The 72089-nt window shown below is 42.4% G+C and overlaps 1 protein-coding gene across 1 annotated transcript; it reads right to left on the bottom strand.

Annotated features, from left to right (window-relative positions):
- Window positions 1–36339: 36339 nt before the first annotated feature.
- Window positions 36340–69225, bottom strand: AKAP11 (A kinase (PRKA) anchor protein 11). Its single transcript, XM_008945136.1, has 11 exons — window positions 69166–69225; window positions 63446–63562; window positions 59034–59081; window positions 57397–57531; window positions 56136–56400; window positions 51042–55689; window positions 48663–48818; window positions 44110–44193; window positions 43296–43342; window positions 40972–41132; window positions 36340–36486 (listed from the first exon to the last, which is right to left on the bottom strand). The coding sequence occupies exons 1-11, from the start codon at window positions 69223–69225 to the stop codon at window positions 36340–36342; spliced, it is 5868 nt and encodes a 1955-aa protein (XP_008943384.1).
- Between the last annotated feature and the right edge of the window lie 2864 nt (window positions 69226–72089).

The raw sequence follows: 72089 nt of genomic DNA, 5'->3' as shown, positions 1-72089 counted from the left end.
GAGTCTTTCTGCTGAATTTCTTAATTTTGGACCAGATCCACCACTCCTCAGTACATTAAACAGTGAAATTTAAAAGTTGCTTCCTTTCATTACTAGTTTCAAAAGTACAGGGAAGTTTTCTTAGGGTTATCTTTATAATGGGAGGGCAGAAATCCCATTAACCCGGTGGAACGTAAAAGCCTGCTGCTCTGGAACTAGTCGCCTGTTCAGCCACAAGCTGTGTCTGGCACGTGAGCAGAGGCTGCACCCCTTAAACAGAGCCAGGAGTGATGCACACTGCAGGTGTGTGCTGGACACACCAACGGGTAGCACCACGCCCCAGCTGGGACTGGCTGGGTTACACCCCGTACCCGTCGCTCTGGGCATCGGACATCACCAGTGCTGTGCATGTCAAAACTGCAGCAGTGCTTCTGGACCCTGCGGCTGACAAGCTGGGAAGCACTTGGAAATCTTCAATGTGTCTTGTCATCCAAACTTGAGCCCCTAAATAAGAGACTGAAACGCAGGAGCTCAGAGTTACAGACTATCATCAACTACACACCATCCCCCAGCGCCTGACTTTCCACTTCTGTAGCACTGGGACCACTTAGTATAAGAGAAACAAAATTTCTGTTAAAAGTTCTGTGTGATTTTTTGAATGTTTTTAGAGAAAATCTTTTATGATTAAAAGATATTGCTTTTATCATACCTTAAGATCAGAATGGATTAGAAAATCTTTTTTGTTTACAGACATATATCCTCACCCAAACTTCACTCACACGACGTGACGTAGGCAGCTATACCAATTCACCCAGGGGTTTAGAACAGTTATTAATTATTATTACATGTTTATTTAATAGGGGATGGAGGAGATAGGACATAAGATATGTCTTTTGTAAATTTACTGTTTGGTTAACAAATATATGGAGGAACGATCCTATTTTAGTAAGGTCATGGCTAAATATTTAAACAGTGAGATATTAATTCAACAACAATTTCTAAGTTACTATCCATCTGATTTCTGTAAAATGTCTCATAAGAATTACAGTGTTGAATCCTGAAATATTTATTGAAGCAACACTGTTTTGTCTCGGTAACAACTCAGTAATGACTTCAGCATATAATTTATATTATTTAAGTCATATGCAGCATCCATATTTTAAGCAGTGGGTCAGCTCCTTCAGGCTGTATCAACACTGCGTTGTATAACCTTGTGGCAGGAATAGAAGCAGCTTTTGTTTGAAGCTACTATTTAAATTTTTACCAGAGAAAGAGAAAATAGTAATTTATCCATGGAAATAAGATGTTTCTGCCTATTACAAAATAACCATTATTTATAGTTAACGGCGTCCAGAACCTTTTCTAAACTTGATGTGAACTTCTATAGTTCTTCCAAAGAACATTTTCAGTCAGTCTTGCACGACATCCGTAGCTGTAATCTGGGGACAGTAACTGGGTAGCAGGATTTAGTATCAGTAGGGTGTGCTCTGCCTCTTACTATTTATCAATTATGCTTATGATGTCCAAAGAACCAGGGAATACAACGGAGACACTGATTACATTCTTGAGAAATGAGCCTTTTAAATTGTAATGCTGAACTGCTGATTTACAGGCAGCCAGATAAAGAATCAAACGAAGATTAAAGAAAAGCTTTATTAGGTTGGGATGTACGACGGGATGTAAGAAACTCCACTCTGTCAAAGACATGAAATAGTTACTGTCCATGCTGCTTTTTCACATACTGAAGGGAATAGACTGCACCTTTGATCTTTGTTCAGAAACAAAGCAGAAACCTTGTTTAGTGCAGTATGAGAGTTTGAACACAAATGAACTGATTCGTGGGTCTGTGGAGAGCTGTGCAGGCACCACTCATGACATTCCTCTCTGCTAACAGGAACAGACACGTTATTGTGACTGTGTGCATGTGTGTCATTTTCCTGGGTCTGGATTTGAAAAATAAATAAATCCAGATGCTCTTGAGAGCTAAGTCATAGATACAAGGAAAGACAGTGTTCCTGAAAAAAGGCAAACCAGGGGGTTACATCAGGCTTTCATTTTTAACAGGACCATGATTTCATCACTCTGCGGCTGGCTAGACAGATCGCTAACGTTTTTGGTAATTAACACTGTTTTTGTCACTTTGTGAAATTGTTTGCAAATCTATATTTACATAATTGCTTCTCCAAACTGCAACAGAATCTGGCACAGGCATGAGTCATGGAACAAGCTGTTTATAGACCCTCTCGTTGTCTAACGTCTCTGATTGTAGAGACATACAAGGTTTTACATTCATCATCTTAATTAGCTGGCCCATGTTTTGTTGTCCTGTCGGGGGTTTTTTGCAAGCTTGAAAACTTCTGTTTCCTGGTAACCAATCTTTGACTTTAGAACTGACACACACATTGCAGAAGAGATTGATTCTGAGCTGCAAAATACCGTCCATCTGGGTATGGGCCTGTTTTCTACCCTTGCTCGTGACACTAAACCCACCCCTCTGTGGTGTCCATGGACCAGCCCTGGCCCTGCTGCAGTTGCCTGTGTGGCTTGTGTCGAGGATCAAGGTATTACTTGGGGGCTTACCTGCGCTCTCGCTTGAACAATGACCACGTTTTTATTCAAAGAGCTACACTCAGCAGTGAGGCACCACGTATTTATGGCACTGAGCTTCAGCCCTCTCATGGCCTGCAGGCAAGTGCTCTGAAGCCCTGGACCCCATGGTGAGACCTCTGACACAGAAAATACAGCCTTTGAAAAAGCAGAGTGATCTTGTCTGGGAAATTGCCGGTAGAGTCTCCTATTATGGATGCTAGCTTTTCATGTTTCCATTTTAAAATCTATTGTGAAAGTTGAAATCACACTCTTCCAGCCCTAATGCTTTCTTAAAGCTGCTATAGAAAGGAAATTTGAGTCTGTGCCTACTGTTTTCTATGTGAACAGAATATTAAACTGTGAGAGAATAGGGACACCAGAAAAAAAAAAAAGGCATTGTTAGAAGGAACAACTAAAGATGCTTTCAGTCTTTCTGTGGGTAACAGTCACACAGCACCAAACGTAACCCGCTGTTGTGAGCTGTCACTGATGGCTCACTCCTGTTTTCAGTCACCCCTCAGCTTCTCACAAAGCCCTAGTACTCTTTCCACCACCACTAACAGAAGATACTTTAAGCCTTGTAGCAGGTTATTGAATGTTGGGTTCTGCTTCTTTTTACAGCAGCTTGCAATAGATGTATCTTTACCTAAGAAGGTTTTTAAAGCATGGAAAGAAAAGCTCCAACTTTTCAAAACAAAGCAAGCTGTTGACAGGTATTCCTGTACTGTAAGAGTTTATCATCCCTTCCCCACGACCCTTGCACACCCTTTTCTGACACTCTTGACAGGCCTGAAGCGACCACAGATCCTCCACTCCTTCACTCTGCTCCTCCCAGCGTGTGCGAGGTCCTGCAGGGTGCAGCTGGGGCGTGTGGCAGAGCAGAAGGTTCGAGTCCTTCCACATCACAATTAAACATCTTCCCCACGCCAGCTGCAGGGGCTCCTGCTGAAAAGCTGTTGAGGGGGAAAACTCCACATCTGTTTATTTGTTCAGTGTGTTCACTTATGTCAGATGTTTGGGGAATTTTCTCAAAACACTTAAGCAATGGCCAGCCTGCTTCCCGAAATTAGTCCCTTGACTGGTACTGATGCAGACATCTATCAGAAAATTGTTTTAAAACAACAGAGTAAATAACTATGGTCAGCATATATTACAGAGCAACTTCTCTTTGAAGCCATATAATTTCTCCACTGTCTTTTTCTCTCTGAATTTATCTGGGAGGGAGAAGCATGGGGGGGGGGGGCATTTAGGCCAAGCAGAGGGGCTTCTATTTTGAGGGACATGACTCACCAACTCATGGAGCCTCTTACAAATATGCATCAGGTAAGAAGAAGTTTTAGCTTCCTCTTTGTAGTTGGTCACACTAAATTCCTGACTGTGCTAACAGACACACTGTACGTGGGAAATGGGAGGTTAAAAAAAAACAAAAGCAAGCAACACAAGACTAAAAAGATGAAACATGATTAGAAGGCATCGATAAATGTGAATTATCACTGAAGACTCAAGTCTGTTGCCCACACACAGATATTTAGAGACACTTGAGGTTCCCTGCAGAGTCCTGCCTGGATGCCATCTCCTGGCCCACAGCTCCCCTGTAAGCTGTGTGTCCCACCCTTCAGCCCCCCTTGGTTGTCCCAGACACCACAGGGCATCTATGTTTAGGTAACTAAATCTCTAAGCCACAAGCATTTGATATTCAGGTCCAGACTGTAGACACCTAAATATACTTTCTAAATGTGAGCGTCTTCATGTGATCCAGGTGTCTGAGCTCCCATTATAGCTGATGGAGACCAGTCAGTATGGGTGGAGGAGTCTGGAGAGCTCTTCTGCTCTCCCTGGAGCAGACCTCCACTGGTACCCAAGCAGCCTTCTGTGTGGATGGTGCAGACCAGCTCACTCTTACCCTGCCAGCCACCTGGCTCAGGGCTGGGAGGTCCTACCCTGAAAATCCAATCAGTTGTTGCAAGTAGTTGTTGGTGAAAATGAAGGTTTCAGGCTGAAACCTTTATTCCACAGTGTCAGACTTTTGTGAAGTTCAGTGACATGGATTTTGTCGAGATGGGCCATTCAGGAGATCTCCACACCCATTATCTGACAGCTGCATATCTGGATGGCTTTGCAATACACCACAGAAGTCACGGTGGCATGGTGTGCCCATGGGTCTCTCCTCTTCTGAAAGACCCTCAAGTCAGACGTGACAAGGACCACAGAGAGGAAGAGCTCTCTGCAGCAGCTTGGGGGTCTTTGCTTGGCTGCCATTCACAGGTGATTACTGACCTCTCAGTGGATATTAAAAGTATTCTCTTAACCCATGCAGAGAGAAAACCTGCTCAAACACATTTTCCACTCAGTGAATCCATTTTCCAGGGTTCCTCAAAGACATTGCTGCTTTTCTGGCACTCCAGCAGTGTAGTGGAGTGCTTCATTTCTGCACTGTAAAGCTGTATAAGGTCAATTAACGCCATCACTAAACCCACCAGGGGAGATTTAACAGGTTGTGGAAGTGAAGTTACTGCATGTCTGCGTGTAGCTTCCCCCCCATAGGACAAGATCAGCTTCCTCTTCACTAACCTCCTGCTGCCCTGTGCCTAGGAGGCTAATATTTTTATATCTGAGGTACATTAAAAAAACAGAAGTTGAAGGAGTAGCCAATAACCCAAAGTGGAAAACGTGTACCACTAACTGAAAGTAAATTCAAAACCACCTTCCGTGCTCCCATTTGCAGGGCAGGTTCTTCAGTGAGCAGCAAGTGGTGTTGACATAAGGGAACAGCACAAAAACAGAGGAATTAAAATAAAACATTCCCTACTCTGCCCCTGCTGCCGCGTGGTCTGAAGTCTGGCAGTACTGGGTGCCAAAAGGTGGTCAGTGCCTACCATTAAATGTGCAGAGAAGAAACATGGTAAGCGGCTTGGGAGAAGGTTTTTTTCCTTGTTTTTCTTACCAGTTTATATGGTTTATATGGCAGTGTAACTGCTTGAGACTGATATCAATATTACCATTCAGCATCTCCTTATAGACAATAAAATAAATCAAACAATTGCAGAAAAGCTTCTGAAAATTCTCTGAAATTCCATTACTGCACCAATACAAACCAAAACCATGTCAATATCCAGGAAACAGCAACAACAAAAAGTGGAGCTTTGCATTTTCTCCATGTATACATCTTTTTGAGATTTCTTAGGTGCCCATTCTTGTGGGGTTTGCCTTTCTTCCCTAGGACAGACCTTGGCCTGGCAAATCCCTTCCTCTCTTATGGTAATTTTAACACATGTTTCACTGAACTTGACACTATTCCCAATGCCTATTTACTTGATCTGTTTTTATTTTCTCTTTGTTTTTGACTAAGATAACTTCAAATGGAAAGTTTGCAAACTTTTTTTTGTAATGGGAAAAGGAAATTTTGGGTTCTACTGCACTTGAAAACACCTTGAACTTCACATTTGAAAATAGAATGCACACAGGAGAACATAGCTAAAAATGAAAGCTTTAAGAAGCCAATAGAAAATAATATGCAGAGTGGACTAGGGCTACTGTGGCATTCTGGTGGGCTCTAAACCTGGATATAAACTGCTGTTGTGGATAACACTTCTCCTATGAAACCTCTTCTCTAGTGTACTCAAAAAAATACAAATACAAATAATGGGACAAACACCCTCAAAATCAAATTCAGGATATGATTCAACCAAATTTTGGGGAACACATTTTTTTGATATGTATTAGACTTTCTTGAAAACTGTGCCAAAATACAGGGAGTCCCACAGCTACTAGGTGGATTGCTTTGGCTTTTATTTCCTGCAGTAAATGACCTTGAGTAGTGGATGATTTTAGGGATTGTTTTCAGCCGTGCCTGCACTAAGCCAGCCTCTGTGCCACCAGCAGGGCATGGCCGGGGAGCTGAGGCAGGCACGGGAGGAGACCCAGCCTGCAGGACACCAGGGCAGTGCTGGAGTGCCCAGGACTGGGTGGCACACTCCCAGTGAAGGGTCAGCTGCTGCAGAAGGGCTGCACGAAACCTTTCTATACTACAGTTTCAAGTAGCACATGTAAAAACATCAGACTTTAGGAGTACCTGAACTGTGAGAGTGCTTTGACTTTCAGTTCATCAGGTTGGAATCAGACAGGACACCAGCTTCTACCACTGTTCACTGAATGAGCTCAAAGTGAAGTTCTAAATCAGGTTTTAGCAATAAATCTCATTTTTTATCTCCCTAGTCTGAATTGTCCAAAGTACAGTTCTGATCTGGCTCAGAAGCCGTGGGAGTGGCTCATAACCTTTAAGCCGACTCACATTCTGTGTTGGGTCAGTACTGAAGCACTCAGCAATCTCTAGATTAAAACCCCCACTGAAAAAAAATGTGTATGATAGTAGAGGACATCGAGTATTGGGGTAAGGAGTCGTGATTTTGATACTACATTTCTTTCAGTGTAAGGTTTCCAGAACTGCCCTTTTCAGTGCTTTACCAGCCAGGCAGATGCTGATGCATTGGTATTAAACTGAAAAGAGGAATGTCCACTCCATGAATTTCATTCCTTCTGTTCCATCTCTCTGCACGTGATTCCTGAATGTCCACTGAGGACTTGTGACATGTCTTTCCAAAATCCCAAAGGGCAGCTAAATGTGGCTGTGCCATGGGACAGTGCCTTCTTTCCTTTCAATAGAGGGGCATCTAATTTTTCCTTGGAAATACTGATAACTATCTCAATTAAATAATTTTTCTAGTCATGCTTAATGCTATTAGAGGAACCAGAGCGTGGCCAGTCAAGGCTTTCTAAGGAAACAGGATCTGAGTAATCACAACAAAGTTTTACACATTGTTTAAAAATATGTCTTTTTATATTTTAAAAAAAAAATCATTCAAAGCACCTCCACTGATAGTTTGCTGCCTGGTTTGAGGCATTTTAACCTTAAGGTGTGGCAAGCTCTGGAAACTTACTGTGACTCACTGAGTAATAACCAGCTACAACATAAAACATCAGCCTACACACAATTTTCCAACCTCATTCTGTAAATCTTTCACTTGAAAAGAAAAATAAAACTATTATCTCATTTAGTGTGTTTTTACTCTTTATGACGAAAAGCAATATACTTAAGGAATGTTACTTTTCCCAAAACCATATTAAGATATGAAAGAAAATTGCAAACATGTCCTTCAAAAGATTATTTGAACATCTACAATCCATTTCTTCATCTAAAATTTATTTTAAAGTGAATTATAACTTCTATGATATAATTTGCAAGTGTCTACAGCCCAGAAAGAGAAACTCACAATGTCTATGCATTATTATTGACAAAACCCCAGGAACGGGAGACACAGATTTCTAAAATCAAAACAAATAATAATATTTTTTTTCTTTATCCTTGCAGATGGGATAAGGGTTATATTGTGACACACATGCACAACATGTGAATAATCTTTGTTCATAAAAATATTCCAATTACTCCAGACACAGGACCAAATTAAGAATGCCAGGAGTCCTCAAAGGCCTCTTCTTACTAAATTTCATTTTCCCAACAGGAAACCAGAATGTCTGAGGAGGAGACACAGGATAGTCAGCATCTCACCCCAAAATGAAATCAGGATGTGCCTGGATGCATACCTGGGTCTGGAAACTGCAAAGTGCTCCTAGAGTCTGTGGTCAAGAGTTGGTGTCTCCACATAGACACCTGCATCCCCAGGTGTGGTGGGTCCTGGGGCCACTCACAGCTGCACGTGTTGCTGAGCTACCAGGGTGCAGTCAGGTACCCATGGCCTTCAGGACCCCCCTGCTCCCCTGCTCCTGCTCCAAACGCCCGTGCCAAGAAAGACAAGGTCCTTCAGAGGAAAGGGAAGATGGTCTGGGGGGACATCACCTCAGCAGGTGGACTGTGGTGGGTTGGCCCTGGCTGGATGCCAGTTGTCTACCCAAGCTGTTCCATCATTCCCCCTTCTCAGCTGGGAGGGGGAGAGAATATCAAACAAGGGGCTCGTGAGCTGAGGTAGGAACAGGGGGAGATCACTCACCATCTGCTGTCGTGGACGAAACAGACCTGACTTTGGGAAACCAGTTTATTTTATTAGCAGTCAGAGTAGGGTAATGAGAAGATAAAACCAGACATTAAAACACCTTCCCCTTACCACTCCCTTCTTCCTGGGCTTAACTTTGCTCCCAAATCCTCTATGTCCTCCTGCACCAGCAGCACAGGGGGACAGGGGATGTTCATCACATGTCGCCTTCATGGACAGACTGCCCAAACATGGGTTGCACACGTGTCCACAGGTCCTGCTAGGAGCTTGCTCCAGCGTGGGCTTCCCATGGGGTCACAGCCTTCTTCAGGCACCCGTCTGCTCCAGCGTGGGATCTGCTCCACGCCTTGCAGGGGGACAGGCTGCCCCAGCGTGGTCTTCACCATGGGCTGCGGGAGAGGCTCTGCTCCAGCACCTGGAGCACCTCCTGCCCTTCCTTCACTGACCTTGGTGTCTGCAGAGCTGTTTGTTTCACACTTTCACCTCTCTCTGGCAGCCCTTTTGCCACAGGTGGGGTACCTTTTCCCCTTCTTAATTATGTTATCACAGAGGCACTCCCACAACTGCTGATGGGCTCAGCCCTGGCCAGCAGCAGGTCTGTCCTGGAGACAGCTGGCAATATCTCCAGTCCACACAGGGGAAGCTTCTAGCAGCTTCTCAGACAAGCCACCCCTGTAGCCCCCTCGCTACCAAACCCTGCCACGCAAACCCAGCAGGGACACATGCACTGCAAAAGGAACAGAGAAGTGATGAATGGATGTCTTCAAAACCAGAAGTCTTTTGGCAGCACTGAAGCAACTCATCCTGCTGAGAGCTAAACTCTTAGGAATGACTGTGAAGCTTCAATTTTGCTTTTCTTTATGACCTTGGCTACCACAAAATGTACTTATTTTGAAAGTCTTTGGGATGTAACCCGCTGTAGTATTTTCTGTTCCCTTTCCAGATGCCAGAATGAATGCAGCTATTTCCAGTTTTCACCATTTCATCTCTCCTTTCCAGTCATCCTACTCCAGGGTTTAGATGAACAAGTTTGGGGTGATGATGTCCTTTCAGGTAGGAGCCTCCACTCTCTCAGCTTGGCTTTCCTGACTGACAAGCCTGTGATTCCTGTTGTGGATAGCTGCTTCTGCCAGATTACACCAAATGGAAGGGATTAATCAGTGGCAGAAAAAAAAAAAAAAGAAAAAAAAGAAAGAAAATAAAAAAAAAAAATGCAGAGCTGTCCACAAAGTTTAAGTTCTTTTAAAAAGTAAGAGATTTTTGAGTCCAACATCAACTGCCTAATTTTGGTAGGAAGCATGAGGTTACTCCAAGGAGGAAAGGCAGCGAACCATGTATTTGTGGCATTCAGGCTGGTGATATAACCATGTAGCTCCAAAACAGGAATAATTCACGCTGCCAAAAGCTACAAAGTGATGTGTGACCCAGGCAGTGGGCAGAGGTGTGCAGGCACAACGGGCAGACTGTTTCTAGCAATTGCTCCGTTCTGTGCCCAGCGTAAGGGGAGGTACCGCTGGAGCCCAGCACTTTCTAGAAAGAAGGACAAGGACAAAGTTTGCCACTCTGCAGAAGGGTCAGTATTCACTACACCGAATTGTCACACTGATCCTTTCAGAGGCACTGTTGTTCAGAAATCCCCAGGGTCTTTCCAGCTGTGTGTTGAAATGCCAGGTGGAAGTGCAGGGCTTTTCTAACACAGCTGCATTCTCAGGTGTGAACCAGGTGACTGCGTGTGCGGAACCCTTAAACCAGCCGAGAGGCCACAAAAGCAGTCAGCCTAAGCCTGTAATTACTTTAACAACGCAGTCACAGCCTGTGCAAGCTGTATTTTGTCCTTTGGTATTCACCAGATGAATCTTAAACGATAAAAGAAATGAGAGAAAAAAAAAGAAAAGGCAGAAAACACAACAGTTTTCCAAACCAGTGGAATGGTTCACGTAGGAGTTTGGGGGATTGGGCCCCAAGTGCAGGAAACAATGTTCCCTTTGGGGAAAAAAATTAAAAAATAATATTTTTTTTTTTAAGTGATTCTAAGTTTGTAGCCGGAGGGGGTTTCACTCTGCAGCCCCTCCCAGCCTCTGCCCATGGCCATCCTGAACGCTCCAGCTCCAGCGTCCCTGCAATCACCCCGGCCCGCGACGCGGCGCGTGCCCCCCGCTCCAGCTGGGAGAGGTCTCCACACAGCACTGCCCTGGAAGGGGATTCCACACGCAGCAGAACTCACCCTGGGTGCAGCAGGAAGAGGACTGGCCACTGCAACAGGCAAGCAATTAATCTGGATAATTTGCATGCTTTGAATTGCCTGGATACATTCAATAGGAAGCTCACACAAGCACCGTAAGAAGCAAAGCTGAGCCCTTCTGCACACACAGCTAAAATTACTAGATGCAAAAAATGCCACATAAACCACACATTCAGCTGGAGTAGTATTAAAGTAAATGCATTACTCCATTAAAAAGGAATTTGAAAAATAACCACCCAAGACTATAAGTAAATGCTTACGAGAATCAAATCTGTAACAAGAATGAATATTGCTTTGACAAAACGTGATAAGCTCCAAGGATTTCATGGCAATGATCGTATGGAAGGAGAATGTGTACAACAGTCCCCCCTTCCCGAGCCAAAGAAAACACAGACAACAAGAAATCAAGACATGTAAAGAAGCCCATGCAAATATTTGCTGCTAGGCTTGAAAGAAAGCCACTGGCCAGGACTATCAAACACAGAAAAATCTGCCCCCAAAATCCCATGAGTCTTAGTTCTCTGATGCAGCAAGCAAGATTTCCAGTCCAAAAGTGCAAATATTTTTAAAGTGTAGCTAAAATATAAATCATAATATGTTTATTTTGATAACTACCATGTTGCTGTAGCTTTCAAAATGAATAAATGCATGGCTAAAAAATAATGCCCATCGTGCTTAAACGGGGCAGCACGGTGTTCTGTAACACCGGGAATTAGGCGTGCAATATTAACAGAGCTGTGTGGCTTAGATGGATGAATCCCATTCATGCAGTTCTGACTATCCTTTGTCCAAATTTTAGCTTAATGAAAAATTAAGAAGACCTAAACAGGGATGTGATTAATTTTATAGGTACCTATTTACATTTCAAGCAATGGACAGTGGGAGCTAAGTTTTACCAGGGATGGCAAATGCATCCCTGCAATATCTATCACTGAGCACAGGGGTTATTTTTTGCCATTTCTTCTAAATTTCTGAGGCTGAAGCTGTAAAACATCAAGATTTATCAAAACAACTGAACAGTTATAGCAGCAAATAAAAAGTGACAAAGGAGTGTTTGCAAAAATGCTAAGAATAGTTACATCCCATTCCCAAGTATACACACAAGTATGTAGGAGCCCAGAAAATGTTCAGTTTAGGCTTATGCACGGTCAGACCTGTGCTCATGTCTGAAAATCTGCTTTATTCAAATATGCAGTTGAAGTGGAGTCAAATCTCTTCATTCGTTTAAGCTGCAGTTAAAAAAGTAGTGACCCTCTGGGAAAAGTGACAAAGAACTGGCAGAAAGACCATATTTTTCACCACTTTCAAAACATCATCTCTTTTTTTTTGGTTTGTTTTCTTTTGTTTCTTAATTGCATCTTTCTTTCAAAAGCTACAGAGAAATTTGTGGTGCTTTTAAGTGACCTAAAAGGATGTGTAGCGTGTGAAGCATTAGCATTGTAGTGTGTGAAACATTTAAATTGATCAATTGATTAAATTATTCATTTATTCAAATGTTTGTGTTTTGACCAGTAAGGAACAAGAGAAGAACCCCAAGCCATCTCTGCCCAGGCTTCCTTCTGATGCGCGTCCGTGTTTCGACCGCTTGTTTTGAAACGCTGTCCATAAGTTGGGTCCAAGTGGCACTGTGGCTCCAGGGTTCCTAGAAGTAAGAGATAACAAACCACTCCTAGATCACCCAGTTCATCTCACTGCTAATGTCAGACAAAATAACAACGAAATGACAGCTCTTACTGCCAGGAAGTTTCTCTTACCAGCTACCAATGGCATTTTCCTTCACTGCTCCACTCCCCTGTGTATGCCTCCAGCACAAGCCTGAGTTGTCCTCCCCCCGTGACCCCCCCCCAGCGACACGTGGCTGTGCCACAGGGCGCCCTGCACGGGCTGCCTGCTGCTGGGAGAACACTCCTCTCAGCCTCAGGTGTCCTGGGGTCGTAAGGCAAGACCCCAAAATAACAGTAGCCCTAAAAAATCAAATTTTTAAAACCTTACGCATTTGAGTTCCTCTTATTCAACCTTTCAGGCTTTTGGGATTCACAGTTTAAAATGTGTTTTTCTGCAGCTGTAAAGGCTTGGGCGTTTTACTTGGCTTGGGTTGTTGGGGGTTTTTATAATATCAATGAAAGCGTTGACTTTGTGCATTTACGCCATTGAAGGGTTAGAGCTCTAAAGGTAAAAAGACATAAATTTTTAAGATTTTCAAAATATTTGCAAGTCCTGGCAATATCTTGCTCCTTTCCTGCATTTTCCCCAGTATTTCAGGTTTTATCAAGAAATAGTGCCCTGTCCTTCAGGCAGATAAAAGGTCTGAGTTTACAATTGCTGCCACAGCCTTGTCTCCTCACCCCGCCTTTCCAAGATTCACATTTACTGCAGAACTGATTTCCAGGGAGTTCCCTGCATCTGGGGAGGGAGAGGGGAGATGGCTGCTGACCTGCTGAGGGACACATGGTCTAGTTCCTCCTTCGTCCAGTTCTGACTTCACTAAAACAGAGGAGCCATCTGAGCTTGTACCCACCTTATCCCAAGCCGTCTACCAGCTGCTCGTCTCTAGACCGTAACCCACCATCTCCTATTTTTATTGAAGATTTTTACTTTCCTGAGAGCACAGAATGGAAACAACAATAGAAACCTCAGAAGCTGCCACACAGTGAATTTTTCTGGCAGCTCTGTTCACATGGGAGTTTTCAAAGAGCTTTTAATAGTCTCAAATCCAAAAATATTCCCATCCATTTCTGAGTTTCATCTGCAACGGTCAACGGTTTCCATGAATTGCAGTGCAGGGGTAAGTCTGTCTGGAGAAAGACCACTGCCTTTTGTCCCAGACCTTCAGAGGACTAACTGAAAGAACTGCCCCTGAGGAGGGCTGCTGTCTCTGCTTGTTTCCAGCGAGAAGAATTCTTATCCTGCTCTCTCGGCTAGGATGACACTTCCCCGTTTTCTGTGAGCGTTCCCAACGAGCAGGAAGACGTCAGCAGAAAGCCAGGGCTGGGTGCTAGCTTGATCCAGAAGTGTCGACTGGGTGGCAGGGCAGAGGAGTTGAGAAAGGACGGGGAAATAGCTGGGCAAGGGAGAGCAGGATTTAGGAACAGGGCGATGTGTGAAGCAGCTTGCAGAGGGGAAAGCGGCTGGAGCTCCGACAAGAAGCGAGTGGAAGGATCTGGTAGGGGCAGGACCAAGCAGCCGCAGCAGCAGAGTGACGGTGGAGTGAATGAGCAATACAGGAAGAAGTGACAGATTTACAGTCTTAATTACTAGCTGTGAATAAGATCATCTTTCCTAGAGAGCTGGTGAGATGGCTGGACCTGCGTGGATGTGTTGCCCAAGCAATCCTTAGGCAGGCAGAACAACAGCAGGAGGCATCCTGCTTCTAACGTCCTGGATTTTAAGGCTAATTTCCAAACAGCTGAAGGAGCTACCAGCGTCATGACAAGGCTGAGGATGCCCTGAAATGGCAATTTCAGTTTGTTTAAAATACCTGCGTGCCAGCTCCTGTTCAGATGAGCCCTCAAGTATTCCAGATGGAAACATTTCTAAACCAGGAAAGACAGAGGTGCTTGAGGGAAAAAGCATTTCCCTTAATGAGGAGAAAAACGTGTTTCAGACTTTTAGGGTGGTGGACTGGCACTTCGGGTGGGACACTACAGGATCCTGGGGCCCAGTTGTAAAAGGCAAATGGAGCGTATCTGATACAATGATGTGGCAAGAGTCATATTTTGCTGAAATAAAAAGCCCTTCCTTCATAACCAAAAATTCCATTTTATAAAGTATCAATACGTAGGGGAAAAAAATCGACTGTGCTGCACCTGGGAAATTCCTCACATTAGGGGAGTGGCCACTGAGGCTCATGTAATGACTTATACTATTCTCCACCTTCTGTTAGAAGAGCTTAACATCAAGCTAGGAAGTTACTTGCATCAGAAAACCTCATTCACATACCAAGATGTCAGAGCACATCAGAAAACCCTGCATTGCACAAAGCCACAAGTGGCCTCCTGTGCATTATATTTTTACTACAATGAATTAATACATAGTGGTTTTCTCTATTTGTTTCCTGTTCAGGATTGTCTTTAAAAATATACTCACTTGTTTGCTTAAGTTATTGAAGGGAACGATCTTGACTCCACCCTCAGCAGAATCTGAAGGGCAGTTGGAGGTTGAAGTCAAGCAGCAATGTACTCCTCAAGCAGCTCTGTTTCTTTCATTTGGCCGCACTTAAAGCAAGGAGGTCCTCAAGGTGAGCAAAGAGTTGGAATGTGCCCCACAGATTCCACTCTATTAACTATGAGCCCTTTGCAGCATTTGGAACCGTTTGAGGATCCACTTTAACCTGGGCTGGTGGGGAGATGACTGGAAAGACTCTCAGCAAAGGTGGCAAGCTGTGGTTACCTGCTGGTGTGATCAAAGCTTTTAGAAACAATGAAATGTGACTTATTGGTAGGTGGTGTGGGACTTCTCCTCCCTTAGTATATAAGCATTTGGGTTTATAGGGTAGTTTCATTAATGCTCTTTTATTTCTCATATTAGGAATTGCCCAAGCAACGCAAGGACATTCAAGGGAAGATGCCACCCATAGCAGTGTCCTGTGCTGGAATGCAGTTACAGCAAGATGGGATGGCAAACTTTCCTGAGAAGAGGCTTCCTGCTCCTAAACATCTGTAAGGGTGACTTTGTGGGAGCACACTCTCGTCTGCTCCATATTACATCTCTAACTGCTTGTGAACGAGCGTGTAGGACATTGAGTCAGAAAGACACTTTCAACGAGGGGCTCACACCACTGGCTTTATAGCATCATTTGTCAAAGCTGGAGCACAATTTAAGCGTGACATTTCCACAGTGACTTGGGAATTCTCATTCCCTGGGTTGTCTTTTTTTTTTTTTTCAGATTAGCAAGAAAAAGAGATGGGAGGGGGAAAAAAGTAAAACCATCCCCCTGTTATACTACAGGGAGCAGTGCATGAGAAAAAATTACTCCTAGCACCTTTAGGTAGCCTGAGGTCATCTCAGAGCAAACAAGATCAAATTTATCAGCAAAGCCTATAGGCTGTCTGGTCATGGGGTCACATTTCTGAGAAATGTGGAAGAATTGTGACAGGTCCTAGCTGAGTGACATAGATCCTGCCTCAGTGTCACAAGTGTAGGTCTGGACTTGTGAGAGCAGCATCGAGTCCCACAGCTCTTCACTCACCCTCTGATCAGCAAGGATGCTTCTGGAAACCCCAGTCAAAGACACCATCCCAATCCTAAATTAATTTCAATAAATTGTTGCCTGTTTGAGCCCTAGAAGTGCAACGGTCACTTCAAGCTAGTCCCTCATGTATGCAGAACACTGAAGTGATCTGACAAAGTTTTAAAAGGGTGGTGAAGCTTTCTGCCAGCCATGGCAAATCATTCAGACATGCTTATGGCCTTCAATTATATGTCTGCTCTGGTACCACCAGACCACTGAGCTGCTGGCAAGCAGATAAGCAGCTGGCAAAGTGTTTTGCACATGCAGCCAGCATTCATAATAACACTTGTCTTGCTATTATTTCTATTATGTCTAATCAGCTACTGTTTGGTGCATCCACTTAGTGCATCTTACTTTCAGCAAAGTTTATAGGCTAAGGGCTGCTTTTGCTTCTCCTGTGTATGATACACAGTAAAATAAGGTCCTGTTTTGATAGCAGCTACTGAATGTTACAAATAATAGCAAAAATATAACTGCTGCTACTATTTGACATGACCTATTTCCAGATAGGAAATGGTCTATCATAGCATAATTGAGAAGATAACCCATTATTAACTCCTGTCTCCAAAAGTTCCAAGAAGACTGATTATATGGTTCACCCTGAAACACTGCAATTTCACCAACGTATTTGTTGGAGGCAATTATAATCTATACAGTACTTCATAGATCTTGGAAAACAATAGCTTTAAATGGAGTAAATGGCTTGCATGCCCTGATCTCAAATGAAATGTGACACTATTATATCTTCAAAGGTCACCAACAAACCTCTTTCTCCTGGGTAAACAAAGAAAATCATGACGAGAAGAGAAAAAGAAAATATTTGGAAAGCTTGTGAGCCCAGCTGCTCTCTGCCAGCAGCTCTGCAGACACGGGCCCTGACTTCTTGCCAGGATCAGCACACTGGCTGGAAGGCTCACGTTCCGCAGGCAGCAGCTTAACAATAAAAAGGGAAAAAATGTTTCCCTTCTTGCTGCCTTCAGCAGATGACCCCAGCCTGCAAGGGAGCCAACCCAAGAATTTGCAACAGCAATTTGTCAAGTTTTCTCTCCTGAAGAGCTCTGCCAGAGGCTCAGCCCGTGACCCCAGCGGCTGGCCCTGCGCAGGGTGAGCCGGGGCCACGCTCTCCCTTGGCCTTCGGTCTCCAAAGGGCAACGTGAGGATTTTACCCCCCCTCAGCTAGGGGAGCTGCCCACCTGCAGGCACAGGGGCTGCCTGGCCAGGGCAGAAGGTGCTGCAGCCCGTGTTTGTAGCCCGTTTCCCAAGTGTGTGAAGCAGAAGCCAAAAAAAGTCATTTGTCCTGTGTCTTCCTGCCTGTCCCCAGAGAGGCAAGGGGTGTGTGCACCACAGGCAGAACCTGCTCAGAGGAAACGGGGAGGATGTGATGTACCACAAAGAGGCCAGGGAGTTTTGGTGGTTAGGATATACACCTCTGTCATCAGTTCTTAGCAGAAAATGACAGTCAAAAGACCAAAGTACCTATGAAGTAATTTAGAGAAACTAAAAGGTCCTCAAAATAACAGAGGTTTTGTCTCTGTAATACTATTGCGCTGAGGGAAACCATTATCTTATTTCTGGTTTGTTTTTCAGGGTCAGAGCAGACATGATGCTATGCATGGTAAAATACAGGTGGTGATGTGACAGGTTAGGTCACCACCGTGGGTTGGTCACACTCTACTGTACAGTTTACTTTAACTGGGGGTATGCACCCAGTATCCGAAATCACCTGGTACCTGAGCGAAAGCCAGGCCAGCAGCACTGCTTCAACTCCACACCACAGTCCAAAGGAGGCTTTGCAAAACTGTTCAAAGAAATAAGGACTCAAATTTAAGAGAACAGCATCTAAAAACGTTAAGGCACTTGGCAGACAGAAGAAGAGCTGTCCAATTTTATTGAAGACCTCTGCATGGGAAGGGTGGCACCTGCGGGGCTGCTGGAGCAAGATCCTCCCATGGTTTAACAGCCGTGAGCCAGATGGTGCCACTCACCAGAAACGTGGTGCTTTGTAAGCACATCGTGTCTGCACAGCAAGGGCAAGCCCAAGAAGCAAGTCAGTATTTATAACACCACACGAAGTATCCTCAGCTTTCAGTTGCTTTCAGAAATGGAAATACTGACACTGGCTGTGACCTGCATCTCCCCCAGCTTTAGATCATTTCCAAGTAGGAGGCAAACTTAAGCTAGCCTCCTACTACAGTCATCCACCCTGTTCTTCTGACCTACTTTACATGTTCCTGAGATTAATCATACAATCATAGAATAATGGAATGGTTTGGGTTGGAAGAGACCTTTAAAGGCCATCTAGTCTGACCCACTTGCCGTGGGCGGGGACATCTTTAACTAGATCAGGTTGCTCAGGGCCCTGTCCAACCTGACCTTGATTATTTCCAGGGATGGAACATCTACCACCTCTCTGGGCAACCTGTTCGTGTGTCTCACCACCTTCACTGTAACAGATTGCTTCCGTATGTCTAGTTTTAATCTATCCTCTCTTAGCTTAAAACCATTACCCCTTGTCCTGTCATAACAGGCCCTGCTAAAATGATTGTCTCCATCTTTCCTGTAGGCCTCCTGTAATGCCAAGAGGGTGCCATAAAGTCTCTCTGGAGCCTTTTCTTTTCCAGGCTGAACAATCTCAAGGCTCTCAGCCTTTCTTCATAGGAGATGTGCCTCATCCCTCTAACCATCCTCATGGCCTTCCTCTGAATTCACTCCAAGAGGTCCATGTCTCTCCTACACTGTGGGCCCCAGAACTGGATGCCGTGCTCCAGGTGGGGTCTCACCAGAGCAGAGCAGAGGGGGAGAATCCCCTCCCTCCACCTGCTGGCCACACTTCTTTTGATGCACCCAAGGACTTGGTTAGCTTTCTGGGCTGCAAGCTCACATTGCTGTCTCATGTCCAGCTTTTCCTTCACCAGTACCCCAAGTCCTTTTCCACAGAGCTGCTGCCAATCCCTTTATGCCCTATCCTGTATTGATACCGAGGCTTGCCCCGACCGAGGCGCAGGACCTTGCAGTTGGCCTTGGTGAACCTCATGAGGTTCACTTCTCAAGCTTGCCGAGGTCCCTCTGGATGGCATATCTCAGCAGAAGTGTTTCTACACTGACCAGAAAGGGGGTCGGTGATGATGAAGGTGACTGAAGTCTGCCAACACAAAATCTGTGCAAAGAGATGAAGACTCAATTTTTCAAAAGTTTGATGGCATCATTCTTGGCTATCCAACTGAGGACATGTAAAACCAGTGAAAATTTAGATGTGCCAATCTGCCGACTTTCCCGACGGCTTCAATGGCAGCTTCAGAGGAATTATTTGGGCATGTGGTCCTAAAGGAAGAGATCCAGTCTTTGAAACTGAATGATTCCTGTCATAAATATATAGTAATATAATCAGGCCAGGATCACACCACACATCAAAGGACATGACATTGTACATGCAATAGTACAGACAAATCGGGAGTAGAGCTGGGCGTGTATCAGGATGCCAAAATTGGGATGAAAGATGTCCATCAGTCCACAACAGCCACTGCAAATGCATTAAGCCCTTGGCAGTCCTTCAATGCTTTTAGTGACTTCGAAAGTCACTAAATGACCCTTTTTACTGTTAAATTTGGGGGATTTTAATCAGAAGGCTTTTGTAGTTGTTATTTGGCATTTTGCCTTGCTTTAAACATCTCTACTAAGAAAAGTCTGACTATGAGCACATGCTGCAAACAAGCAAAAAGAAAGAATATTACACTGAAATTTCATGTCCAGAGTCTTCACGACAAGTGAAGGTAGTTTAAAAAACTGACTTGGAGAAAATGTGGATAACTCCATGGCCTCTCGGGGCAGCCTGTTCCACTGCTCGGTCACCCTCACAGTAAAGAGGTTTTCTCCTTATGTTCAGAGGAAGCTTCCTGTGTTCCAGCTTGTGCCTGTTGCCCCTTGTCCCATCACCAGACACCACTGAAGAGAGACCAGCCCCAGCCCCTTGACACCCACCCTTTAGATATTTATGTCTGAAGATCCCCTTTCAGTCTCCTCTTCTCCACACTAAACAGCCCTGGGTGTCTCAGCCTTTCCTCTTCACAAAGATGTTCCAGTTCCCTCAGCATCTTCAGAGCCTCTGCTGGAGGCTCTCCAGTAATTCCTTGTCTGTCTTGAACTGAGGAGCCCCAAACTGGACACAGTACTGCAGATGTGGCCTCACTGGAGCAGAGTAAAAGGGGAGGAGAACCTGCCTCGACCTGCTGGTCACACTTGTCTTAATGCACTCCCGGATGCCGCTGGTGAGTCCTGTGGCCTCTAGCCAAGGAGCACACTGCTGGCTCATGGTTAACGTGCTGCCCTTTGGAAGCTGTTTGCCCAGCACGATTCTTTTGCTGACCCACGGTCTCTTCCTGCATGGCAGCACGAATTGCCACGAGCACAACCCATGCCCTGAATGAGCGGGCACAGCCGGGACGGAGCGTCCCCGGGTTTCCTGCCAGGAGGGGGACACGCCCCCACGGCCTCGGGTGGAGGGCACGGGGCATTTACCAGATGCCCACCCTGCCCTGCCTCCTGCTGTCAGTCTGGGCGGTACCGGGGCCGGGCTGGTTGCAGCACAGCCGGGCTGCGCCGGGGCGTGAGGTGGCTGCTGCTCGCTCCTGCCCACACTCGGTGTGCATCCACCTGCTGGGTGCAGCATCGTGTTCCCCTGCAGCACCCGGGCCCTCCTGCAGCCGCTTTGGCACGGGGGAGTCCTGGCACAGGCGGGACGTGTTCCAGCACGAGAAGAGCAGCCCTGGGTTTGATGGTTACCTCTTCTCCCATCCCTCTGGGTTCCTGGTAGCTGTCTCCAGATGCATTGAAAAGTGCTGACAAGACACAGAACTATAAATCCCCACTGTGCCATTCAAAGCCTCAAGGGAAATGATAACCTCAGCCTGTCCTGCAGACTTTCACTTTCTCCTGCAAATGGACATGGATAGCCCAAATGTGCTATCTGTCTTGAGAACAGTGTCATTGGCAGCTCCCTCTGATACACCAGGGCTAGGAGTGCATGCCTGGCCTTAAAAATACCTCCTAGAGACTCTTCTGGAAGAAGTTCAGCAGGTCTGCCTGGCTGGTGGCTCGCTTTCTCGCTCCACTAACAGGAACTCTGCATGTGCTGTGTTGCTGGAATATTCATTAGCCAAGAGGTGCTATTTCTCTTTGGAAACTCCTCCTCCCCAGCAACCAAGAGGCGTCCACCCCCACGGGTGCACAGTCCAGCCCAGCCCTACAGAAGCACCAGGCCAGCAGCAAGTGCTGGTGCCCAGTTCAGGCTAGTCTGCATGCCCACTCTGCCAAGGCAGGCCAGGTTCCTCTCAGCTGTTTGCTGGGTGAATTTTCAAGCTGCTGATGTGAGCAGCCCCGGGACCACAAGAACCAAAGCCAGTGTAAGAGAGGGTGCAGAGGGGGGTCTGGCAGGGAGGACGGCGGAGTGCCAGGAGCCAGCACTGACCATGAATCCCCAGCTTCACATCTTCTCCAGGTTCAGCCAGCACACCCCACCCTCATGCACCAGCTGATTGAGTCCTCGAGCCTCTCAGTCATCTCCTCACGTGCATGCGACCAGACTCAACAATGCTGCTGTGTTTGCAAGGCTTGTGAACATTTTTGCTCCCTACAGAAGACCAAGACAGGACACAAAGAAGGCCTATCCATTAATTTGTTCTTCTCAAGGTTCCCACACTACACTGCAATCATCTCTGGTGTCCTCACAGCCTGCTGGGGTGCCTGAGGTCCTGCTAAAGTAGCTCATTGCCTTTCCTTTGAGTCATGCGATTGTCTTTTCTTCCTTCTGCATCTCTGGCCTTTGATGTCAGCTGCCTCCACGACAATCAATCTTTTATTGGTCTGAGAACATCTTTCTTTCTTTTTCTCCCTTTCCTGTGCTTCAGCCAACTTTTTGCTCCAGCTGCTGCCTGGGAACTGCTCTCACATGCTCTGGACACGGTAAGTGAATGACCTTTTTTGCATCTCATCCATGTGCTTTTCAATTCTCTCCTGTGGGACTGAGCACTGGGGAAGAGCCCAGTTTAAAAAAAAAAAAATCATTCCTATGCATTATTAATTTTGCCTGTGTCAGAGTTTCCTTCTCTCATCTCTGCAGATGGGTAAGCGTGCGCTTGCTTTTCAGTCTGGCACTGTAAGCAATTTTGTGTCTTAAGAGATAAATGAAGGCAGGCCAGGTGCATGAGCAGGGATCTGAGGTCCGGATGCGCCCTGGTCCTCACTGCACAGATCCAAGCCCCTCTTAGCAGGCTGGTCGTGGAGCCAGCCTCTGCTGATGTTGGCACAGTGCTGGGGAGCAAACCAGCCCCTCAGTGCCATGGGTGACTCAGACCTTAGAATCCTTCCCCTGTGGAAATGGAAAAGTACATCCAGGAGCCAATCAATCCCTGGGAAAGTTGCCTTGTCTTTTGGAGATGCCTCTGCCCCTCCATTTGGTGTAGGGGGAGCTCAGGCAATTTGGTGACTAACCCCTCCTGTAAATCTTGGCGTGAAAGAAAGGAACCAACAGTTCCTGTGGGGTTTCAAAATTCTTTTCTTTCACCAATATTTGAAGAGTGATCACATATTTATGAAGATGTTAAAAATACAGTAACATTTCAAGCACTTTAGAACATACCGTTTTATCTGATATTTCAACCAGAAATACATTGTTTTCATTATTTTAATAATGAAATATTAATATTCTAATTATTCTAATAATATAATAATTATACTGTTTCTAATCAGAAAAAGAAACATTTTGTATGACTTTGACAACCAAACACATATTGTGAGTAGACAAAATGAACAGTTTTTCAACATTCTATGAGCAGAAATGTCTTCATGGAAACAGCTTCAGCAGTGCTTATGAACACAGCTGACCAGAAAAATGGTAATTTCTGTGTAGTGAGAAAACTGAATATGTCCAAATCTCTTCACACTTCCAAATTGAGGAAGAAACATGAGAACTGTGCTATTGGGAAGTTACAGCGCAGGCAGCCACCTGGGCGGTCAGGTCAGGTCATACCTCCATGCTTGTGACAGCCACAGATCTCTGTGATGCATCTCCTGGAGAAGACAAATCGTAGTATCGCATGATCCTTGAATGCCAGCTGGAAAGAAGAAAGCTGGAAAAAGCTGAGAAAAAAATGGGGCTCTAGAATTAAACAAACAAAAAAATCCCTTTAGCATTTCAGAGGACATGGAGTGACATTAATACTAATTTGTTGTTTGTTTGTTTTCTTTTTTTCATTTGGGCTCTATCAAGCAAGCTACCAAGCATTTTGTGTCCTCCCAGCTTGAGGTAACAAGTCTTGTGTGCTGATGGAAACATTTCAGAAGAAAAAAATTAAACCATTTTCCCGTGGTAAATTTTGATTTTTATGAGAACCACATTTTCCATTTTTAAGATAGAATTTCCAAGCAACTCTTGGCTATGGCCAACAAACACATCCACAATCATCAGGAATTGTTGGTTAGCAAACAGAAAGACATCTCAGGTTCAAAACAAACAATGTGGGTTTGCAACCTTTTGCAGTTTCATCATAGGTATCACGATAACCAACATTTTTTCCTCCTAGCACCCAACAGCACGAACTCATTCACTGTCTCAAAAATCTTACAGAGAAAACAAAAATGCAAGCACTGAATACTCAACCACCAGCAAGAAAATAAAAACAACACAAAACACATTCTTCATACGTCTCTCAGTTTTGACTGGTTGGGGTCCTGATCAGTGTCGAAAGTTTGGGGTTGCCAAGACTACTTTTGTCACTAATAATCACTCCTCCTTAGGAACATGTGGTTGGCCTCTGATGGTGGGGGCTGAGGTTCCTTGGTGGGGCAGCCTCTCCCAGCTCCAAGACATGTTCTTCCACGTTATCAGAATACTTTTTTTTTTCTTTTAAGCATCAGATGTAAAATAAATAGATCTTTGCCCTTGACAGACATTATGATTTTTTTTTCAGATAACTTTGTTAACCACAGAACTTTTGCAATATTTCAAGACCGCTGATAACTGAGCAGGGTAGAACAGAACACAAGTACACCCAGTCTGTTGTTTGGTGGGGTTTAATTACTTTCTCGGCTATGGCTAGAGATGTCTGGAATTGTCCTCTTGGTGGACATAAAGTTAAGCAGTTGGGCTTTACTACCAAAATACTTAGCTGAATCATAAGGGTTGGGGAAATGTAGCACAGGACGAGCTGACAGTTGTATTGAGCTATCTGGTAACCCAAGGGATATTCTCCAGAAATGCCCAGCTAAGATTTTGTTCTCTGCTAGGACATTTCCAAGACTAGTCATTTTGTTTTCTCCGTTGCCTTTTGCAGGCAGATTCGGGCTGTCTGTAAGTACCACCTGTCCCCAGGAAGGCAATGCAGAGTCCTTCCGTGGCAGCCATTCTAGGAAGAAGCTCTCGCAAGAAAAGACTCCAGTCTGTTTTCTACTTGACAAAATCTCTGCACTAACAAGCAAGTCCACTTCTAGCACTGACTGCAAGTGATGTACATTCCATCCTCCCAGTTTCTTCCAGAAATACAGTCATCTCAGAACTGGCCCCAAAAATAGTCCTGCAAGCAGCTCGTGCAGAAAGCAATCTAAGTGCGAGTACCTACAAGCCTGAGCAGCTGAGCCAAAGGGCCGGATGCCCAGAGCAGGATTCACCTCTACTAACACCAAACAACAGCTATATAATGATCCCAATACAAGAGAGAAGAAAAAACTTCTGCAGTGGGTGCAGTCATCCACTGGAACAAACTCCAGGGTACACTGCAGAGTTCCCATCGCTGGAGGTTTTCAAGATGCAACCGGACAGGTTGCTGGATGATCCCACTGAGGCTTCCCTTCTCAGGAAAGGTGGGACCACAAGACCTTCTGAGGCCCCTTCCAACCTCAGTTGTTCTGTGATAAATATCAGCACATTAGCTAGTAATCCCAACTCCTTCATGGGTAAAAGAAATTGAGCCAAATTAATTTGACCTGTTTTCAAATGTCTACATAAAAATGAGACAAATAATGCCCTAGAAGGAGACTTTTCTGTTTTAGTTTTCATTGACTACTAGAGGGAACATATGGCAACTGCTTCCAACATATGCTGGAGTCCTCCAGCCTTGTGTGCTACATGTCTCAGAAACAGCATTTCAGCTCTAACAGGACCTTGCTTTTGGAGTAGGACTCTTCTTCTACATTGTAGGTTTTATGGCCAGGGTCTCAGCTACACCCCAAATCCCTGTGCAGTTCCAGCCTCGAGAGAAAAGGGCTCCAAAACCCTACTAAATTCACTAGGGAGGCCAGATCCAGTCTGCTCAAGCAATGTCTAAAAGGGTCTAGTCTCATAGACATCCTTTTGTAAGACAACTGTGATGCCCTTTGCTTTTCACATCTTTACTTCTTGGTGGGAATGTTCTTCCTCAAAAGGATATATCTACCAGTAGACCTGTCTCATCTGAGGGGGCTTTAAACCACCAAGGTCTTGCACTCCAAGAGGTGGTCCTCACTGATAGATGCTATAGCAAAATTTGACTTCACCGTTTTAAACAAGCCTCACCTACCTGCTGCAAAACATCCTATGGATACCATGGAATGAGTGAGAGAAGAGCAATGGGACTGTAACCCCATAAACTGGCATCTTCCCTAAAGACAGGGAATGCCTTGGCCTCTCCTCTAAGCCTGCTTATGCAATTTCACACTTTCTGTTTTAGCTGCTTTGGAGAAAATGCATAAGCAGCTGTAGCAGAGCTGCCAAAGGGTGGTCTCCAGCCCATTTCTGACAATCAGACTTACAGGCTTTGAAAAATGTCTTTCCCTGTCCCTCTTAGCAAAAAGATCTTGGCCTGGCTGTGCATCTGGCTGGAGCTTTGCTGTTGTCAGCCATGCCACAATGAATGAAAGGGAGATGTTATAAGGAAAAAAAAAATACCCAGCAGCAAACATGGGTTTCAGCCTCTCAGCCCTTCAGAGGTTCAGTGCAGACCTTGTCCGTGGAGGTGCCTGTCTGAAGTGGACTCACGGCAGATCCTCACCCTGCCCAGCAGTGGTCTCAGGATGCCCCCAGCCCAAGGACAGACAGCGTGCCCTGGGCTGGGACAGGGCTGTCCCTCCAGCGGGCTGACAACGCCACCCCCAGCAGGAGCAGTGTGTGCTGCTGCATTCTCCAACAGGGACATGCACCCAGGCTCAGCACACGGTCCTGCACGCCCCCGCAGGGTAAGAGTGAAGTGCTGTAAAATTAGCCTTTAGCAGAAGAAACATACTCTGCCTGCAAAAACACACTGCTTTTAAATTTTGCTGGCAATTGTTCAGTCTCGTAAAATAAATCTGATGACACCTCTGTATGCTTATTTCTGACTATGAACCTCAAAAAAGCCAATAATCCAGTGAGAAATCCTAGCTATGTATTTTCCTCTGAATTCATACCCATTAGTGTACAGAAGTGACCATTTTGCAAGCAGGCATTAATTTTGACAAATTCATTTTACTGACCCCTTTTACAGAGGGCAGACATTGGAGGATATGTAGAAATTTCTGAAGAAAATTACCTCAGTGTTAAGGAGTAAGGACACTGGATGTCTCCATCTCAGCCATCCATAAGTCACCTTGATTTGTCAGATTTATTGGCTTTTAAAAAATAACAGCCACCAGAATAAGAAGCTTCATCAGCTTCGTTCTGATATTACCTTAGCAACACTGAATTTGTGCTATCTTCCCACAGGATTCTTGCACTTCCAAAAAAACTTCCTTTATTTACATAGTGCCATCAGTCTTAAAAGATTTACTAATAACCAAGAACGATCTCAAAGTTTAAATAATTGCCAGCTGGAAACGAGTACCAAAATTTTCAGCATCCAGTTTTGGTTTTGAAATACACAGACTGCAACCATTTGTGATGTCTAAACAAATGTGTCTCTCCAGGTATACCAAAAGCTTTGTGAAACTGTGAACTAGAGCACTCTTGTCTTCCTTCTCTCTCCATCTAAGAACTCCTGCCAAAAGCTGGAACTGGTGGCACTGCATACTGTCTAAAGAGCTAAACACCCGTGACCCGACAAGCTTCCAGCTGCAGAGTCTGTACCTGGTGTTGGACATGCAGAGCTGTGCCTGCACTGTGCACACCCTGAGCTGGGTTTGAACCTGGGTATTTGCACCTTCACAGCAACGCCAGCGTTCAGCTACACACGAGCTCCTGCCCACAGCCAGTCTGAAGAGCAAGCAGACGGGCATAGGGCAGCTGATGCCAAATTCAATGACAAATATCCATGCTCATCTTTGAAAACCCATCACTATTAGTGAGTTTTACCAGGCCTATTGTTTTAACTTCAGGCCTCTATGTGGACGTTTATTCTGGTTCTGCAAACTGTGACATTTCTCCTTCAGCTGAGCCCTGGCTGGAGGGATGCACGTGCAGGGTAAGAGACCCACACCTGTCTCCAAAGATTCACCACCGAGCACTCACAGCAAAGCTGTCTGCTCTCAGTTTTGCATCACTGCTCTGACATGTTATAGAGTCTTTCTTTTGCTGTCACTTAGATTCCCCAGCCTCAACACCTCTCTGTTGTTCCAGTCATCTCCTCTTTGCTGACCCTCGTCCCCACAGTTCGGCAGGTGACCCATACTGGGAGCACCACTGGTGCCCGTGGGTATCCTCACCCCCCCTTGGCCAGCTGCTCTTCTCACTCGCTGGCAACACCTGTCAGGTGGGAAAATCCCTTTGCAGGGACCCTCCTCTGCCATCCCCACAGCTGTGTGACTGTGTGTCTTCCTTTAAATCACACATCTAAATTGAAATCACAACCTTAATCACAACATCTGTAATAATTTCATATAATCTGGAGTTCCTGCTTTTACTTTGGTGAGGACAAAGGTGACAGGGTTTTAAAGAAAAGCAAGGATTAAAAAAGTAAACTCAGGTGTGAGCCAGGTTTTGCTGCCCTTTGGCAGTGGGTGTATGCATGGCAAAGTAAATAAAAGGAGATGCAGAAGAATGTAAATAATAAAAAATGGGTCAGCATTTGGAGGATATATGGTCCTTGAACGTTACTTACAGAATATTGATGATGCTGAGTCTCTCTGATACTGTTTTGGTGCAAAATATTGTTCTCAAGGTCAAGTAGGAGTGGGAAGCAGGTGGAAGAAATGGAAGATCCCTTAAGGCTGCTGAAAATAAAGATGCATCTGTCTCACAGATAGGGTTCATGTGTAAGGATTTGCTAGGAAAGGTTTGCTTCTTACGCTGTCAAAAAGTGCAACTTTACCTTAGACTTCCAGGGTTCTATGTTCACTCTTAGTGGAAGAGACATGTACATTTGAAGCTTCCTACCTACTAAGAGATTATAACTCCAGAGGAAAAAAAAAAAAGTCTGAGTATAGACAATCTTCCTATAGCACTTTAAAGTCTTAATTTTGTGTCATTCTTCTCCTTAAAAGGCTTTTGGAGTTGTCAGTGATCAGTGCAAAGACTAAAGCTGAACAGAACTGGTATAAAACCAGGTACAGGCTAGAGAGCTGCAGAAAAATGAAGCAATATAAAACAACAATTAAAACTGGACCGGATGCACTCACTCATCACTAGACATGTTACATGATTAATCACTTGTCCTCATTGTAGCAACGAAGCCAGGAAATCCACAAAACCTCACTATGTATGTAACAGCGCATTTCCAGCTAACAAATTACAGCTATCAAGCTACAGAAAGAAGCATGCACTACTTTTACTATAATTTAACATACTGGCCTTGCCTAAAAACCTGGCAAAGTTTGCTACCAGGCAAACCCATAGCATCTAAACTGTATATTTCAGTGAGGGTAAAATTACGGGCGTTTAGCATTTAGATGAGATTCGTCTGGAGAGACCCCAGGTGGCTCAGGGCAGCTTGTATGAAGCAGTTCAGTGAGAAGGTGCTTGCGTTGGTCCAGCTGGGCCAACACCAACCATAAAAACATAGCAAACACCATAAACAGGTTGTGGTGGCGTTACCTGGAGCCAGAGCACAAGCCTGGCTGTGTTTCAGGTCAAACCACTGACCAGCCCTGCTGCCATGTGGAAGGTACGGCAGACATCCGCCCGCGGGGTCACCAAACCACCAGCAGCACAGTGGGCACGCTGCTCTCCCCAAAACACTTCTGTGGCTTTCCTGGGAACACAGGACTTGCCAGGTGAGCAGCACAGCCAGGATGGTTTTATTTCCTTGTTGTCATGATCTGTGCTTCGTTACCATTCAAAAGGCCTCACTTCTGCACAGCCACATGTGGAGCATATGAAGAACCATCCTCTGAAGGGGCTGCAGGCATCAGAACACTTTTTAAGGCTAATAAGGAGCATTTTCAGTCCGAACTTCCATACACCAAGCAAGAAATAGCACCCAGTCATTTATATAATTCTGTGTAAAATTTTTTTTAATTTCTTTCAAGCATAACTTGAAGAATGTTTTTATCTTTGAAGATGCAGTTTTGTGACAATCCATAAGCAGGACCTTCTCAGTGGGAGAAGACTGTGATTATGAGAACAGTTACTTCATGTCTTCCCAGGAGGTGGTTCGTCTGCTGTAGAATGAGCTACGTGCACCTCAGTTGATCCATCCTAATATGCTGTTAACATCTGCCTGCCATACATCATCCTCTGCTCCTGACCTGGTTCCCTGGAGCCTCGTCGATCAAATTCAGCTTGGCAGGAGACTCCTTCTTTAGGTGGAGAAGAGAGGGAGACGATTCCCACCAGCTCCCTGGGCGAAGTGCAGTACGTGCCAGTCAGCTTCACAGGAGAAGTGAAGCGTTAGACAGGACTACCCAAAAGACCTTCCAGGATCCCCACGTCAGAGCCGTGCAGAGAATCCCCTCACTCCAGCCAAACACATGGTTATGGACACCAGGAACCCCCACACGGTCTGCACTGCTCTAGCTTCTATGCCTGTGTCGTGACCTTGGGAAAATGATATGAAGAGAGATAGCATCCCACAGAACTTCAGGTCCTTGCATTTCTTGTGTTGCCTTGGGGAACTCTCCGCAGAAAGCTTTCCAGATTGGTCAGGTACTTGTCTTCCAGTATGATTGGCTTCCAAATTACGAGGGCTTTTCTACATGCAGCCGGCTTGGGACAGTCTCTGAGTGATTTCTACATTTGCCTGAAGAAGCAGACAAATTTCAAGGTCTATTAAAAGAAAGAATCTGCATTGCAAAATATTTGTTGGATCATATTTGGAAGCATTAGAAAAATAGTAACTCTTGTGGGGTTTGGCAAATACAAGGAATGTTTCTCCTTTTGAAAGTCTAAAACTTTTCAAGAGAAGAGCCTGGGATCATTGTTCCACTTTACAGAAGGAGACATACAAGGGCCCTTCAAGGGCATGGTTTGCCTCAAAGCAAGGCAAGGCACCAGCAGAGGTAGGCACCAAACCCTGGTTCATAAGAAAACTGAAAATAAAGCCCTTCAAGTCTCACTTGTCTTGTGGGTCTCAGCCCTGACACATCAGCTGGGCTGATTGTTACCAGCCTGGTGACTGGGTCTGGTGGCCTCCACCGCACGTTTCAGCAGAGGCAGAAGCTGAGCAGCAGAGCCCTGGCCGTTCCCTTCTCCTGGCTGCTACACTCCTGTCCAGACCGATTCATCCCCAAGGAGATTTCACCACCTTTGAGGCTATCAAGACCACCTTCAGGGTTGGGGAGGTGTCTGGAGTGTAGGACCTGAGACTGGGAGATCCTTTAGGAGCAGGGAGCAGCATCAAAGTCAGAGAAACAGAAGGCTGAGAAACTCAAGGACGTCACACGGGGTCCGTGCAATCCACAGCCCGTGCTGAAGGTCGCCAGACTGGCTAAGACACCCCACTCAGCAGGGACACACAACCAAGAACAAAACTCTTTTCAACCTTTACTTTTCTCAAAATCCTGACTGTAGAAACTGCAAATATAAAACCAGCTGTTGTATTCATGACAAGACTGCGTGTTTGATTATTGGACTTTCAAACACAAAACAGTTGGTAGCATATTAATTTATGTTCAAAATAAGTAAGCTGCCAGGGTCAAGACTGTTATTCTCTTTTTCTCCTTGTTAATTAGATACAGTTACATGAACTTTAGCTTTAGTGCACTTCCAGTCTAATTATCAAAAAAAAGTTCACATTTTAAGGAATAAAATTAAAAATCAATGATGGGAACAAACAACCTTCTCCTTACTGACATGCATTCAGATTAATGCTTATTTCCCTAATTAATCTAAATCACTCATCCAGTGTAATGTTGGATGACTGCAGCAAGGATGACTTCTTTAAGTATTTAAATTTTCACTTAACCATTGTGGCAAAATTAACACAGAGAAAAAATTAAAATAAGCCATATTTTAAATGCACAAGCTACAAGCCAGTCATCTACCATAAGCAGTGGCTTCCAACACTCGAAGGAGAATAAAAAAAGTCACACAAAATAATTTTAAACAAAAATTACCATTACTCCTTCTCTGAAATCCTGTCTCTAGGAGACTCTCAAAAGCACTTTGATCACACTGATGAGGGCCCTCCAGACTCGTTGGGGAATTTCCAACACCCACCTCTTTATTTTCTCAGGCCATCACAGGAAAAGAGGTTTTGTGGAAGATGCCAGCATGCATTAGGCTTGTCAGGATGTCTCAGGCTTAACCCTTTGGTAACTGCCCACCCAGAAGAGATGATCTTTGCATCACAGTTCACAGCACTAGATTAGACACAAGCCAACTCTAGAACATCCTAAGCTAACAAGACAAAAAATGTGTATGATCTATTGCCACAGAAATTAGATACACATCTCACAGTCCTGCAGCAGTTTGCTTGGAAACTTGCCCTCTGGCCAGTGCCAAGCACTCTAGGTGTGAGCTTTCCCTCCTCTGGCACACACTGCATAGAACACTGCAAGTCCTGCTCACCAGCCGAGTGTTGCATTGCTCTTGACATCATTTCTCTCAACAACTACGTTCTGATGAGTGTCTGTCACTGGTTTCCCCAGCATCACATTCTAGCTTCCCAGGGAAACGTTGTGCTCCTGCCCTGAGCCAACCCCAGCGTGAGGAGCTCGTCCCCTGCTGTGCCCCTGCACTGCCCTGGCGGCACCCCGGCGGCAGCACGGGCAGTGGCCTCTCTGCTGTGGTGTCACCCAGCCAGCTGCAGCATCTGCTCAGGGCACAACACTACCAGGCAACAACTGCAAAAACACCTTCCCAGAAACAGACAGACTGTTCCTAAAGGTGCCCATCTCTCTAAATGGAGACCTGGTGGTCTCAGTGGGTGAGACAGCCGGGATTTTGCCCGCCTTCAGAGCGAACGGGGCCTGCCCCGCCCTGCCTGCAGGCTGCCGTGGCACAGCACACTGGGTACACATCTGCAGGACGACACAGTGTGGTACGGTCACATTATACCTCACTATCAGCTGAAAAGTTACTTTCAGATCAGCATAAAATCTAAGGGTTTTGCAAGCAGTGAGTTGTGTTCCAAACCAAAGCAACCACAGATCACTTTCCTACAGGAGTGAAAAACGGAGCCAAACCCAAGTGCAGCTCTTCTTCACTGCTGGCTGATTTCTGGTAGGCAAGCCTTGCTCCATAGCCTCCAGCTAGGAAGACTCCCCTTGCTGGGTTTAACCACTTCCACCAGCTGAGAACGAGGAGGCCAGAAGTCACATCAGGACAAGAGCAGGGTCAAGGAAGCAGCAGAAGATGACGACCACACTGCAGGACTGGACTGGCCATGAGTGGGCTACCGAGGCAGATGGACAGGAAAGCAAATGATGTTATCAGACCATTTAACTTCTTGACGTTCATGTTACTCCTGGCTGAAGCACCGGAACTCCAGGAAATCAAGTCAGGTGACTCGTACAAGTGTTCTCCTTTGGCCATTCTAATTAACAATAAAAAATATAAAAACTGAGAAAAAAACAACAAACAAGTACACACACAAGAAGAACCTTCACAGTCCTAGAAGCAGCAGCAACTTCTGGAAGAAAAAAGGCAGGGCAGACTGTGCATTGTGATGCCAGAAGGGCCCCCAGTTCCAGCCTTTGCCACGCGGGTGGGAGGGCGCTGGGTGCCCACGGAGCTCAGGCAGCACCCCGGCCACAGCCATGGCCCCGTGCTGGTCACCGCCCGGCCCCCCCGGGCACCCACGGGCTGCCTGGTTTGCCCTAAAGGGAGGGGAACATGGTGCTTCAGAGCCAGCAGGGTCAGTGCTCCGGGCACATTTCTTCAGCCCTGGCATCACTCACTGTCCATAGCCACCTTCCACTCAGAGGCTTGGAGCAGCAACCAGCAGGGAACTCAGCTGCAGAGGCAGAGGAAGGTCCAAGCAATGGCAGCAGGAGATGGGCTAGCACACATGTTGGGTGAAGACTACAGAACAGCTGGAGACTTAGCTCTCAATTTAACACAGCAAGGTTAAACAAAGTGCATGGATACTGCTCTGTGGTTGAACAAAGTCAGCCAGAACCAGACTGCTGGAAGAAAGAAAAATAAAGTCGAGGCAGGAAGAAAAAAGCTCAGACTAATCTTCCACATGAGAATCCTCTTCTTTCCCTTCACAAAAATCTCTTTTTTTTTTTTGTTCCAAAACTCACCACCCTTTTTTTTTTGGCTGTACAATACTTTAAGTTAAATATTTATGTGCTTCATGTAACATACATTTTCTACATGACTGAATGCGAGGCATTATCCTCAAAAAAACTTTGAAAAAGACACAGTAACAAAACAAAATAATGCTCCTTTTGGAAGCGATCTCATAAATACTATAGAAACATCTTTTAAACAACCATTGCAAAAATAAAGGATCAAGGAAAGCTGCAGATGCTTAGTGATTTGAAAGTAACTTCAGGAAAAACGTCTTAATTCTTGAGATGAAACCCAGCTGAGATTAGTACGTTCAGAACATATACATCAGAAAACATTAAGACAACTGTTTGCAACAGCAGTACTTCTAAATCTCAGCAATCTTACCTGCACACATCTCTGCTCAGCATTACTGGTTTGGGGTATTTAACAATAGGCTGCTGCAGATTTCACAATATTCCAAAACACTTGAATAAGTGAATAATATGTTTTGAGTAAGACTATGAAACTCCATGCTTGATACAACATTTCTGTTAGCAGTGTATTCTTGCATATGCCCAGAAGACTCCAAAGCTGGCTTTTACCTGAGCACTGCACAGTGTGCCCAAGACCAGCCTCAGTCCACAGAGCTGCCGAGCCAGCCTCCCTGGCCTAGCTCCCAGGCAAGGTGAGACTGAGCTGAACTGGGTACCTCAACTTGTGCTGAGATGTTAAAAGCTGATTTCTAGCCCAGTCTCTCCTCACAGACCCCGTGTGACGCGTTGCTTCACGTAACCACAACTACAGGTTTACCTCTCAACTCAGAGCCAGTATAACAGTGTTCTTGCACTGCACTGATCCTGTAAGAAGTATGCCATCTGCTGCTGCACTGCTCACTGCACCCTTCCCCAGGCACCTCCACACAGCCACTGGCCAAGCCCAACCTCAGCTGTGCTAGCTAAAAAGAAAATCAACATTCTGTGAATTTACACGAAACAACAGCACTCCTGAAGCCAGTGAAATGTGTTTTATTTTAAGCCACTGCTAAAACAAGGACAAATTTAGTGCAACCTGGAGTTCGTAATCTGAAAAATGAATATTGTTAAATTACTAAAATGGCAAAACTCGTCACCATTATACAGTACAAGACCTTCATGTTCATTGAGTACAGTTACATAAACATTTATAGTTAGTCAAACTGCTTTTGGTATACAACTGCATTACTAACTGGGCTGTGAATTACTGTAACACTGCACAAATAAGCAGCAGTTCCAGCAAATGATAATAAACTTTAGTATTAAATACTATTCAGACATTATAACAGAACAAAGGCCCTCTACAACTACAACTCCAGCTATACAACAGGAATGTACAAAGATGGTACAAAATAAAGTGACTACAGTGGCTGGGCTCTGTACTTGCCTCTTCAGAACTCAAGTACAGTTAATGCTCAACAGTAATGGCTCTTGCTGAAAAGCCAAAGTCTTAGACCAAAATCACTCCTGAATCTTGTATTCTTCTTTCAAACCAACTGTGTAGAACTAGGGGTTTGGGCTGGTGACAGTGCTCACTGCTTACTGTGTTCCCATCTCCAACAAGATCTGGCCCTTTATGAAAAAGGTCCCAGGCAAAGTTACATTAAAAAATGCAACGTTTAAAATCTGATGCCATTTTTGAGAGACCTAATTAGTCTTGGAATGTGGGTTGCTGGGTTTTTGGTTTTCTTGTTAAGAAAAATGAAGAAAAGACTTGCAAGATATTTCCCCTTTATGCTTTAATTAGCTTTCTTCGCTAAATGCTTAAGTGCTCACTGAATAACAAAATCCTCTTTGTTACCGAAAGAAAATTCATAAATGGAGAAATAAAGAATTAGACTAGTCAAAAAGATGGTGAAAATCCTCAGAAATTTCTGTCTGCTACATTTAAGACAGCTATGTGAGAGACTAACATACAAATTCTTTGACACAGAATTCATGTTATAGAACTATCTGCATACAAAAAGCTCCAGTAAGAAGTTTAGCAATTTAAACTTGGCTGGCAAGCTTCAGGAAACCTTGCTGAAGAATGAGATATGGAATTATGCTCAGCTATTCCCTCTGCCCCTCTGCCAGAAGTCACCAGCTCTACAGCAGCCAACAAAAGGGAACATGTATTTGCACCGCCGCAGTTCCAGAGCAGACTCTCACACCTTTACACAAGGTTAAGCCTGACAAAGGTGGCTATGAAGTCAGACTGTACTCAGGGGCTGCTTGGGCAGGTGACAATCTCCCTCCTGGTAACAGTGCCCTGGGGCACAGAACACTTGGCCAATGTCACTAGTGTTTTCCACTGACTGCAGCAAGGCATAGCCAGAAGAGATTTCTGCAGCACATCAGCGCTCTGGGTCCCACTGTGAACACAGCACACACAAGTGGGGAAGAAGAGCTCCCCTGGCAGGGCAGGAGTCCAGCCTCATGCCTGAGACTGTCCCCTCTGAGCTACCACAGACAGGGGATTTTTTCATAAATATTTCCATGGCCTGAACACAGCAGTAAATACAAGTTATGTGTGGGTGGACAGTATGGACTATGGGCTGGATAAACACACCATGTGCACAGCACCACAAAGCACAGCACAGCTATTTTGACTTTCATCTCAAAGTCTTTTAAATGCTGACAATGACTCAAACATTCATTAGTTGAATTTTACTTTACATATCTGTGTTCTTTCTATCTCCTTTTAAAAGAGGAATGAAGAGAAGAGTGTTGCATCTTTGGATTTTTCAGACATTTTCCAGAAGCCAACCAACCAAAGTCTTATTCAGAGCCTGCTCTCCATCAGATGTCCTCTCTATCCTTTCACAATATTTCAGCACTGCTTGCAAGAGATCTCCAACTTTCCAATCTCTTTCTCGCAGTCTTCTGGAAAGCTAAAGGGAAAACAGGAACACAAAACAGAATATTTTGACTAGCACATCCTGACCACCAGTTATGGAAGTTATTCTTGAAACATTAGCTCACAAGAGATCAGTTGTAATGAGTTAATCCTTATTCCCACATCTATAAAAACAAACACTTTTCTTTAGGGCAGTTTTCACAAAATTTTCTTCTGGAGGGAGTGATATTTTCAAATGATGCTGTGCCACAGGTATGAGGGCTGTGGTTCATCAAGACTGCAGAAAACAGGAAATTCTGAACACAAGATTAAGACATTTGCCACCCCTCCCATGCCAATAATGCACATGTAAAAATACAAAACTCAGTCTTAATAAAAGGATGTGGATTTTCCTTTCACAACATATAGTGTGGTTTGGGTGGCACAGATGCTACCCTCAATGAAAACAGTGTCTTCAGCGTTAGGAAACTGTAACATCTTGGGGAAGAGGAAAAGGGGAGGGTTAAGTTACATTGCTACTTGGGAGAAGAGATCACTGCAGCTGAACACATTTTTTTGTTACCCAGGGTCCAAGCAGAAAATCTTCCTTTGCTTGTGTGTCAAGCTCAGCTGTATCTGGAATAAAGCCTACCTTAAGAGCAGGATGAATCTGCCACTGTGTCCAGGAGTAAAAAAAATCCTTTAGGTAAAAAAAAAAAACCAACAAACCAAAAAACACACAAACAACCACTAAATACAAACCACACAAATAAAGTTTGTTCTCTGCATCTTTCTGAACAGTCACTGCTGCATTTAGTGAGCACAATTTAGACGCTTACCCTACTTACTTCTTGGAACTGTAGAATCTTATTGCCTGTTGTAGTCCCTACCATGACATTCCATACATTAAGTTTTTTTAAGAAGTCATAAACAGTGTTCAGTGAAGTGCCTTCCACAAGATTAAAAATTCATAGTGTTCCTTCTACAAGATCTGGCAGATTGTAATATGAAACTATCAAAAAAAGGAAAGACAATTTCTCTCTCCTTCTTCACCTAGGTGATGTTCCAACTGCAACAAAGTAGGTGATGGAACTGATAGGAAAAATGGGGGCATAAAAAAACATGTATAAAACAATTAATTTGAATGAGCAAAAAAGATCCTCCCTAATCTTGAGTAGAATATATCCTGAACACTGAAACTTTTTTTCAGTGAAAAAAACACAACTCTCCTACATAAGAAGAGACTGAAACATGTAGTTATTTTCTGTGGATTTTAAAAGGGAGGACAGGAAGCAAGAGTTTTATAGTCTACAACAGGCAATTCTGTAAATAGTGTTTGTTGGTTTATAAAAGAAGGGTCATTTTTCTTACGCCAGAGGAAAGTCTGGCCAATGTCCAAAGACCTACTTCAGCAAATACCATCTAAAACTTCTGTCCAAAGAAGAATATACCACCATGGTAAGATGGTGGCACCTGGCTTCACTAATCTTTCTCTTTTAAATAAGAATTCAAAGTTCAATCCCACTATTTCTTTAGATGATTGATCTGTTTCTTACTGTCAGAGAAGTAAAATACTGGAGTTTACTTAAAACAGACACCAGGAATCCTAAAACTGCCAAATAAGTTCTGATTAACAATTGAATATATATGGGCTTTTTTTTAATCCAGGCACTTGCATATCCATGGTGTCAGGCTTCTGAAAGAGGTCAAGAACTATCTATTCTGATTTACTGGTTTCTTGTTCTAACTCCTAACAAATCTATTTTGTTTCATACATACGTATCTAATTTCTTTCTGTCTTGCTGAGCATAGCATGTATCCTGAAGTACATGTTCATACCCAGCTGCAGGAAATAATGCCTTGCCTAATGCACGCTAGGTGTATTTTGGTCTTTCACACAGCCACACCACATCAGGGGCTCATTCCCCTGCTCTGATCAGTTCACACAAGCCTTTCCTCCCTTCCAGACCCCACCCACTGCCAGCAGTGAAAGCTGCTGTTTCCAGCGCGGCCTGAAGCGCAGGTTCACTCCCCACAGAACCGAGGGGACTCCCCAGGAGCCGCCCTGGCGCTGGCGAGCAGAGGCCCGGCCGGCTGCTGCTGGCCCGCAGCGCCCTCTGGAGGCCCCTGCAACCTTTGCAAGTGGCAGGACCAAGAACGACACTTCCCATTTCAGAGATCGTTCTACCTGGGGAACAGGACAGAGTGAAAACCAGGAAACTTCACCTGCCCACGGGCAGGGAAATGGGATTTCAATTGACTTTAACATCACTGCACTTGGAGAATTAAAAATAAATCTATAAATCTAAGCAAATGAATTAGCTATTGTAACGTTTTAGGGACTGTAGTACTAGCCTGCTGGACGATCTTACCTTTAATCTTTAGGTGTCAGCTCCACAGCAGTTTATGATTGAAGTGTCCAGTAGAAGAATACTGTAATTTTTTAGGATTGCATACATAATAGATACTGCTGTTTCCCACAGTGCTCTTCTCAGTCTGTTGTCTCAGTAAGATAGCTATAGTGGTGTTCAGATGCACAGCCAACGACTAATCCCTGTCCTGTTTGTCTCCAGGCACTGCCTCACATAGTGGCATCACAACTTTGAAATCTATCAAATCAGAGCTGCCAGAGGAATGAGAGACTCGAGGAAAAATTAAAAAGAGAGGCATCTGCCATCTATTTTTTGTCCTGCATGTTATGCTGCAGTATAAGATACAGGGCTCTGTCACACCCAGGCCCCAAGGAGATGACTACTTACACTCGTGGGTCCTACCACTGTTCGCCTGAGCATTTGCAACAGGGCTTTTCACATACAACAGGCATGAAATAGATGGACAGATCTTCAAAGAATGGCAACAAAACTCAGGAGGTCAGTTTGATTGTAGTCACTAAACCAAACCCGTTCACATCAAAAGAACCAGGCATTTGAGAACAGAAAAAGTGAAGTATTTTCTCCTTCATGTTAAGACACTTAAACCATCAACAGGGAAGAAACATGTGAATATAAGGATTAAACCCAACAGTTTCAAATAAGAACAGAAGTGGAGAGAAGTACTCTTAAACTACCTCTGAGTTTATTAGAGCATGAAGTCCATTCTAAGTGTCAGAGCTGAAGTACAACAAAACCTATTTCTGAAACAATACTAAATCACCCACACCAACCCCTAGAAAAGGAGCATAGGGGCTATATTTAAACTTGTAAAAAAAAAAAAAAAGCTTTCCAGTTTTCTGGGTTATTTTAAATAATAGAAGAAAGGAAGATGGGGAGGGATTTTTTACAAGGGTTTGTGGGGACAAGATGAGGGGTAATGGCTTCAAACTGGAAGAGGATAGACTTAGATTTGACATTAGGAGGAAGTTCTTTACTATGAGGGTGGTGAGACACGGAACAGGCTGCCCAGAGAAGTTGTGGATGCTCCACCACTGGAGGTGTTCAAGACCAGGCTGGATAGGGCTTTGAGCAACCTGTTCTACTGGAAGGTGCCCCATGCCACTGCAGGGGTTTAGAACTAGATGATCTTTAAGGTCCCTTCCAACCAAACCATTCTATGTTTCTATGATTCTATAGTAGCTGATTAAAATACTCAAACGTTCTGAGGGAAGGAAAACCAAGTGGGATATTCCTTCAAAATCCAAATGTTGTGTAAGGGCTGTGGTAGGGAGCATGAAGTTGAAGACTCAGTACTAAACTTCAGAACTGAGTGCAAGCTTTTTCTTCCCTCATATACTGCTATGCATGTTAAGTTGCCTTTGCCAGGAACTTCATTACTAAAAAGATACTAATGGCATCACATTAATGTTTTTTTGTCATTACCAGCTGACAAAACTAAAATCTTTTATAATTAATCATTTCTATCAACCTCATCACTAGCCAGAGAAGGTCAAAATAATTCCTTGGTTTAAGATTAAAACCCCACGGGTGAGATGTAACAAGTGCCAGATCACCGGGTGCAGGTTGGTGCCCAGCCACAGAGGAGAGATTTGTGTTGCTTTACAGGAGGAAGAAGTTTCTCCTCTGTTTGTGATGGAAATGCTCTGGTCAGTACACATAGCAAAATTTTGACCCTTCCCTAAGAGATGCAAATTGCTAAAGCCTTATTCTTTAAAATTCTGCTTTCTCTTTGGTCACATTTTAAATTTGATCCATAAAACCAAAATAAAGGCACCTACAAATGAAACAGTCTTATTGAGCTTTCTTTCTTAATAGCTTTGGTTGCAGTTCCTTAGAGAGGAAAATCATACTTAATATTTAATTAGAACCTAAACTTCTGCTAAGAAGATCTGCAATTGCTAGCAAAAAGATGTGAGGCAGAACATACTCATTGTTGTGAAACAAGTTAACTCCACTTGGATTCACACTGATTTATGTATGCTACATGCACAGGCTCAACAGGCTGTTCTACTTTGAGCAGGGACTCTCCTCAGCAGGGAATATCTCACTGAGTGCCAAATACAGCAGTAGCAGCTAGTGTACCACTGCAAACAGAAGTGAGGCAAACCCTCCCCCTTCCTCACCACCTGCCAAACCCAGGTACTTACCAAGACAAATTCCCTTGAAGTGGTGTCATGGAAGTGAAGCTCAGACACCTCTGTTTCTGAAGCTGCCAGCCACTGGAGTGCTGCTCTGAGCTGGGGGTCCACCAGGTTTGGTTCCAGATCAAGATTCACTACTGCTAAAGTCGTTCGTATTTGCTCCAAACCTAACATTCAAAATATAAACATCAAATCTATAGCTTTACTTTGTTTCTAAAAGCCTCTGTAGTTCACTATTTAGATGTATTATCTTGAAAAACTCAATTTAGAATGCACAGATAATACGAAAGGGAAAATGATCATGCTGGTCAGGAGTGTTCCTGTGCTTTCCCGTTTGGGAGCACTGTTTGTCCCGTTTACAAACACACACACACATCGCTGAGCACTGAGACACCCAAACCTTAATGTGGATTCCAAATGACAAGGAGTCTGACACAGCCCTTCAGAAACTGAACAGCAGTGGCTCTCCCATTGTCCATCAGTCATTTTCATTTCCAACTGCAATTTTTTGCTATGCCTTCACCTACTGAATTTTAAAAATGGGTGTTCAGAGTCCTTTCCTGCACAGGCAGACTGCTCAGACTGCCTCCAGTTTGTCCAAAATGCAGTGCTGCTTCTACTGAGGTGTATCCAATTTTTCAACACTTCCTTTACAGCATGAGTTCCAAAAATCAACCCAGTATTGGAAGGGACTTGCATTAGTAACACAGAGAAACTAGAGCAATATCATCATCAGTTCCCACACCGCATTTTTGTATCCAGCTATGGCAATAATCCTCTGTCATACTCTCAGATCCAACCCAGCACATGAAACTCAAGTCTCTGCTTCCAGACTACTGGACTTAACTCTCTAGAAGCAAGTAATATATTTTCACTACAAATATGTGTTTGTGTGCAGTTTACCTCAATCTCATTACTCTTCCAATCAAGGTTAAGAAAACTGAGGTACATAAGGTATTCACTTCTAACTGGTAAAGTTAAGCAAGACAAACCAGATTCCCCCAGGAGGTAAAAGAGAAAGTTAATTAGTGGAACTGCCAATGTTAAGTGTGCTTTCAGTGGACAATATTTGTCTAGGAGCTCCAAAATCTATGATCTTTATAGGAGAAAAAAAAAATTACAACAATATTTTGTTGTACTTGCTGGATGGAGAGCACTGTGGTAACGTACCACAGGGAAGTCTTGGTTATTTTTTTATATATAAAACAGATGTACATTTGCTATTAAGAAGGCTTTGTTCCAGTTCTTTGGTGAACAAGGTGCATCAGTTAGAAAAAGCCAGACATTTCCAGGTATGCCACAAACAGAACTTCCAAAAGCACAAGACCAGCTCCAAAGGTTTTCACCCCAAAGTACTATTTAAATGGTCCTACAACGAAAGTAAGAGGGTCTTTTCAAAACAACAGTGAGAACTAAACTGGAAAAAAACCACTAGAAAATCTTTAATACAGTTTAAAGCAGTCTGTTGCACACCAAGGAGACATCTACTCTGTGTAAAGAAATAAAATCAAATACTATTATAACTGAGCAATTGGAACATTTGAGATGCTACAACTTTCTAAAGTCGAGACCAAAAGAAAGCAACACTGCACCAATAACCTAGATGAAAACTACAGAACAGGAAATATTTTAATTACAATTATTCTGAGGAAAAAATACTTAGTTTAGGTGTATTTCCTTATAAACTTACAGTCAGATATGATTAAAAAAATGGATGTGGTGCATTCCCATAAGTTTCTCAAAAAAAAAGAAAAAAAACCCAACCAAACTACACATCTTTCTGCTTACATCAAGACTATCTGAAGATATGGAACATGGCCAAATATCCTCTGTAGGAAGGTAGAGCAGAGGTTTCTTGGAATGCTTATTTCATCTTCAGAATATATCCAGCACAAAGAAAAGCTCTGTTACAACCTATTCTTTAAACCAGCCTTATACAGTGTCTGAGCCATGCAGTTACTTTGCCATGGCTCCTTAACAACTATTTTACAAAGAAGTTATCTTATGCATGTAAATTTACACTTTTCAACAAGCTGATCAGAGTTCACTATTCATCAATAAATATCCTTATGTGATTAGGTACATGAGTATGCATCAGGGGCTGCTACTTCCCAAAAGCTGCACATTTCAGCACACAGAAAGGTGAATGTAGGGTGTTAATCTAGGGATGTATTCTGACACTTGCCTGACAATATTAGCACATATGATGAGGAATAGGGATAAGAGAGTTGTCGTCTCGTTTTGCAGACTACAGAAGCAAAGAATTAACAAAACAGTTAACGCAGAGCGCACTGGTCAAGAACAGCAGTATGGGATGGAACTGACATTACCTTCTGAAGCATCCTTAGAGTCATCATCTTTATCTTCTGTTACATCACTGTATTTTAAACATAAAACAAAAATATTAATACAATCTAATACATGCACAATAAACAGTCAATCCTAAGACTGTAATGAAGGCTAAAGGACAGGAAGACCACGAAGGGATTAAGAAGTGATCATGAAAAGAAGCTTTGCTTCTCACACCATTTCATGTTGGAAACAGATTTATCATCAGCTTCACAAGATTTGCTCTTGGGGGAAGAAAGGAGAAGAGAGAAACATGAGAAGGGTGTTAAAAAGAAGGATTTTAATATGAAGACTTTTAAAATAAGAAGAGAACACTGATTTTCATTCAGGAGGACAGTTTAGTTTTGCTTTATATGTGAAAAGGCTGAGCCATCTTTGTCACAGTTATGAACAGCTAAAGATTATTCAAAGCTGTAAACCACAACTGTTCTACAAAAATCAGTTAGCAAGCAATTTTGAGTACCCACAAGCTAAAGGAAAAAACAGAAATCCTGTAGGAAGCAAGCTCTAGACTGCATGAAAAAGTAGATCTAAAGATTTGTAAAGCTGCAAGCAAGAACATGCACAAAAGGGACCTTTTGTTTTGCAAGCAGGGCACATTCATCAGTTTAGCACAGCAAAATTTAACCATTCAGTATGGATTAATTAATGAAAAAATCATATTGTGATTAAGTGAGAAGAGTGTGAATAATGTATCAGCATAAAAAATGCACCCTATTTTTATTTTCCAAAATGATGATTTCATGCATTAATTATGAGGAACCCATCTGGTTTGTATTTCTCAACTCAACTAACCTGTCTGATGTTGGAAAGGATAAATTCTCCTCATACATATCCCCTTCTAAACCAAGACTGCTCCAGCTACTGCTGTTACCATTACTGCCAGGAGAAGAAGAGAACACAGCTGAACTAGAAAAGAACAATAGCTCAAACTAGAACCTTAATTTCCTTAGAGATGTTTTGTCAAGACACTTAATGCAAGAGCACTGAAACCTCTTAAACAGGTTTGCTGGAACAAACACGACCGTCAGTGATGTGCAGGGCAGCAGTGTGGTAATAATGCAGAAATGGCAAGGCTCAGTGCAAGGGTGAAAGTATTAACCTGTACTCATCAATTTTCCACTTCAGTGCCAGCAGTAATTCTGTCCTCAACTCCAAGCATATTTCTCATTATTTATACAAGCTCAACAATTTCAATATGATTACTCATAGGAACATGAATTGTGGCTAATCTTTAAGCAAATATCACAGCCAAGAGTTCATAAAACTATACATTGTGAAGAGAAGTGTACAAATAAAATCCTCCAGCTCATTCCAGAAATATAGCAATGATCTCCATCAGCCTGATGAGAAAGTATACTTAAAGCAAATAAAACAAGATTTTAAAAAAAAAATCTGAATATTGTTCCACAAGCTGATCTTTTAAAAATAGGGGGTTTATAGATCAGTGAAAACAATACTAAGAAGATTACTTCACTCACAGTTCATAAACATATGGCATTTATTCTGTGACTACACCCAAGGCAACACAAACAACTGAAAAAATCGAGCACGTCCTTACCCTGGTACATTCTGGGCATTACCATTAGTGGAGTTTGCCAAGTCTGTGCTTATGTACAAGCCTGAGCTACTCATATGATATGCTCCCCAACTTCATATCTCCCCACAGCCCATCTGGAAGCCTTCCAAGAACAGGATTCATACCCAGCATTCTTGGAGAAAGCTAGACTGGCTACTACAGATGGTATGACAAGCCATAAGTAACTGCAGAGTACAGGTACTGCAAGAAGATGCTTTATTCTCCGAAGTTTTCTGTGACTGGAAAGCTCTTCTTTTCCACTTGTTCCACTCAAGGTAAACAGTAAAATTTAAAACCCCAAATGGCAGAAAGAAACATTTCAAGACACAGACTTTCATCTCTTTCAAGAGTTTGCCAGACACAGTATCACCTATCAGTGTCCTTTGCTTTCCAGTATGCTGGCTTGGATCCTGATTTCAAGAGAGTAACAGTAGGTTAGCAAGCCTGCAATATGAACACACTCTTAAGAGGAAAACAACAAAAAATGTGGGTGCTTCATTCAGGACACTGTTGATTTTAGGCTACATGTGCAAAGAAGAATCAAACAGTTCTCTCATTACACAAAAAAAGAAAACCAAAGAGCTTCCAAAGAAACCAGTTTGATTTGCAGAGAGAATGCCAGCCTGGTCTTAAGAGACTTAAGCCATTCCTCAAGAGACTGTGAGACTATCACTGTACATATGCAGTATTAAATTTGGTTTGAATTACACATATAGAAAATATTTAATATATCCTATTGATACCAATACTTTTACTCAAACAGCTGCTTTCACTAAAATTATTGATGCAGAATAGAAGTGGAAGTAAAACCTGCCCCAGTTCTTAGACTAAAGGAAAGTATTTGCAATATAACAGAATGACCTCATACATACTATTATTCTGATGAGGCAAGAGAATGTATTTTAGAGGTCAAGCTTGGTCTGAAATAACCATATATATTGAAACATATGATTACAATGCATAGCAACATGAGACTTTTTTGTCATCTTTTTTGTTTTAAGACATCAAATTAAGTCTTGAAAATAAAGTCCTGCAACCACAGAACAGGCAATAAACAGCCAAAGGCATTATAATGCTTCAGGCAGCTCTTCAGCATGAGCCAGCAGAAGAATTACAAGAAAAGCTTTCAGCCTTTATATAGGTACACATGTACTGTATTTATGGGAGCTGTAACTCAGATCATCTGCTCTGAGACTCTGCATGATGTCCACACACTCAGAGGCAAGAGGCTTCTGCTCGGGGTGCTCTGATTCACCCCCTGGAGCAGCCCAGGTCTGCGGCGACACCTGCACCCACCGACAGAGAAAGCTTCAGACTGTTTCCTTTCTACACTAAAGTGGCTAACACCAGGCATGCCAAGCAGCAGACAGAAGCACTCCCCTGCAGAAATGGCTTTACCAGCTCTGCTCAAGAACCTCCACTCCTGTTTCCACTCACATGGAACTGCAGAGATCAGGCTTTGGCTATTCTTTGCAAGTTGCCTTGCTCCCCTGCTTACACATAGTTTAATCCTCTGAGAAGTACTGAAACACAACTTTTATATTGATCTAAGACACAGAGGGCATGTACCATTTCAACAGAGCTACTACAAAAAAAGCCTTTTTTTTTTTTTCATGAAGTAAAGCAAAGCAAGGTGAATGGAACTGGATCACTGCAGCTTGTATTGCTGTGTTGTTTCCTAGGGGCTGTGAACCTGTGTTCCAAAAAATTTCAACCACCATTAATGGACTCTCCTGGTCCATTTTTATGAAGATAATTGCCAAAAAGTCATCTAAAGGAGTCTCAAGTACCATTATCCACTGATACTGCAATCAGCCTGGAAAATACTGTTTTTCCCTCACTGAGTAGAACTTACTTAATGCTTACTATGCCACTTAATTATATCATACCAACACTACAAACTGGTCTAATGACATCTAGTATCTCAAAGATCATACAAGCAAGACTGCTGACAGCTTCTTAGACACAAAGAAGCCACTTGCATTTAGAAATAGCTGCCAGGGGAGCACTGCTCCCTCATAATGCATTTAAATGTTTTAAATTTACATGGTTTAAATATAGTCAGCACAAGAATTTTTAAACAGATGGCTGTAACCATAAGGGGGAAAAGAAAAATCAGAAATCCAAACGTTCAACTGTTCTAACTCTATAATGATTGCCCATTCTATGACTGAATGACATTTTCCTGTTTAATAAAAGTTTCTGTTAAAAAGAGGAAATAAAAGTAATACATCTTCATCATTGCCATGCAATTTTTTATTTCCTTATGAGAAACTTAGGAGATACAGCCCATAAATGGTGTCATGACTGACTCTTCACTGGTTACAGGAAGCAGTGCTGCTCCCCCTGCCCTGTCAGTCAGGGCAGTAGCCCTGGGTGCTGGGCAGCACACACCCTGCCACCCACACACTACCCACCCACAGGCAGCCCTGCAACACTAACTCCTGAATTTGCATACCCCACTTTCTTCTGCAGACATCTTGCTATCCAAATTACACATCCCCTTCACTGAGTAAAATGCTAATCTACATCATTTTCCTCTAAGGAGCCACAGATTTTTCTTACAAGTTGTAGAAACTACCTTCTTTTCATTTCAATCTGTACTGGGGGTGATAAACAAATGTAACATGGGCACTACAGGTCCACAATTATTCTTTTTTTTTTTCAGCATCAACTAAGCAATATTTTATTCACTATTTATAACTGCCAACATGCTGAACGTTCTTCCTTATACTCTTGATTTTCATCATGTAAGACTAATTCATTTTGACTCGACAGATGTTGTTCATTATAATAACTTTAAGGCAATTCTCTCAGAAAAGTATTCAGTTGCATGAGTGATACAGTGCAGGTTGATTAAAATATTTAGTTAAGCAAAATATGAAAAATATTGTAGACATTTAAGCAAACAGTTTCACTTTGGTACATATCCTATTTGTACATTACATAAGGAAGCTTATCCCCTGTATTTTCTTTAATCTCAGTGACGCTAGAAATACTAACTAAAAAGAAAAAAACTCTGCCCCATCTCTTCTATTCTTCGACAGAAACGCTGAACCTTCTACAGTAATTTGTGGTACATCAGTCATAAACCTTTACTCATTCCTTATATATTCCTTATATTAAAATCCCCATCTAATCTTTGTTAGTTATCAACCAGTGAGGGGAAGTTAGTGAGAAGCTCTGTGAGAAAAGTTACTCCCCTGGGCAGGTAAGATCCAACATTCCACACCTGTAAGGTCATGATTAGCAGTGCATAAATACTCCACCATTATCAGTTAGAACAGCTTACAAATCCAAGTCCCCCAAAGACAAAAACAGTTAAAGCACCTCATGCAAATTAAGCTCATGTTACTTCTTCTCAAGAACAGATTGATTTACATAGAACGGATTCTCGATGATATTTAATATTCCAGAGCACAACTCATAAACAGCTCTTTCAAGCTGTATTTTACATATGGTGTCTGCATCTTTTGTTAATACTGAAGTTACATACATGCAGTTACTTGACGTGACTCCCTGACACCAATGACAACGTGTCCTCTGGGTATTTTCCAGAGTCTATAGTATCAACGTTAGAACGTTAGTATGCAACGTGATTTTCTAAGAAAATGCCAACATAATATTGGAGTCATTTTTAATAAAAAGGTCATTGTGTGTTGAAGACAAAATAATCTTTTCTACCATATCTCCCAGGAGAAAACCACTTGATGCCAGGTTATTTGATGTCAAGATAACTGTTTAACTATACTAACATGTTTATAGTTACCTGTCACTGAGGTGAAGAAAACTGCTGCTCTCATCAGGATGTTCATCTTCAAAACTTAGATTGGACCAACTCCCAGTGCTATCATCACCAATACTAAGACTCATCTGCTGGCTAACAACAGACTCAACAGAGTGAAATCCTTCTCTTCCAACAGAGCTAAACAAAAATTTAAGACAAGAACATCACTGCATTTCACACCCATCTGTGTTAGTTCATTTACAGCAATTTAACACCATTTCAAAGACATTAAATTCCAAGGGGGAAAAAAAATAAAGGGATGGGTGGCAGGGGTAGAAGAATACATTAATTTGCACTCTGTTCTCAACACAAGAAATGGAGCAACCAAATAAATCTGAAGTTGCATCAGGCTTAGGTCAGGGACTGCTGTTTGAATTCTTTCACTAGAACAGAAGGGGGTCAGCACAAATCATTCTCTCATCTGGAAGATTGTTTGCTATGAAGCACAGAAGGCATTGTAGCCTTAAAGACTGTGTATCAAGGTACACTTTTCAAGCAGAAAACTTAGCTAACCTTCACCACAGGACAGTTTGGCTATTTTCCCCTGCTTGCTTTTGGTACAACCAGCTAGGTGCTTTGCTACTGTAGGCAAAGTGCTCAAGCACGTGCTGGTGTTTAAAATGTTAGGGTTCCATTTTTTAAAAGGTCTTTCTGTAGATAAAGATTTGTCTTCTTGCTTCAAGAAAGTGTAGCAATGCAGGACTTGTACAGATGTTTTCCCTGAGGAAGTAAATTCTATTTTTTTACCCCAAAAACAGTCAACCAAGTATCCTCAATAAAAGGTAGCCTTTAGAAGACACTTCAAAAGATCCAGTTTGATAACTGTAAAGAAGTTTGAACTCCTTATAAAAAACATTACAATATGAGAACATGCAGTTGTGAGCTAACATTCAGGGCCAAACTGTGATTATCTATATACAGATGAAATGGTAGAAAATTCAAGAGAAAATGTTCATCCTAAACCACCACAGCAAGTAACCACTGTAGCATTCACCAGTCAAAAGCCAACCTTAACCATATCACTGGTAACACTTTGCTCCAGCAGGCACATATCTGTGCAGGTATGTAGCTTGACTTTGAACCCGTTTGGGTAACACAGTGGTGACTTTTCTCCCCATTTTTATTTACAGTTACATCTGCACTAGCAGCAGTTCTTTCCTCCACACAAGGCTTGCTGCTCATTTGCTAAAGCAATATATGCATGACATACTACACATTAGATGACAATATAAGCAACATTGATAGATTTTGCCATAGTAAAACCTAATATTGCCTCCTTGTCACAGACATAATAATAAACAGCATGTCTTTGAACCCTGCATTTTATTGCTTTCATATTCTAACTACAATTTTTAAATAGTATTTTTAAGAAGTGATTCAGAAACAAAATGTCATCTTTAACACTGTTGGTGTAGAAAACCATTGCCACTTCACTTCTTTTGGGGAAGAGCCACAATATGTATCTCACAAGCACTTTTATGCTGCTAGTATGTGCTTCATATTAAGCCTTGAAAAAAACAGTCCAGCCCTACTGTGGCCTTGAGCCACTGAACATATAAAAATCAATTTCATTATTCACCATGATGTTCCCCTAAAAACCAGGAAAAAAAAAAGAAAAAACTTTCTTCAGTGTGAGCAACAGTGTGAGAAATTTCTCCACAAAAAAAAGTAGGAAAATAAATATTATTACAAATTGGAAATAACAGCATGTATGATTGCTGTTGGACCTGAAGAAAAGGAGATCAAGTCACTGATCACTGCACAGTGTTTTTTAAGAAACAGTTGCTTTTGGCCCCAAATTTACTGGTGACACGTATTTCCTATTTAGAGGCCTGCTAAAGGAAACTGTATACTGGCTTTTGCTAAATACACAAGAATTTGAAAGTCAGTTCCTTGTCTAATGTATTACTCTTTCATATGTCACAGTGTGTTTTTGTAAGTTGTTTTTTCTTAAATAAGGGGTTGTGGGTTTGTTGTTATTGTCTCTTTTTTTGAATCCAATAACAAAAACACTATCACACCACAGATCAATAAAACCTGTAAGGTCTACTTTTCTCTACTGCAGGCAAAAATAACAGTGTTTGAAGCTGAAATAAGTTACACTAGTAGTCACCTTCTGAAACATATGCGTGCTGATACACACAGAAACTTTGTTTCCAAGCAGGTGGAAAAAAATATGTTTTTCCTAGTCCTGAGTCATTTAAATATCACCAGAAAACTAAAAAGAAAATGTTCAGAACATAAAGTGTGCATTTCTAAAGAAAAAGAAAAAAAATTAAAATTCCTTCCAAGCACCCAGTGGCATTAATAATCTTTCTTCTGCTGTACAGAATGCAACAAATAAGAGAAAATTAGTATTACCTTATGTTAACTGCCTGACCAATATTAGTCATAGCTGATGTCATTATTTCAGTAGTAAGGCTTTCAGCAAAGCTGACTCCATCCTGTCCAATGCCACTGTCAGCTGTCAGACTTGTGTAACTCTGCTCTCCTGCCCCCTCTGCAGCCGCAGCAGACCCCTTGTCAGAACACACCATCTTCTGCTCTGCATCAACGTGAATTCTAGGAATGTCAAGCTGAAACACTCTTGATTTTTGACAGGCACTACCCAATCCAGAATGAAGAAAATGCCTTACTGGAGTGGAGGACTTTTGCCCTGGCAGATGATGAGATTTACTTTCTGTACAGTACCGATGCTCCTTCATACTGCAGCATCTACAGATAGTTCCAGAAAAAGGAGACAGTTTCTCGGTATATGACAGCCTATCCCCACTCTTTTTGTTTTCAGCCACATGGAGAACAGCTGACTCTAAACTCATTTCTAGAGTATCATCTGCTACCTTCCTAGCATATTGTTCTATAGCTCGAATTATGCCTTCACTGTAGCCATTTTCATTTAAACTGCCCGTACTATGATACAGTTTATGATCTGGGGAGAAAGGAAGAACTGTCCTACAAAATCCTGTTTTAGTAAGATCTCCTGTGACTTCATCAAATTCAGTCTTTTTATATAGACAGGAATCTGTTAGAGACTTGGGCAAACATGCTCCTGACACTCTCAATTTCTTCCTGACATCACAAGTGATGCTGCGAGCAAGGGACTCTGAGAAACGGAGCAGCTCTGTGCAGTCTGCTCTCGGTGTGCCCGTGCTCCTCTCACACGCCTGGTCTTCGCAGAGACAAATGCTGCTCTTCACTTGCTGTACTGCATCTTTATTCACTGTTTTGATCAGCTCCAGCTTACCACTGACCTGAGCATTCTGCCCAGGAAATGTCTTTCTGTTGCATCTCAGCTTGGTTTTTCTGGCGGCCTGCTGCAAGCCTGATTTGACAGACCTGTAAGCAAGCCTGCTAGCATACTGATCCATTAACAGTTCAGCATGGGCACCTTCTCTCTTCAGGACTCGAATAATGTGGTCTGCGTACTCATCAGTCACGCTCTCACAGCTCGGGTACTTGGAAGCCATGCCTGGCAGGCCTGCACCCTGGGGTGAGGGCAGCACAGCCGGGTCCCTCTCCCCCAGCCACTGCTCCCGCGCTGGACCGCTCTGTTCTTCTGAATATTCTTTATCCCCTCTCCTCAGATAAAGGCAATCCACCTGACCGTTAACCCTCTTCAATCTCAAGAGTTTACCATGCCTTGCTTTCACTATTTTCTTGGCCTCACTGATGACTTTTCCTGCCATTTCACCTGCATAGTTCCATAAAGAACCGCATGCTTCCTCCGGGATGTTTATAAACGCGGTATATCCACACCTTTTGTTTCGCAGACCTAACTGAACCTGCCTATCAGCTTCTCTTTCATTTGTTTTACCATCCAGGTGGGAAGCAGCCATTTCAGTTGCTGTTGAAATGATATAGCTAGCTAAGCAATCTGCATACTGAGTTGTTTTTTCTGAACGCTCCTCTTTCTCGGCCGGCATTACACCATGGTCTTCATCTTCACTGCTTTCCACTTCTTCAGAAAGAGACCGCATGAGTTTCAGCATAAATTCCTCATTTTCCAAAGAGTTGTGTTCAGTTTTAGACAAACCAGTAACGGATGGATTGTATGGTGTAGAAGGTGGTGTTGCAGGTGCGAATTCCTTCGCTAATTCTCCCTTGAGTTTCTTAGATAGTTTTCTTAGGTTTCTTTCAGAACTACCTTGACATGGCACTAAGGGAGTTGGTGGGGGTGTATCAGGCATTACAGAGTTATTTCCATCTTTGAGACCTGATTTATCTTCCATCTGCAACGCATCCTCACTGTCAAACATCACTGAAGAAAAGCTATTTGCATGCAGAAAACAATCAGCCTGCCTGTAAGGCACAGGTCCTGATGCTGGTTTCTGAGTATCATGAAGTTTTGAGGGCTTGTTTAAGTATGTTACTGAGCAGCTTTCTGTGGCAGTGAAGTCCTCCAGAACATGCCTACCAAAGGTTACAGTGGAACACGGCGGTGGTGATTTTGAAGAAAACCTCTGTCCTTTTTGTTCCTGCCAACCATCTTTTGATTCTGAAAAACACTGAACTGAATGAGTTGGAGTGAAAAATTTACATGGATTATTCAAAGGCATCTGTTGGTCCATAATTACAGGAACATTACTTTGTTTCTCAGCCTCTTGCTTCTTTATCACACATTGTTCTTTTCTACTGATACCTGTGTAAGTCTGTGAGCTCACATTACATGCTAAATTCTCACTTGTGTTGCACAACACAGCTTTACTTTCATCCACAGACTGTTTTATGACATACTTGGCCAAGTGATCTGCAAACATATTCTTGGGGAAATCTTCACCAATACATTGCATGTGAGGTTTTTTATCTATTATGTTTCTTGTTAAAAAATCTGTATACTCTTCTACCGCTTTTGTTACTCTAGATGAGGTTATGGCTTCATAAGCTTCACTTACTATCATATCTACCATAGTCCCAGAGAAAGTGTTAATGCCTTTAGACCCACTTGTTAATTCTGAATTATTGTTCATTCCAGTTCTGTTATGTGTTTGCTTGGTATCAGTTTGGGTCTGTAAGAGTGGTGGAGCACTGTCAGTACTCTGATTGTGGTCTGAAGTTAGGCATATACTTCTGAAAGAAGCAATTTCCTCCTCTCTCTTTCTGCTTGTGAAAAATGGATGAGTGGAGTCTTTGGATACTTTAATTTTCTCATCAGAATTTGGAGCACTGGATACTTTTGTTTTATAAGCATCAGAGGAAACCTGATCTTGACAAAGAGCTCTTCCAGCTAAGGGCACGGGTATGGAACTTACAACACCAGAGGTACAAAACAGAGCTTGCTGTACTGTATACTCCTTCTTGGAATCCTGGATTGGCTTCACTGCTGCCCTGTCACTAAAGTTAGGCAAAACCGTGGCAGTCCGCGTTGACTCTAACATACTTTCTGCGCTCACGTATTTAACGTTGTCCATGGAAACACTAATGGCTGCTCGTGTTGTGAAGGTCACATCAGCCTGAGATAGTTCAATGAAAGCCTCCTGAATGACAGATTCAGACAAATCTCTGGCGTAGGATCTTACCACTTTGTCTTCATAATCAAATGGTGAGGGCTGTGCAGCTGCGGGTGTTGATGGATACGAGAACTGGCACACTTCCATGATCCCTTCAAAGACAAGCTCCTCAGCAAGGTCTGCTGCAAACCGTGCCACGGTGTTGGTAAACATTTGTTTCCTGACGTGCCGCAGCTCTTTCAAAGCACCAGTTATAGCTTCACTCACCAGGAAGTTTGCTATCCCATTAATGGCACGCTCCTTCAGGGAGATGGCTCTACGTCTTCCAATCTCATAAAAAGCCATTTGAAAGACCGAAGAAGTCAACCTGGCAGCCAAATGACAAAGTGCGTTGGTGCACGACGAAACACCTTTCTGCAGGTCTTTAAATGCACTGCCAAAACTCTTCTCAACTAATTCAGCTGCAAATTTTTGAATGCTGTCTCTGATCATTAATGACTTATGTTTAGATTTTGCTGCTTTACCTGCCTCCTTGCTAGGTTTCATTTTGTGATCTGCAGCTTGACCTTTTTTCTCTCTCACAGCACTCCCTTTACGCTTCAGATCATCTCCTGCACACACATGTGCTGACGAGGACTCGGAATGAAAAACAGAACCCAGTATTTCAAAGGAAACACTATCAGCATATGCTGAATAACTGCTATACACTGCACCATCCTGATGCTGGCCCGTCCCATCTCCACCGAGATTAATCCGACACAAGCATTCGGAAGAACCACAGCTGCCCAGTGGACTGAAAGCCGAGGACCTGACAGGGCTGAAGAAGCCTCCACTGTCCTCCCCGGGGGCCTTAACGGGGCGAGGGGACTCCGGGACATCAAAGACGCTGCTGTACGGAGATTCCGGCTTACGAGGAGTTGGTTTCCTTACATTGGCTGGGAGAGTCGGACGATCAAACTTGAATTTCTGAGGATTCATTGTAACGCTTCCAGAAAACAACTGTTCATGTGCAGTCCTCCTTTTCTGGGAGGGATTTCCTACAATAGGATCTCTAATACCTTTACAAGAGTTTTCCAAGGCTTGTTCCAGGTCATCGAACTGATCAAAACTATCAAAAAATTCACTTACTTCTGAGTCTGAATCCTCTATACCATCTTTAACTACTGGAATTTTGGGCAGCTGAAGTTTTGCCTTCAAGCTTTTTTGATACCCTTCTTCATCTAAGAAGATGATCGGGCTTGGGCTGGAGCAATCTGACTCAGAGGATTCAGCTGGAGAGGAAGAAAACAATGTTTTACATAAAAAATTGACACCTTGATCGGAAGGATTATATGGCTTATAGAAACTCCTTTGTATCCAAGGATCAGAAATTGAGGTTGTAACTGAATTTTTTACTGACAGTTCCTTAAGACTGAACATATCAATCAAAGTAGAAGATCTGGCAGATGACTTTCGACGTGCAGAACCCACAAGGATCTTTGAGTCAACAGCTTCTACACATTGAGCAGGGATGGTCTGTGAAGCAGCATCTCGATGGTTCCGAGAAGTAAGGCTGCTTGCACCTGAAAAGAAGAAAAAAAAAAACCAACAGATTGCTTCAAGCCCAAGACTTTCCACAAAGCTACAGAAAACTGGGGACAGATGCTGATGGCAACTGCTGAGCTTGTTCCTGTTGTAAAATGCTAGCTGATCTTTTGTGATTAAAGCAATCTTTCTCTTTTTTTCAAATCCCACTTTATTAATCACTGACTAATTAATGTTTTTACCACATGAAGTAGAACAAGATTCTGCTTGATCTGCATCTGACAATGAGATTAGAACCTTTGGTTTATGAGCTGATAAACTGTTCTGAAAGGAACATTAAAAAAAAATTCAGTTGTGCAATACCCCTTTACAAAACATGATTAATGTAAAAAATTTGCTATTTATTTATTCACTTTCTCATGAAACCCCAACAGCTAAATTTCAAGTAATAATTGCTACAAGTCAACAGCATTCAAGAACTTACCGCCATTTTGGATCTTTGAAGGCTCATCTTCATCTAAGTGTTCGAAAGCAGTGACAAAATCATCCTCAATTGAAGAAACTGACTGGTTAGTGTCATCATCCTCCCCGTGGGATGTCTCTGTCGGATGCTTCTGTGAGGAGTTTACATCCACCGCGTATCTTATGCCTGTGGTATACTTGCTCAACAAGGCAAATATAGAATCAGCTTTGATCCTTGGGAACGAAGGAGACAGTCTCATCACACAGAACACTTCAGGAAGCTGATTCTTGAAAATGAGAGCAACAAGAAAACAAACAATCGTGGAATGATTTCAACTGTCAGGAGTAACGAGGGATTCCTTCAATGAGTTTTTTATGAACAGTAAATAATCCACAAATATTTTAAAGATCAGAAAATTAATGGGGCAGTTTGTACAGCACGATAGTTAAAATCACTTGTTTTCACTTCTGCATTCTAAATAAATCATTGCAATAAACCAAACAAAAGAGGTTGTGTAATACAACCCTGATAACAGGTGCTCAAGAATCTATTAAAGAATGCATTTTAAAAATCCCTGGTGGAAGACGGTGCTCCAAAGTGTGTTTATGCTCAGCAGTAATTCAGCTTTTAGGATACTTGTTCCTGCAAGGTGTTTTTGACTTTATATGCGACATAATTAAATTTAAAATGCTTGATTAGTCAATATGGGTTTAAGACTTTTGCTTTAACAGTATTTATATTTGGAAATAATGTAACTAATAATAATATTGGACATGACAGTGAAATAAAAATAATGGAATTTATATAATTAATAGCATTTAGAATTCTAAATAGTTTTTTAGAAAGAAAAGAGCCCACTTAGCTACACTAATAGCTGATATTCTCATAGTTTTTGGAACCTCTGTTTCAAGAAGAAAAGTCTGCTGAGGATGAAAGCTAAATCTGAGCAGAGCAGAGCTAGGTAATTTGACAAGTTTCGTCTTCTTTCCAAATTGGCAGTGAAAGGGACTATAGCCTAGCAGAAGCATGGGATCAGCACCATCATTAAGTACTTGTAAAAGACTTTCTGTTAATAATGCGACATTCGAAAGCACCAAGCTCATACTGAGATTTTGTAAGATTAATTTTAGAGGAAACACAGAAATAACAACAGCATTAAGATTACTGTGGCTAAGATGGCCTAAAACCAAAAGTAAGATAAGGTGTGATATGACTAAACTCTTTATGAGGCTAAAAATAATGCTTCTGTAATTAAGACATGCCAGAGACATAAAACTGTTACCTGGTATTTCATGCTATAAGGTTTTGCAAAGGTTTTCTTTACATCTTTTAGACATACAACCTCATTTTCTTTTAGTTTGCACAACTGGAGCGATTTCAGAGTATCTGGAAGCTCTGCAGAAACAGCTGCCAATTCCTGATTTAAATATACAAACACGTTGAAAACAGAAAGTGAGGAAGAAAACATCTAAATGTTAATGGGTTTGATCTCATATCCCCCCCTAAATAGCAACATTGTTGTAAAGCTTCTCTTTTCTCTCTTATTTCTTGCCCCACACCCTACCTATTTCTCTTGAACTGTGGTGTAAAGCTCATGTAAACAAGCTTTAATCCAGTCCACACTCATCTCCAACTCACTCTTCTACCAAAAGAAAATCCACTGTTTCTCACAGGCTAGAAGAGGCTTAGAAGTCACGGAGGAGAATCTTGCAAGCCCTTGTAAGCAGCTGCACATCCTACAAGGTAGGCAGTTACAAAGAGAACACTGAATTCAGCTAGCAACAGTTCTCAGTGGATCTCCACATGCTCTTAGGGTGCTTTATTGGAATGGTGTTTTAGCCTCCGATTGTAGGAACAGGGACAAGACATTTCTATAAGCATGATCTTGGATAACTTTTAGATTTACCTAATGCAGAACAGGACTGTGAAAGGCCTATTTATGATGGTTTTTTATACAGTCTAACCACTACTGTTCCATATGGTATAAAGCAAGTCTCCATATGCCTATTCAGCCAAATTTTCTCTAAATTCCACCTAATTCTAGACAATCAAGCAGTTCTTCCTCATACTTGAAGGAAGGTCTAGCACTATTATCATTTAACTAATTAGCAATATTGATACCACTCTGAACACAAATGGATTGAGAGTTTCTGCTTCCCATTTCCAAATGTCAGCAAACTTATAGGAACCTCTACTATGACCTAGACTGTGACAGAGTGGGACTGCACTGTAAGCATGGCATCCTGTGGATCATGCTGATGTGTAAATCACACAGCAAGATTTAAATCCCTAACTTCTTAACATGGCACAGCACAACCCCCATACTTTGCTACACCTCCCCTTTTAAAATATTATTTCCTGATCTAACTCTCCAGAATAATATTTTAAGGCATAACCATAATAGTGACCCCTGGTCCTCTATCAGTAATTCACAGCTAGGACAACTGTACCATAGTAATAAGCACAACTCAATTAAGGAGCAGGTTACAAACCAAAATACTGATACATACAGGTTTTTAACAAAAAAAAACCAAAAAAAAACAAAACAAAAAAAAAAAACCAAACCCAAACAAACAAAACAAGCAAAAAAATAAAAATCACAAATCCCTCCCCCTGCCCAAACACTCCATACACAAAACAAATCCCACCCCCTAATTAAGTAATTTGTTCAGACCATTCTGCTTCAAAGACTGACCCAGGTAATATTTTAAATCAAACACTGCTTATGATACTAAAATAACTATTTTTCAACCTTTCAACAATATTTAAAAAGTAGGTTTTAATGCGCAAGGTACGTGTACTTCATTTCTCAAATACCAAAATTCCTCCATTTAAAAAACTAGGTACTACTTAGAACTAGTGCTGAAGAACATTATTTCCCAGTGTAGATAAATATATACTGCAAATAGATAAATATACCTGCAAATGAGCACTACCCATCTCTTCTGCAAATCCTATGAATGTCATCTGCAAAATAAAGACAAGAACATATTGAAGTACAGAGAGTAACTTTTTGATTTTCTGCAGATACTTGGAAGTTAAGATTTCAGCAGGCTTTCCCACAGGCTTCATTCTACTGCCAAAAACCCCACACCCTGGTGTAGCACAATTGCTCAGAGAGTAGCACAGACTGCAGCACTGTTATGCTTAATGCAAGACTTTGATTTGTGAAGGGTCAGCTCAGCCTGAAGAGCATACACAACACCCAAAACCCAACACAGAGCTTTCTGTAACGGCCTGTCGGCTGCTGTACGCTGAGCAATGCACACAGGACTCATTACATCTGCTGAAATCAAGATGATATTGCAGAGATCAGTGCTCATCTGTCCTTGCCTCAGGCTGGACACATGGAAAGCAGCTCCAGCCCAAAATCTGCCCATGATAACAAACTGTGATACATTTGGATATACTGAAGAGAGCATAATGCCAACACATTATACAATTTACCATGTAAATTGATTAGCCTAAGGCCAAAATACAACAGAATACTTAAGCCACATGTTTGCATGTAATATCCAACTAGACAAAACCCTGAAGAAAAAGAATTTAAACATTCAACCTCAAAAATAAATTAAAAAAAAAAAAAAGGTTTGGTCAGGCTCAGGAACCTGGAGTATGTCAGAAATGTGAGCTTTACTTTAGATTTCTGTGCTTGTGGACAGGGGAGATACTTCAGCACATCCTGTCCCTCTCTTCTGTCTACAGAGGTGTTGTACTGTTCAACACAAACAGACCAAGGAGTCAGTGTCTCATCCTGCCTTCATTCTTCAGTGTCAGCTCAGGACCTGTTTTACATCCACTGTTCAGGCTTTGCCTCAGAGTCAGATTGCCTCAGTTCTATTTAGTATTCCCCTTTAGTATTTCCCTAATGACGAATCACTGGGGTATCTGCAGGCTCAAAAAAAATCCCAAGGTATTTACTTTCAAAACAAGGTTGTAAGAGAATTAATTTTGGTTCCCTTTTGTAGATACAGAATAAGGCACAAAGATGAAACACTTCCATAGACATTTCGACTGAAGTGTGATATGGTTTGGATTCAATTACTTCAGAGCACTACACAACAGACTGGAATGTAAGAGTTCAGGCCACAGCTCACACTACATTTGTAGCAGCTGCTCTGTGATACTCTAAGGTAGTCAGTGGGTCCTCCAGTCTAAAAATAGCAAAGAACATCACTGTGTTTATAATCATTTATTATTAACTGGTTCAGTTACTTGCCTGTGCACACAAACTCTGAAAGGCACAGAGCTAGAAAAGGAAATGGCTGAAGAGCAATTCTGTTTGGAACTCAATTTGAGTTTTGAGTATTCTGAGTGCCCCCAGAAAAGATCTTCCTGTTACATCCACTTATCCATATTCCAGTTACGACACCATAATAAATGGAACAATTTCATTTGAAATGGTGTGGTGGACTCCCTGGAGGAAAGGGAGCACATCCAGAGGGACCTTGACAGGCTTGAGAAATGGGCCAATGCAAACCCCATCAGGTTCAACAAGCCACAGTGCAAGGTCCCACACCTGGGTCACACCAATCCCAGGCACAACGACAGACTGGGTACAGAGCTGGCTGAGCAGCCCTGAAGAGAAGGACTTGGGTGCTGATGGATGAGAAGCTCAGCACGAGCCGGCCGTGAGCTAATGCAGCCCGGGAGGCCAACTGCATCCTGGGGTGCATCCAAGGGGTGTGGGCAGCAGATCAAGGGAGGTGATCCTCCCCCTTTACTCTGCTCTTGTGAGGCCCCACCTCTAATACTGCATCCAGTTCTGGCGTCCCCACCATGAGAGGGACAGAGATCTGTTGGAACGAGTCCAGAGGAGGCCACAAAGATGATCCAGGGGCTGGAGCATCTCTGCTCTGAGGACAGTCTGAGGGCAATGGAGGCACTGGGACTGGTCAGCCTGGAGAAGAGAAGACTCCGGGCGGACCATGTAACTGCCTTCCAATACCTGAAGGGAAGCTCCAGGAAGGCTGGAGAGGGACTTGTCACAAGAGTGTCCAGCAACAGGACACGGGGAAATGGTTTTGAACTGCAGGAGAGTAGGTTTGGACTGGATCTTAGACAGAGGTTCTTCAGTTCAAGGGTGGCGAGACCCTGGACTGGATTGCCCAGAGAGCTGTGGATGCCCCTCCCTGGGGGTGTTCAAGGCCAGGCTGGATGAGCCCTTGAGCACCCTGGTCTAGTTGAGAGGTGTCCTTGCCCACGGTAGGAGGTTGGATGAGATGATCTCTAGGGTGCCCTCCAACCTCAGCCATTCTGTGATTCTATGAAACACTGCTTTGCAGCAACATTCCAAAAAGCTCCAGACGATTTACAAGTCTCCAGCACCATATGTGCTGTGCTAACTATGAAAAAATCCTGTTCGAGCAACATACCCTTCAACTCCTAAATCTTTTATCTGTACAATATCTGCAAGGCACCTTTTAACTTCTAAGTCTTCTTATCTGTACAGTACCTACACTATGAACTGAATTACTCTATAGAAGAGGCAAACTAGCAAAGAATTTCAAGGACTTGGAAAACAAGATTAGTTCTCTGAAGAACATTTTGGGAGGCTTTAGGGTTTATTGCTGTTTGGAGGGTTTTTGAGTGTTTGTTCTTCTGTCTTCTTACATGCCCTTTCCTCTTCTTCAAGACAATGATTCTCACCCTCTCTTGCTGCCATGGGACACCTCACTGTGCAAGACAGGCAGTAGGCAGGAGCAACAGCTTCTCACAAATGAAGGCAAACGAGTCCCTGTGCACACCGATGGGCCAGCAGACCACTGACGAGCTTGCCTATTTTTGGCTCAATGACAACACTTAACGTGGATGTCTTTATTGTGCCCAAACTCCAGTTTTCACAGAAAAATAATCACCTTTTAATACCTCAAATATGTCTGACGTTCACACACCAGTTACAAAGTTGTTGAGGAGTAGGCCTGGGAGACAGAAAGGCCAACAGTAGGTAATACAAGTCTTCTTTACACAGAGTATGAGACACTGTTTGAAGGTTACCATAACCCAGGGGCACGGACAAAATGAATTGAAATGGTACAAGAAAACCTACATTATGGTTTTCATAAGTCAAAGTAATTATCTTTTTTAATGCTCTTTTAACATTATTCTGCATATAAGTGTCTTTCCCTGTATTTTCATAAGAAAAAAATACCTGTTCTGTGGCAAGATATTGACCCTCTTAGGCTCTTAATTGCTTGAGCTAATAAGGTAACTAAATATAGTTAGCTATCTTTCTGCATAGGGACCATCATTAGAGGCATATAAAACACCCTCCCAGCTATTTGTCACATATTTGCTGCAAGACAAAAAAAATGAGGAGGTGAGCAAGCTGTGGGAGGTTTCATGGAAGCTAGAGCAGGTTCTGCCTGAAGCAGACAGGAGACAAGGTTTTCCTGCTCCTCCACTGCTTAGCTCTTCTTCCTTACCTCTAAATCTGTCACAGCTTTTCATCTTACATAATGTCAGCTTCTTGCCTGCTCCCCAAATGTTTTATACACTCACAATCTCACTGTCCAGCTAGCCCCCCACACCCTGGTGTCATCATGGCAATCCTAACTGATCTCTGCTTGCCACACAATCTGCCTCTTCCCTTACTCCTGCTACTCCTTACTCAGTTATCAGTCTTCCCTAACCACTTCCCAAGTCTTTTTTACTTCATTTCTCTATCTCAATTTCTTCACGTGGCCAGTTCAGGTCATCCTCTTCTTCTCAGGCCTGTCAACTGCTACTCAGTAGTCTTCTAGGACACTTCACAGCAGATACATGGTACATACTGCTTCACATTTTTTTCCTTTCCCTTTGGAGAAGTTGAGAGTTACCTAGACAGCCCTGCATTCTGTCCAGGTCTACTTCTCTCCAGACCTTGTCCAGCTTTTGTACCATCTATATTAATGTAAAAGAAATCTAGACCTACAATGTTGAGGCTTCAGCTTTTAGTGCTGAGTACAAGGCAAACAAGACCTGTCCAAAACATTTATCTTCAGACCTGGATCAAAACATCCTGCTACCTTTTTAGGATATCATTCATACAACCTCAGCCACAGGAGTGCTCACAAATGCAGTAGATCCAGTTAGATCATTCTTACAAAATAATTTACCTACACATTTTGTTTTTTTTTTTTTTTGTTTCACAAATCCTCCAAAGCAGTTATGTCACCTTGAAATGTCACAGCTCTTTCAAGACTACAATGACAACAGGGGGTACAGATTTTACAGCCAGTAACTTGCAGCATTGTTGACATTTACTCTCCTGCAACTTTCCATACTGCTTCAAGCTAAATCTTTTCTATCATAGCCATAAAATAGATATAAATGCTCAGGTTACACCAAACCTCAATAAAATTATCTTGTTCTTCCCGATTCAGACATTCCTCTGCTGATACACTGCATAACTCTCTTCTGCTCTGTAGCAGTGACTTCATAGAGTGCAGTACACCTTCACCAAAACTCTGAAAAAAAAAAAAAAAAAAAGAAAAGATAAGAAAAAGACAAAACAATACAACTTTTTCAGTTCTGGATACAGGGTCTAGCCATCTATCCTCTACTCCCCATGTTTCCCTACTGTAAGCAGTATTGCAAATTACTTTGTACATAAATCACCAAGTTTGAAGTTCAAATTTACTTCAGGACATGGAACTGAAACAGCTAAGTTGTTCTTTTCAAGCAATACTTTCATGACAAATGAAGTTGACCATTCTGTATCAAAAAAAACCAAACCAAACCAAACCAAAACAAAACAAAACAAAACAAAAACTGGAAAGGTTAGAACATGCAGACTGGGAAAAAGGAAACAGATGAATCCAAGAAAAACCCAGTCCCCATCTATCCCTTGCACCAAAGCTGTATATGGAACTTTTCCATGAGCTCTTCCTTAAAAAGGATGAAAAGCAAAATTAGCCAATAAAAGTAACAGAGGTGGCTTCAAAAGTCAGAGGAGAAGAAAACAAACTGAACTCTCCCCCCCAAAGAAAATCTACATCATGTCCCATTCCTTGAAGAATATGAAAGAAGTGTAACTTAATTCCATGCAAATAATTCTTGTAACATTTCTATTATTTACACTAGTGGTGTCACACAAGCACCCACAGATGGCTAAAAAAGGCTTAAGAATCTGAGACTTTCTCCCAGTGGAACAAAGTGCAGCAGAACAAAAGAATTACCATCACTGGTGTCCAAAGGCAAACAAAACAAGATGAGAGGGCAACAACAAGAACAGGCTCAGTCAGCGTGTGAGACACACAATATCCTCTCACTTGCTTTAGGAACTTAAGGAAGTCGGCAAACTTTTTTTTTTGTGGTTTTCTCTAGTGAGGGGTAAGGTTAAGAAGAAAACTACAATCATGATGAAGTTAATAAATTGTTAATCTGATTATTTATTCTCCACAAGACTGCCCTATTAAAAACAAAGTGAGAAATCAGTGTGTCCAACTTCTGACCACGTTCTTTGAAACCTGCATAGCTTTTTAGACAACAGCAGAAGTGCTAGATAGCCAAACTTAGTCAGAGAGTGTTTTGCTTTTCTGATACTCCCACAGTAAAACTGACCTCTTTATGGTAAAAAGTCATTTTATGTGTTCGAGTTAAACCTCAAGAAAGATTTTTTTCCCCCTGTAGAAAAGAGTGGTACCCAGTACTACTACAAGGGAAGGCAAAGGACTAGTGTGGCCAGTATCCCCATGCTTGTGCTCACGGTGACACAAATTAGGAAAGCATTTCTGTAATGGCCAAAAGCTAAACAAATTTTGCTCCAGGGTCCTTAAAATTAACAAAATATACTGTCTATACTTTAAAATGTAATTTTAAAATATGTTTTAGGCAGTTATTTGGTCATTTGAAATAAATTGAGTGTTCATCTAATTTCCACTTCCACTTATTTCTTTGTTCAGCTGTAATTTACCTCCACAATCCTCTGTACTGTGTCTTTGCATGTTCCCAGTATGCTGACAGTGCCTTTCTCCTTTATTCTCTGGATCTTTAAATTGAAGAGGGCTGCAACACCAATACTGTTCAAAGACTCCTCGCCAGTAATTCCTCTGTGCATCTCATACAAGTCATTTGTGAAGTCAAGCAAGCATGTTGAAATGTCTCCTTCTCAGCTTCTACTATAATTTAATCAGTCACAGCATCCAAAACAGTAATTAAAAAAAAGTCATACACCATGACCTGTTAATTTTCTGCAGACCAACAATAATCTAGTTTGAGAGGGCTGATCATTACTCTTCAGCAGTTAGGTTTTCTAAGGTTACAAACTATTACATATACCTTATTTATAAGCAAGTACTTTTACCTAAGTTAACATCCTAAAAGGCCAGATGGGTAACTAAGACAGGAGTACAGTATCAGGAACTACTGACGTCAAAGAAAATTCAAGATTTTGGAGACTACTAAGTTGAAGTGAGGAAAGAAGAAAGATTTGCAAAAGAAAGGTTTCAAAAATCTTCCTCAGGTCCAGAGGAAGCATGATACAGGACTCTCTGTAGGTCTGGTGGCAGCTGATTGTGACCACATTACATAACTGAAGAGATAAAATATCCAGATTTAAAAAGGAGGAGGAAGGAAGTGATGTGTGTTTTTAAAATCAGATTAATGAATAAAGAAGATCAGAATATGGAAAGAATAGAGAGATGAAAATTAAGAGGCACAATATATACAAAGAGAAAAGAACTCATTTATCTGGACTTAAATATACTCTTTACACTAAAACACATGAAGAGTTAACAAAAGCAGAAAAAGACAGTTTACTAAAAGGGTTGTTTCTGAAAAAGAATTTGCCTGAATGGAGACAGCAAAGGGTTCTTTTAGAAGATAAAGTAGATGTAGGTCAGTAACCCATTAACTAACTTCCTCAAAATTTATCTTCAGATTGAAATCAAGCATCATCATCATTAATAAATCTAATTGGGAAAAAAAAAGGTAAAGATGTAGCTACCATCTGATGATAATTCCATGTAAGTAGGTGTGATCAGTTAAGAGGAAGAACAGCAAACCATACAGGAATAACTTCCTTAACATGAGAGTATTTTCAAATGCAATCATTTTAAAAGTTAGGTGCTTAAAAACTAAAAGGAACCTTTAAAATAGAATTGTGAATTCAGAAGCTAGGAAATAAAAGATCTGAGTTGACTTCTTGATGATGGCAGAGCAACGAATGGTCAACATGCCACAGCACTGAAAACAGCCAACACGACCCCAGGACACATCCTGTGAAGAGCCCAGAGCAGAGTCCCTGAGGAGGACCTCCTGTGTAACTGCACATACAGTATCACCCCCACGCAGACAGAAGATTAACTCACAACAAGCACAGAAAGTAGGGCTATGAAGGATAATCGCTGCACTGCAGAGGCTTTCCTACAAAAGCAGACTAAAACCTTCCTTTACACAGCTTCCAAAAACCAAGGCTGACAGAGGACAGATGACCAACTGTAAAAACATCACGAGGGTGACCATCAGAGAAACAAAAAAACCTGTTTAAGCTGCAGAACAATGACATCCATGAACAAACAGGGGTAAGTCTGCTGTGGACAGCCTCAGCCTGGAGCTCACAAGTCTCTGCTACTGCAGCAGCTCAAAAAGACTGAAAAACAGCAGTAGGGGCTTTCATTAATCCCCCTCATTCATTCTGAGGTGTATTCAGTAACTTTTTCATATTCTTATGAAAATTGTGCTTGTGACGGCAAAGAACTGGACTCAGTCCTCCTACCCAAGGGACAGTGAAAACAGTTCTCAACAGCTCTCTCACAACCCCAGCTATGTTAAAAACTGAAAGCCAGCCAGCTCCCAAGACTGTCAGCTCGACTTAGGTAAGGACTAGAGCTCATCTTCAATAAAAGGATGTAATTTCATTTTGTAAACAGCACAACTATTCCCCATATACATCAACATGTGGGGAAAACACCCCAAGCAATCTATAAATCTCCACTTCACTTGGTAGGCCTGTATACTCCTGCTTCACAGAAATCTGAAAGCCACGTGTCTAGAGAAAATCCTATTTCATTGTGAGTGCAGACTTCTACCTTACTAAGTCATACTAGGGGAAAAACACAAATATTCTCAAACGTGTGCAGAGCAACACCTGAACCATGAGACTCCTCGTCACACCTCTAGCTCAAATGAGCAACTCAAAGTCTCCTTAGTGGCCAGCAAATTAAGAAGTCATTATCTATGGAACCTTCACAGTACACTGGAGGGAATTCTATCCTAATGAATCTCATGAACTATTTTTAAAAAGTGCTCTTTAACATTTCAAGCCCACAACTTGTAAGATAGCACAATCTGCAGAGGAATCCCAGCCAGTGCTGGGTAGTCACAGTTTACTCTGCTCTTAAGTGACTAAACAGCTCTTATCCATTTCATGTGCTGTAACACTGAAATGGCCTGAGTATTTTGAAGTCACTTTGCAAAAACATAAATTTAGGTCTTAAATCTGCAAAACACAACTATGCAGTGACTTTTAAGAGCTACTACTGCAACAATTCCTGTTAAGCATTACAAAGAGGACATGAATCAGACTGCAATCTGTGAATCAACAGAAGATGAAACACAGTTTGATTCTGACAACCTTACTGGCCTGGTGCTCTGAGAAAGAATTAAAGGTCCACACTATAATCTAAGTAGCCACCCCTTAGGGAAACATCAGCTGTAGGCAGCCACAGACCAAAACACTGGAGTCTGGCTGTATGAAAGTGTAGAATTCTGCAAGACACCACAGCAGGGTTGAATTCATCTTCCTAGAACTGCACAGTCCAGAATGCCCAATGTCAATTAATGGAGCAGTTCACAGAGCTAATACTTTAGGCAACCACTAGAATCAGTGAGGGATCACTGGTTGCTATCATCAGAAAGATGTTTCTGCAACCAGAAGATCTGAAAATCGTGGGGGTGTGATGTTGGTTTGGTTGGCTGATTTCTGAATTGAAGAGGAAGAACAAGCAAAGGGCAGACTGAAGACGTCCTCCAAACCCAGCTCATGTTCAGGTTAAGAATGTAAAATGACTTCACTGTAGTAAAAGAACTCTGTTTGAGCTAGGGGATTTCTCATAAACCAATAAAATATCTTTTCCCCCCCCCACGTCTGAAAGAATATCACCCACAGTTACAAACTGTGTAATGTATGGCAGCTAACATTCCACAGAAGGACCTGGAACAACTGATTCTCTCCCTGGCAGTCCCACAACACTTACCTTTGCCTTTAAGCAGTTTCTACAGGACCTATACCACAGACACTGTTTCCTTAAAACAACAAAATCTGCTTACAAAACAAAATAACGTAATTTTCATGTGACAAAGATACTTCATTGCTCAGTTTCTCCTCTTACATGCAGCACACAGTTGCAAGTAAAGAATTTGTTAGTAACCAGGGAAGATCTAGAAAAAAAAAACACTTATCTGCGTTCAACTACTTGGAGAAATATGATTAGATAAATAAATTTGTTCCTTCAGGATAAACAGCTTTCATTTGATTAACTGCTTAAAGAAGTTGTAAGAATATTTTAGAAAGAGTATTTATGCTCTCCAGGCTTAGGTGACAAAATTTAAAATAAATAAGTGCTGTTAAAACAATGCACTCACATCTTTCCTAAGTGCTAGACACTTTCTATTTCACCAAAGCATTGCCTAGAGGTTCATGTAAACACAAGGAGAAGACAGTAAAGAAACCAAGATCTACAGATAAAGATATTAGAGTAAGCCCTAACACAAACTTCACAGAGCTGTTTTCAACAAACCCCACATATTTGTATTCTAATTACATATAAACTTGAGAAATCCGTGCTCAAAATAAAAGTTATACTCCAATAAACAAGGCAAATTTTAGCAAATATATACATCAGGATTTCATCATATAAAAGGCAAATCCAAAAGGCAAAAGCATGCAGCCCTTCCTGAAATCATTCTGTCCAGACAACCAAAACTGAAACACAGCAAGATTAAAAAAAAAAAAACCAAAAACAAACCTACCAGTTTGCTTGTTTCATTATTAGTGTCGGAAAGCACTGATTTAAATAAAAAATATTGAAAACCTCTGAAATATTTTTTTTTAAATACATATAATTACCTTTTTCACAGATATCCTTGGTTTCACTTGGTTGCCCTGAGCCCTGGGGTACATATCCATGATTCCACCAATCTCAGCATCCAATGAAAGAAGTCAGCTCAAAAATACCTACGAAAAACATTCACACTTCATTATTTTATGTTTCCCATCTAGTTTGTATAGATTTTGAAAACAAAACAAGAACCAATAAAAACAACTAAAAAGCATTTTAAAGCTGAGGAAGATTAAGCAACACATCATCCATACTGATTGCTGCCTTTAACAAAGTACTGCCTTAATGACTTTTAAAAGGGTGCATGACATGTAAAACACACCCCTTACCACTTGTTGCAACATCTTCTTCAACTAGACTTCAAGGAGGCATTGGGCTGGGGGAGGAACTTTGCATCAAACATTGTTTCAGGATCGCTGGTACTCTGCTGAAGTTTACCAGCAGATTCCTGCACCACACAACATGCTGGAACTGCCCTTCAGCAGCACGTAGAGGAAAATGTACTGCTCACCCACACAACCCACCGACCCACCCACTTCTGCCAGCTCTAAGTGCTACAGGCAAACGCAGGCCACTCTGTCAGGCTAACATGTATCAGCAACCTTGGTCTCTGGCACTGCTCTGGTTTCCAAAAGTATGGGCTGGGCTTTTAAGTTCTATGGAAGTTTTAATACTTCATCTTTTCCCATGGTCATGCAATTTAGCTAGGAAAAAGACCTCCTAGAATATCCAAAATAAATCAGGTAAGGAGCAAACGCAAGTGAAATTGACTGGGAAAAAGAAAAAAAAAAGAAAGAAACCCCCAAGACATTAGGGTATAGGTCTCCTTTGTGCAGCTGACCACCTTGGTTTTCTTGATCTCATCTCAAGCACGTATTTAACCTTTATATGAGAAAGAAATCGTTATATGGATAAGAAATCTTTATGTGTAAAAGTAATATATAAAAGTAAAACCTCCTTGAAACAATAGCATAAGATCATTAGGTATGTCTATTCACATTCCACTTTGAGTTCTGCTTTCCTTCATAAAGATGGGCTTGCTAGCATCTTTGGAAAAAAATTATACTTATGTAAGTCAGCTGCAACACTTTAATCTCTGGAGCATAGCATCTCTCTTAACTGCATGTCTGAAGTTTGGAAAATTAAGACAATGACATGAAGCAGCTAGGCAGATGTTAGATTATATGTATTACATGTAAATATAATAAATTCAGATAAAAAAAGCTCAAATCGTAGTAGATTTCTGTGAATGGAAGATTAAAAAACACAGCGGTGTTTCTAGTGAGACTCATCTGTTTAAAAAAAAAAAGCCATGGAATAATTACCAAGCAAGAAAAATAAACCCTCCTCACTTGTCCCTGCTGCTCTGTCTTAAACAGCTAATCCCCTCTGTTAATCTAATCACATCAGGGAAACACTCTTGGATACATCCTGTCCAAAGAGCCATCTATGGGAAAAGCTGGTTTCTCACACAGGGTCAAATTCATTACTTGAGCTCCACGTTTCTGGCCTGATCCCTCCTTGCAGCGATTTTAACCAAGTCTGTCACAGCAAAATCATGGAGGTGACTTTATGACCAAGCTGGGTCCTGCAGAACTCACTGATCAGTCTGTAGTTACACTGCCTCCAGGCAGCAGGTCGAGTCTTTCTCTCCTAGAAAGCTCTGGCGACCCCAGCACCAACACAGAGCCACCTGCAGCACCAGGTACCTCATGAACACAGCACACTTGTAAATCACAGCACAAAGACTCCAAAAGCTGCTGGACAGGAACTGCACTGGTTTGTAAACATGACTCCATAACCTGTCTGCCTTTTCTGCACCCCGTCCTTCAGTGCATGAGTTATACAGGTTCTCCCCACCACCTACAGCACCTCCACTCCACGCCATCGATTTCAGAGACATCTAAAAGGTCCCACTTGCCCAATACTGCAACAAAATCCAAAACTGTTCTTTCTAATATATAAAATTATCTGTTTTCCAAAGAACAATGGTCCCATCATCTGAAAATTACCCAAAATGTAGAACTAACTGAAAAGGAAGTGAAAGCACTGAGGAACAAAACAGCCTGGAAATAGCTCACTTCTTGCATAAATAAAAACTACCATTTAGAATTATTTTTACTTCTGTATATTGTATTTTACTATTAAATTTTATTTCCTCCTACCATAAACTCAAAAGAAGAGGGAATAAATGGCAGAAGTATCAGATACAAGAGGAACAGGACTTTCCTGTTACTGAATAGTTACACACACTAAAAAAAGGAAACAATGGATCATGCGAATACCTGATAAATACCCACCCTAAGTGTAACCAGCTGCCCCTCTGCAGCAAGCTGGATCACCTTAAACACACGCAGCACGGGCAGCAAACGGGGAGCTGGAGGCCACCGTGCTGCTAGGAAGCAGTTCCTGAAACCTGGGGAACGAGTGCCACCACTGGAGCGTGGCTGTCAACGGCTACAGGCTGCTCAGAAGGGACAGCTGAAGAGGAGAAGGCACTGCCTTCAAGGTCTAGAGTGTAGAATGAGAAGAGGTGTCTCTGAAGAACAGCCACGAGCATGTTGAAAGCTTATGGGTAAGAGTTAGAGACCAAGACAACAAAGAGAACCCTGTGGTTGGTGTCTACTACAGGCCACCCAACCACAGGATGTTTTCCAAAGCCTTGTTCCAGCTACAGGCTGGTGAGGCACTTGAACAGGTTCCCTGGAGGGGTGGTGGATGCCCCATCCCTGGAAACATTGAAGGTCAAGATGGATGGGGCCCTGAGCAACCTGGTCTGGTTAAGGATGTCTCTGCTCACTTCAAGGGGCAGGGTGATGTGTTAGATGACCTCTAAAGATCTCTTCCAACACAAACCATTCTATTATTCTAGAAATCTGTTTGTCCAGTGACTTGCTGAGGAACACCCTTCTCATCAGAGCTTGTGGCAAGC

The sequence above is a fragment of the Merops nubicus genome, unplaced genomic scaffold, assembly GCF_000691845.1.
Source record: "Merops nubicus isolate BGI_N331 unplaced genomic scaffold, ASM69184v1 scaffold10278, whole genome shotgun sequence".
Taxonomy (NCBI): Eukaryota; Metazoa; Chordata; class Aves; order Coraciiformes; family Meropidae; genus Merops; species Merops nubicus.
This window is presented reverse-complemented; position numbering and strand designations above follow the sequence as displayed.

What these genes read in the sequence shown, in the direction of transcription:
- AKAP11 (XM_008945136.1), bottom strand. Translation starts at nt 69,225, where the DNA reads ATGGATATGTACCCCAGGGCTCAGGGCAACCAAGTGAAACCAAGGATA. An exon ending in GGTCAGGCAGTTAACATAAG is followed by an intron (nt 48,819 to 51,041) that starts GTAATACTAATT and finishes ATTTTTGTTTAG; the next exon opens with CTCTGTTGGAAGAGAAGGAT. An exon ending in TCCTTTCCAACATCAGACAG is followed by an intron (nt 43,343 to 44,109) that starts GTTAGTTGAGTT and finishes TTTAAAATACAG; the next exon opens with TGATGTAACAGAAGATAAAG.